This window comes from Bos javanicus, chromosome 11 (assembly GCF_032452875.1).
Source record: "Bos javanicus breed banteng chromosome 11, ARS-OSU_banteng_1.0, whole genome shotgun sequence".
NCBI lineage: Eukaryota > Metazoa > Chordata > Mammalia > Artiodactyla > Bovidae > Bos > Bos javanicus.
Window position 1 is genome coordinate 99754366 of NC_083878.1, and position 58407 is coordinate 99812772.

The following is a 58407-nucleotide window of genomic DNA, read 5'->3' on the forward strand; positions in this document are numbered from 1 at the left end:
GGCTTGGCCGGGCAGGTGGGTGTCCAGCTGTCCTGCAGACCCACCAATGGCGCACACGCTTCGGGGGCCTTATGTGCCCAGGGACACCGAGCCCTCAACTCAGGAGGAATTATTTTAAAGGCTGAGAAAACTGCTGCGCGTTGTCCCCAAACAGGTTCCCTTCTCTGGGATGGGAGGCATGAAAACAGATTTCAAAGGCGAGCTTCGAATAAACAAAACACAATAAAAATAAGGCTTCGAACCCAAATGCTGAATCGCAGCCCCAGGCACATTCAACCAGCTGATGCCAGCTCTCTCGGGCGACAGGCCGCCAAGGGTGCGTGCCAGGAGCCTCCATGCAGCTGGGGCCTGGGGGGCAGGCACCCACACCTGCCCCACCCCCCCCAGCAGGCCACCTGGCCCAGCCCCGCCCTCCAGGCCTCCCTGGGACTCCCGCCAGCTCCCTCCTGGCGGCTTTGTCAGACTGGCAGGGTCCTTTGCCCAATTCTCACCTGCTGAAGTCGAGGCCTTCCCATCTGGCATAGGGGAGGTTGTGAGTATATGGCAAGGGGCAGCGCCCCGCCACCTGGGGAAACGTGATCCTGCTCATGGGAGGCACTGCCGCTTTGCAGGTCTCAGCCTTTGTTCAGCTGTGTGACCCCAAGATGGTGGCCGCACCTCTCTGAGCCCCATGTAGAAATTCGGATCATCGCAGCAACTCCTTCACAGAATAGAGCTTTGGCTCCCTCCATGGCAGTCCTTGAAATTAGGACAGGAGAGGGGCTGGCTGTCAGTGACGCCTGGGCGAATATGAGCACATGGAGGGACCGTGGGCATCACGGTGCCATGGCCAGGAGCAGTGCCTGGGCCACCAGAACACCCCACGCTTGCTGTGACACTCTGGGTCCCAGTTTCTCCAACTCTCCAATTCAATGACCTTGAAAGAGCTGTCTCTGAGTTCCTAGTTAGACTGTCAAGTGGGAACACTAACAGCAGAAAGTGTGTGCAATACAGAACGTATATATTAATAAAATCGACACCACACCAAAAAAAAAATCAGTGTGACAATACAAAAATACACGAATGTACGCACTTCCTTGTACGGTGCAAATAACTCTGGAGGGTGTCCAGGAAACAGTGTTACCCAGTGGGAGGGACCAGGGCTGGGTGGGGGATGGCTAGGCGGGGCTTTCTTCTCTTCCGCTCCAGCTTATGCCTACCGATGCTGGGCATGCATTATCACTGAGTCGATACAGATACGCAAGGGTGTTTTTAAAGTCCCTTGGGAGCTTTGCTGGTCCTGACCCCCTGCCTTATGCTGACTGACCCAGTCCCCAGGGAGCTGCCTTGAGTGATCTGGGGGCCCAGGATGGGATTTGGGGTCAGGACAAAGCCCACAACCAGGCCAATCTATGACTGCCTCTTCCAAGAAAGCTTGTGGACCCTCCGGCCAGCCCTCCTTAATGTCTGTGTCCAGGACTAGTTCACAGTTTGCAAGGGCTCAGGGCAACATGAAAACCTAGGGCTCCTTGCTCAAAATTGATTACGCATCTCCAGATGTTGGCGTTAAACCCAGCCGAGGGCCCTTTCAGGAAAGGGTCCTGAGTGAGTGCAGGAGTCACTCGCCCGAGAGCCCAGCCCCCGTCTGTGTCTGCTGCCTAAGGTGTGAACTTCCTGAGGCCGAAGTGCCTCTGTCTTGTTTCCAGAGCCTGCACACAGTAGATGCTCAATAAATGTGTTCTGTGAGTGAATTCAGGACAAAGAACAGAACTGAGGTGTGGGCAGAGTTTACCATCAATAGGGCAGCCTGTTTACACTGGCTGCAGCCCTGCCCTCCTGGGCCTTCCCCTTTGGGCCAGAAGAAAGCTGGGGCCAGTTTTTCTGCAAGGGAAACCTCTACTTCGAGGCGGTGGCTGCCCCGGGCTTCCCTGCACACCCTCCTGTATATCCCTCATCACAGCACTTCTCACGGACCTCTTATCTGGACGCAGCTGCGTGACTGGGAAAGTGGCCTAACCTCTCTGTACCCTGGTGTTTTCATCTTTAATATGGAGCTATGGGTGCTTCCCTGTGGCTCAGACGGTAAAGAATCCACCTGCAATGCAGGAGACCCACGTTCGATCCCCTGGGTCAGGAAGATCCTCTGGAGAAGAGAATGGCAACCCACTCCAGTATTCTTGCCTGGAGAATCCCATGGACAGAGGAGCCTGGTGGGCTGCAGTCCATGGGGTTGCAAAGAGTGGGACACGACTGAGCAACGAACACACACAGATACGGAGCTAAGGGCATGCCTACTTCAGAGAGTGGCACCCTCCTTCACGGATCAGGAAGCTCGAAGCATGGCAGTCTTTGGATCAATGTCTGTACAAGGACCTGCTCAGTAGCTTTGTCACTATGCCTCTGGGGTCCCCAGTGGCCTCTGAGCTCCATGAGGGCAGGGCCCAGGTCTGTTTCACTCACGTGGATTCCTGGTCACCCTGGTTAACACTGTGGAATGGCTGTGGGAGGCACTGTCCCCTGGAGAACATGCTCCAGGGGCTCCGAGCTGCCTGGGCCAGCAGGTTCCTGGAAGAGGGTTCTTCAAGGTTTGCTGGGCCCTGCAGCTGGGGGAACTGGAAGCCAGCCCAGAGCCAGATGGGGGCTCCCTGGGAACTCTCGGGCATCACCGCAGTCCCCAGGACTGCCAGGTGCAGGCAATAAACCCAGGAAACCCTGGTGGGCGAGTCATTAAGGGTCCCCAAGGCCTCATGATGGGAGACGGCAGATGAGCTGCCCCTGGCTCTTTGGGTCCCAGTTCCACTATTGAAGAGGGTTCCAGAACCCCATCTGATGCGTCCAGTCTCTGCTTCTGGCTCGGACCCCACCCAGCATCCAAAGCTGGCTCTGATGAGCCCAAATGGCACAGTGACCATTATCAGCATCACCCCTTTTCCTGAGGCTGTTTACAGGGGAAGGTTGAGGCTTGGGGGGCGGCTTGGAGGTGGCGGCATGCATTGTCTCCGTGGAAGGGTTCGATGGCCTTCGGCAGGAGCCCCTGGAAGCTGCAGACCATCTGTCAGTTGGGGCATATTTGGGAGGGAATGACAACAGGACCCCACAAGACAGGAATACCAGGGGATGGGAGGACATGGTGGGCTAGGATAAATGGCAGAGACAAAAGCAGTTGGAATGAGCAGTGGGCAGCAACTGGAGCATTGCTGGGGTGGGGGGGCGGGGAGGGTGTGTCTATCTCGGCTGGGGAAATCTGGCTTTCCCCCTGCCTCATCAACAGCCCTCCTGGGCCCCTGGCCCCGCCCTGGCCCCCGCTAGCCTGTGCTAAGAAGAGCCCCACCAGCCTTGATGCAGGGCCCACAGCAGTTGCCTCCCTGCCCCTCCCCGGGTCCTCCGTCTGGGTCTGACCACTCCTTTACCTCCCTGTCGTCACAAGGCCCAGGTGTCCTCCCGGTGCCCTAAACAGTGGGTTAGGTTCCTCCTGTGCCCCCAAAGCCCCGGGCCTCCCCGCATCTGTCACTCTGTCCTGCAATCGTCCACTTGAGTCCATGTCCCCAGCAGACTGTAGCCTCCGGACGGCAGGGCTGCACATGTGGTGCCCACTGTGTGCTCAGGGCCCAACATGAGTGTGGCACACAGTAGGCGCTCGACGAACTGCCTGCAGATGAAAGGGAAAGAGCCCCTGGGACAGCTCATATCCCTGGGGCCCCGGCTGTCTCGGGTTCTGCATCTCCGTGGCTCCACACTGACACCCAGCCTCCCAGCGGCGCCTCTCTGACCCTGCCTGGAGTCAGCAATCCCGTCCCCCCTCCCCGTGGGCCCAGCCCCGCCTTCCAGGGAATTCTTGAGACTCCGGCTCTCAGGACCCTTTGCTCCAGCCCTATCACTAGCCAGTCTCCACAGCCTCCCCAAACGCCACCTTCCAATACATCTCTCCCGCCCTGGGCTTCCCCGGGTTCTCCATGCCTCCCCGGGGCCCCAGAGCTGGAGGACAGACCCTGGGGCAGGAAGGGGCTCCAGACCACCCTGCTTGCCCCTGGGAGAAGAAGGCCCAGGATCCCATGTTGGCCTCTCTTCCTGCTGAATTTGAATCCTGACTACAACACTTAAAAACAAAGTGACCTTGAGAAAGCGATGAGCCTCTCTGGGTTTTGGTTTCCCAACAAGGAATGGTTGTGAGAGACAGTCTAGGGTGGGGGTGGGGGGTGGGGGTGGGGGGAGGGGGTGGGGGAGGGTGGGGTGGGGGAGGGGGGTCTGGTCTGGGGCACACGCGGACCTGGCTCCAGTTCCAGCGGTAGGCACGGCCTGGACAAGACCCGGTAACTTCCCTGGCCCTCAGTTTCCTTATTTGCTACGGAGTTAAGGAGATGCCCTCCAGGGGGTGGAGAGGCCCAGTGAGGGGGGACCCCGGGAGAAGGGAGGGGCGCTTTTCCTGCTTCTCCCATCACTTCCTTCTGCGCTGGGTTGGGAACGTTTCCTCCCTCCCCACCACCCTCCAAACTAGCCGCAGCTCCAGCTGCCAGCCCTGGTTTGGCACAGGTCTGCCCACAGCCCAGGCAGGCGGTCCAGGGCAGGGGGTGGAAGGGGGTGGGTGCTACTATGGCTCAGACTGAGGAGGGCAGACAGGAACTGGAAGAGACCAGTGCATGGGGTGGAGGGTGGTCCACCTGCCTCGCCCCACCCTCCGGAGATTCAGGGGGTCTGCAGTAGTGGGGAGCAAGAGCTGGAGGGGCGGCCAGCTCCAGCCACAGCTGCTTCCCAGGGCCTTCCAGCCATGCGGCTCCCTGGAGCCCAGGAGGGACTGGCCACGTGCCAGCCCTGAGTGGAAATGTACCAGCGAGAAGGACCCCGCTGGGGACCCTGGGGAGGGGTCGCTCCCCTCCCTGAAGCAAGTCCCTCCCTCCGTCCCCCTTCTTAGTCGCCCCACGTCCAAGCTCTGTGTGCAGAGGGGCAGGGGCATGCTGGAAAGGTCTGCAGAGGACTGCGGTGGGGGCTGCATCTGCGGCCTCCCCGGCAACAAGTGCACCCAGAAGGTGGGGGGTGCGGTCGCGGGCAGATCCCCGACCGTGGGAGGGTATGTGGGTGTTCTCTGTTATGTGGGGTTTCTAACTGTGTGGTGTGGGTCTTGGGATGTGGTGCCTGTGTGTGTGATGTGTCTGTGTGTGCGCGATGCGTGTGCTTATGTGCATATGTGTGTGCACGCGCACGCGCGCGCGCAGGCGCCTGTCCGCGGCTGTCCCCGTGTGTCCCTGCGTTTCTGCTGGGAGTGGCGAGAGGGGAGGCTCGGGGCCACTCAAGGTCCTCTTGACACAGAATCCGTGTCTGTCGAGGAGGGAGACAGGAGAGAGGACGAGAACGCGGAGAGGGAAGGAAGAAATGGAGGGCTGGGGTGGGGGCCCCGGGGGAGGGGGACGATGCGAGCGGAAGGGATGCGAGGCAGGGCGTGGTGGGGTGGGGGCGAGGAGCGGAGGGGTCCCCTACAAGCCGGGCTGCGGGACCCCGCGTGGCCGCCCGCTGGGTCCCCGCCGCCCGCTCTCGGGGGTCCCGACACCCCGACTCCCGCCCCCGTGCTCTGCACGCTGGACTCCATCTCCAGTGCTCCCGGCTGATCCCGCTGTTGCAAGCTTAAGCAGATTTTTTGCTTTAACGACAAAAAACGAGAAAGAGCCGTTGGGGGAGGGGGTTGGGAGCGTCCCCCGGGGTCCCGGTCCGCGGTCCGGCGCGGAGAGCTAGCGCAGGGGGCAGAACGCCAGGCGCCAGCGCCGCGCGAGGGGAAAAGTTTCCGACCCTGGAGCGAGAGCTTGAGAAGTTTCGGCCGCGCCGGCGGCGCCAAAGCCAGGCCAACACTGCCCCCGCGTGGGCGCGGCGCGGCGCTGCAGCCGGTGGCCTCCTTGGGGTGGGGCGGTGGTCCGCGGCGACTCTGCGGGGGGTACACACTGAGGCTCGGAGCCGGTGAGCTTGGCCTGCGCAAAGGCCAAGAGGAGGAGGTGTACTAGAAGCAAGCCTCCTTTTGGACTCGCAGGCTCTCCAGGAAACAGAACTACTGCTGGTGGAGTGGGAGGGCGTGCAAGTCAGAGAGTGGGGATGGGAGAGATTAAGTCGTTCCAAGGATTGCAATCCCCCTCCGGTCCCATCCCCTACAGGGATTGTAGATCCGTGACTTGAGAGTCCCTTGGTCTGCAAGAAGATCCAGCCAGTCCATTCTAAAGGAAATCAGTCCTGGATGTTCCTTGGAAGGACTGATGCTGAAGCTGAAACTCCAATACTTTGGCCACCTGATGCGAAGAACTGACTCATTGGCAAAGACCCTGATGCTGGGAAAGATTGAAGGCAGGAGGAGAAGGGGACAACAGAGGATGAGATGGTTGGATGGCATCACCGACTCAATGGACATGAGTCTAAGTAAACTCCGGGAGTTGGTGGTGGACAGGGAGGCCTGGCGTGCTGCAGTCCATGGGGTTGCAAAGAGTCAGACATGACTGAGCGACTGAACTGAACTGAACTGACCCCTTTGTGGAGGCAAAGCCGTCGTTCAAAACAGCGCCCTCAACTTCTATTACCATATGTAAAATAGACAGCCAAGGGGGAGTTTGCTGTCTGGCTCTGGAAACTCAAACAGGGGCTCTGTGTCAACCTAGAAGGGTAGGATGGGGAGGGAGGTGGGAGGGAGGTTCAAGAGGGAGGGGATATATGTATACCTATGGCTGATTCATGTTGAGGTTTGACAGAAAAACAGCAAAATTCTGTAAAGCAATTATCCTTCAATTTAAAAAAAAATTAAAAAAGAAAGAAAACAGCACCCTCCTCCATCCACAACCTGTCCTGGTCCCACGAACCCTGCGGCCCGTCCAGCCCAAATCCCATCCCTTCCCCCTCAGCAGTGCACCCGCTGAGTGTGGGTTCCGTGGCTCTTTCCTCCGTGGCCAGGAGGTGGCGAAAGAGACCTTGACGCTGGCCTTGGTGAGGGATTGGAGCCACAGCGGCTTCAGGAAGGGGAGGGGGCTGAACTCTGCCCAGTGGCAGGCACGCAGGTGTGTGGCACGGCCAAGCCCGGCACATAGGCAGAAGGAGGTGGAGCTGCTGGGTCAGCGCAGCATCAGGAGGGCTCCAGGCGGTTCCTGCCCCCTTGTCTTTCACCACCTCCTGACGTGACTCCAAACACTCCCCCACTCCCGGGACCACCCCCCGCCCCAACTAGGAGAGAAACATCTGGCCCCTGCCCACCCAGATGCTTGCCCTCCAAGGACCAGATGGTGAAAACCTGGCCTGGGGAACGCTCCCTTCCTCCACAGTCTGGACGCCCTTACCCTACCAGGGAGTCCCACAAGCAGCCCCTCCGTTCAGCCTCTCAGTCCTCTCCAACTCGGCGACCCCACGGACTGCAGACCACTGGGCTTCCCTGTTCATCACCGCCTCTCCGAGCTTGCTCAAACTCACGTCCATCAAGTGGTTGATGAACCATTTCATCCAACCATCTCATCCTCTGTGGTTCCCTTCTCCAGCCTTCAATCTTTCCCAGCATCAGGGTCTTTTCCAATGAGTCAGTTCTTTGCCTCAGGTGGCCAAAGTATTGGAGCTTCAGCATCAGTCCTTCCAATGAATATTCAAGACTGATTTCCTTTAAGATTGACTGGTTTTATCTCCTTGCAGTCCAAGGGACTCTCAAGAGTCTTCTCCAACACCACAGTTTATTCTTTGGCACTCAGCTTTCTTTATGATCCAACTGACTACTGGAAAAACCACAGCTTTGACTATACAGACCTTTGTCAGTAAAGTAATGTCTCTGCTTTTTAATATGCGTCTAGGTTTGTCATAGCTTTTCTTCCAAGGAGCAAGCGTCTTTTAACTTCATGGCTGCAGTCACCATCTGCAGTGATTTTGAAACCCAAGAAAATAAAATCTCTCCTGTTTCCATTATTTTCCCATCTATTTGTCATGAAATGATAGGACTGGATGCTGTGATCTTAGTTTTTTTGAATGTTGAGTTTTAAGGCAATTTTTTCACTCTCCTCCTTCACTTTCATCAAGAGGCTCTTTAGTTCCTCTTCACTTTCTGTCAGCAACGCTTAGCAAGCCCCTTATCCCGAAGCTGGAGAAGGAAATGGCAACCCACTCCAGTATTCTGGCCTGGAAAATTCCATGGACTGAGGAGCCTGGTGGACTACAGTCCATGGGGTCGCAAAGAGTCAGACACAACTGAGCAAGTTCACTTCACTTTCTGCCATAAGGGCAGTGTCATCTGCATATATATCTGTTATTGATATTTCTCCCGGCAATCTTTGATTCCAGCTTGTGCTTCATCCAGCCTGGCATTTAAGAAAATTAGAGATACCAAGGGAACATTTCATGCAAAGATGGGCTGGATAAAGGACAGAAATGGTATGGACCTAACAGAAGCAGAAGATATTAAGAAGAGGTGGCAAGAATATACAGAAGAACTGTACAAAAAAGATCTTCATGACCCAGATAATCACGATGGTGTGATCACTGACCTAGTGTGATCCAGCCAGACATCCTGGAATGTGAAGTCAAGTGGGCCTTAGAAAGCATCACTATGAACAAAGCTAGTGGAGGTGATGGAATTCCAGTTGAGCTATTTCAAATCCTGAAAGATGATGCTGTGAAAGTGCTGCACTCAATATGCCAGCACATTTGGAAAACTCAGCAGTGGCCACAGGACTGGAAAAGGTCAGTTTTCATTCCAATCCCAAAGAAAGGCAATGCCAAAGAATGCTCAAACTACTGCACAATTGCACTCATCTCACATGCTAGTAAAGTAATGCTCAAAATTCTCCAAGCCAGGCTTCAACAATATGTGAACCGTGAACTTCCAGATGTTCAAGCTGGTTTTAGAAAAGGCAGAGGAACCAGAGACCAAATTGCCAACATCCGCTGGATCATCAGAAAAGCAAGAGAGTTCCAGAAAAACATCTATTTCTGCTTTATTGACTATGCCAAAGCCTTTGACTGTGTGGATCACAATAAACTGTGGACAATTCTTCAAGAGATGGGAACACCAGCCCACCTGACCTGCCTCTTGAGAAATTTGTATGCAGGTCAGGAAGCAACAGTTAGAACTGGACATGGAACAACAGACTGGTTCCAAATAGGAAAAGGAGTACGTCAAGGCTGTATATTGTCACCCTGCTTATTTAACTTATATGCAGAGTACATCATGAGAAACGCTGGGCTGGAAGAAGCACAAGCTGGAATCAAGATTGCCGGGAGAAATATCAATAACCTCAGATATGCAGATGACACCACCCTTATGGCAGAAAGTGAAGAGGAACTAAAAAGCCTCTTGATGAAGGTGAAAGAGGAGAGTGAAAAAGTTGGCTTAAAACTCAACATTCAGAAAACTAAGATCATGGCATCTGGTCCCATCACTTCATGGGAAATAGATGGGGAAACAGTGGAAACAGTGTCAGACTTTATTTTGGGGGGCTCCAAAATCACGGCAGATGGTGACTGCAGCCATGAAATTAAAAGACGCTTACTCCTTGGAAGAAAAGTTATGACCAATCTAGATAGCATATTGAAAAGCAGAGACATTACTTTGCCAACAAAGGTCCGTCTAGTCAAGGCTATGGTTTTTCCTGTGGTCATGTATGGATGTGAGAGTTGGACTGTGAAGAAGGCTGAGCGCCAAAGAATTGATGCTTTTGAACTGTGGTGTTGGAGAAGACTCTTGAGAGTCCCTTGGACTGCAAGGAGATCCAAGCAGTCCATTCTGAAGGAGATCAGCCCTGGGATTTCTTTGGAAGGAATGATGCTAAAGCTGAAACTCCAGTACTTTGGCCACCTCATGAGAAGAGTTGACTCATTGGAAAAGACTCTGATGCTGGGAGGGATTGGGGGCAGGAGGAGAAGGGGATGACAGAGGATGAGATGGCTGGATGGCATCACTGACTCGATGGACGTGAGTCTGAGTGAACTCCGGGAGTTGGTGATGGACAGGGAGGCCTGGCGTGCTGTGATTCATGGGGTCGCAAAGAGTCGGACACGACTGAGCGACTGAACTGAACTGAACTCTGCATATAAGTTACATAAGCAGGGTGACAATATACAGCTTTCACATACTCCCTTCCCAGTTTTGAACAGTTTTAACTATTGCTTCTTGACCTGCATACAGATTTCCCAGGTGGCAGGTAAGGAGGTCTGGTATTCCCATCTCTTTAAGAATTTTCCACAGTTTGTTGTGATTCACACAGTCAAAGGCTTTAGTGTAGTCGATGAAACACGTTTTTCTGGAATTCTCTTGCTTTTTCTATGATTCAGTGGATGTTGGCAATTTGATCACTGGTTCCTCTGCCTTTTCTAAATCCAACTTGAACATCTAAAAGTTCTTGGTTAATGTACTTTTGAAGCCTATCTTGGAGAATTTTGAGCATTACTTTGCTAGCATGTGGGATGAGTGCAATTGTGCGGTAGTATGAGCATTCTTTGGCATTGCCTTTCTTTGGGATTGAAATGAAACCTGACCTTTTCCAGTCCTGTGGCCACTGCTGAGTTTTCCAAGTTTGCTGGCATATTGAGTGCAGCAATTTAACAGCATCATCCTTTAGGATTTGAAATAGCTCAACTGGAATTCCATCACTTCCACTAGCCTTGTTCATAGTGATGCTTCCTAAGGCCACTTGACTTAGCATTCCAGGATATCTGGCTCTAAGTGAGTGATCACACCATTGTGGTCATCTGGGTGGTGAAGATCTTTTTTGTATAGTTCTTCTGTGTATTCTTGCTACCTCTTCTTAATATCTTCTGCTTCAGTTAGGTCCATATCATTTCTGTCCTTTATCGAGCCCATCTTTGCATGAAATGTTGCCTTGGTACTCTAATTTTCTTGAAGAGATCTCTAGTCTTTCCCATTCTATTGTTTTCCTCTATTTCTTTGCATTGATCACTTAGGAAGGCTTTCTTACCTCTCCTTGCTGTTCTTTGGAACGCTGCATTCAGATGGGACTATCCTTCCATTTCTCCTTTGTCTTTCGCTTCTCTTCTTTCCTCAGCTATTTGTAAGGTCGCCTCAGACAACCATTTTGCCTTTTTGCATTTCCTTTTCTTGGGCATGGTTTTGATCACAGTCTCCTGTGCAATGTCACAAACCGCCATCCATGGTTCTTCAGAGCATCTGTCTATCCGATCTCATCCCTTGAATCTACTTGTCACTTTCACTGCATAATTGTAAGGGATTTGATTTAGGTTATATCTGAATGGTCTAGTGGTTTTCCTTACTTTCTTCAATTTAGGTCTGAATTTTGCAATAAGGAGTTCACGATCTGAGCCACAGTCAGCTTCTGGTCTTGTTTTTGCTGACTATATAGAGCTTCTCTATCTTCGACTGCAAAGAATATAATCAGTCTGATTTCGGTGTTGACCATCTGGTGATGTTCATGTGTAGAGTCGTCTCTTGTGTTGTTGGAAGAGGGTCCTCTTCCAACAACAAGCAGCCTTTGGTTCCAGTCAAAGATGGATGCTGGGGGGGTGGTGGTTTAGAGCAGGCGGCTGTTCAGGTGTGGGCTGATCTAGGTTGACAGAGGCTTGGTCCTAGGTTTGAGGTGTATGGCAGGGTCTCCCACCTCCCAGAATGGTTCACTTGGAACAAGCCTGACCCCTAAAGATGCCTCACTTCCTCATCTTCTGTGACCCTACCCCTTCCACACCCCCTGGTCCAGGACCCCCAAAGACTAGCAACCAGGCACCTGGAGAGGTTTGCAGGGTGAGACCCGGCAGCAGATACCAGCCACCTGGGATGTGCTTTTATTTGTGGGTTAGGGAAGGCCTCTCTTCACCCCTCACCCATGTCCATGGCTGGGCTTGGACACCAGTGACCATTCACCTCTGGGTGCGATGCGATGCTGAAGGCAGGAGGAGCTGGTACCCCTTAGGGCGGCCTCTTTTCAGGATCGTGTGCAGCACCAAGCTGGGCAGGAAGGACTCCTAGAGCAAGAAGGAGGGCCACTTTCAGGGGCCTCTGGGCAGGAGATGGGGTTTCCTGGGCCCAGGGAGTTCTACACTGCAGCCCGAGGGGGCAGACACCGCGGTGGGCCCCACTGTACAGATGCAGAAACTGACATAAGAAAGCCTCCACCTACAGCAGGGTAGGAGCTGGAGTCTGACCCCAGGCGGTCCAGCCTGAAAGCCCAGCCCTTAGGCAAGCACATACAGAGGTTTTACCCAGAGACCACGCCACCCCACTGGGCACCCTCCCACCAGGCAGGGCGCTCCACGCGGCTGGCCACCGGCAGGTGCTCACCAGCTTCTGGCTCCAGGAACAGGACGATTTGCCCACCTGCTCCAGGAAGGCTTTGAGGTCCCCCCGCTGCCTCTGGGCGGTGGCCCTGGGGATGAAGGGCAGGCTGCTGCTCATGGAAGTGTCCTCAGGGAGGTGGCCATTCGGCTCCAGGGTGGACCTGAGGGGGACAGGCGCCCATGAGCTGCGTGGACCCCGAGTCCCAGGTCCATGCATGGCTGGCAGGACCCTCCAGGGCCCAGACCACCGCTGGACAGGGTGGTTTACAGGGGGAGGAGGCGCGTGAATCCCGCCCCCTTCCACAAAGCCTCACAGGCCAGGGAAGTCCCAGCTGAAGGGGCTGGCCGCGGTCTCCTCCTTGGCCCTCGCATACAGGGCTTTGGGCAAGCTCTCCAGCCATCTTCCGACACTCCCGAACACCCGATCCGATGCTGTTGACCGGGGCTTGGCTGTCCTGTTCTCGAAGATGCCCTGCCGGGCTGAAGGAGAGAGGGCATGGGTGAGATCTCTTCCCCAGGCGGGGCCACCTGTACCCCACCCTCCCCCCTCTTCCCTGTGACAGGCAGAGCCCTGTCTCCATGGCAACCCAAGGCTCCCCAGCGCCTTCTGGCTGCCTCCAGAGAAGGCTCTGGTTTTAAAACTATCCTGCATGACTGTTTCTGCCTTTCTTATCCAAGCTCTGCACTGCCCCCCACCCTCTCCCCACACACCCACTCCAGCTCCAGCCCCAAACAGGTTCCCCTTTTCCCACTATGGGAAGCCCAGTGGCCCCACCAGGGAATCCAAGCAATGATTCTGAGAATCCTACAGGGCTGGAGTCTTTCCTGCCCAACAGCTGCCCCTCTGGCTGGTCAGGAAGCCTGAAATCCCCGCTCTGGTGCCCTGAGGGGATGGCCACAGCCCCTGTGCCCAGCAACTTCCCAGGAAGTGTCTCCCGTGCCAGCCAGCTGCCATTCCCAAGAAACTTTCTCCAGCCCCCGTCCCCTCCTTTTCCTGGGATTCCCAGCAGTGGCTGGGGTAGACTCTGACTTCTCAGCTGCTTGTCATCTGCTCTTGGAGCCTTGGCTTCCCCCATCAAACAAAACTGGGCAAAATTTCAGCTTCCACCTCCAACTTCCTGTGATCCTGACGGGGCTGGGTCAGGCTCCTCCTGAATTGGCCAAGGTCCTGGATTTTGAGGACTTTACCCCCAGCGAGGGCAGGAGGAGAAGGGGGCGACAGAGGATGAGGTGGTTGGATGGCATCATCGACTCAATGGACATAAATTTGAACAAGCTCTGGGAGTTGGTGAAGACCAGGGAAGCCTGGTGTGCTGTAGTCCATGGGGTCACAAAGAGTCGGACATTACTAAGCAACTGAAAAATAAAAATCCCCAGCAAGGCTTTAGAGCAGCTGTTCTCTGAAAGTGCACACAGTTGATGCTTAATAAATAGATGAGGCTGTTGGATTGCTGGATCCTGAGAAGAGAAAGGGCCGGGCAGATGGGGAAAGGGGGCCTTGGGAAGGGTTCATACTAGAGCGAGGATGTGTATTCTTCCTGCTTGCCTCTTGTGACACCCACTTCAGAAAACAGTGGAAACTGCCACCACCGATATGACCACATCCGTCACCCAAAGAGCCGAGAGCACAGTTCTCCCCGGGGAAACTGGGACTGATGGTTGGTTCCGAGCTTCCTTGCTGGACCAGGCAGTGCCAGCCTCCCGCAGAGGTGTGATCTTCTAGAACTTTCTGGACACCTCCCCAGCCAGGCCCCTGAGGTCTGCCTTCATGGATCTGGGAAACGCTTTGGGTATTTCAATTCCCACCTTCTCCAGCCCCTGGAGGCCAGGTGCGGGGTCTGCGGGCTGTGGGTGCGGGTCCCGGGTGGGCAGGGGATACAGTGTGTGGGAACCCTTGGCAGTGAGCAATCCTTGCGTGGTGGCCAGGCCTGGGCAGACCCTGCTCTCTGGGCCCAGCTGCTCCCTGGCACCATCTGCCTTGAGCCACCTCTGCTGAACCTCAGACCCTCTACACCGTCCTTGAAGGTCACCCTAAGAGCTTCTGGAAAGGCCAGTTTAGGGGCCTCCTCTGCAGGCTCAGTGGCCTCTTGGCCTTTGCAGTACCAGGGCCCAGCCTCTGCTGGCCAGGGTTCAGGCTGGAACTTTCTGGAGTCCTGGAGCTCCCCCTCCTGTCTGCTCACCAGCACAGCTGCGTTCCCAGTAACGGAGTGCTGTGTCCCTCAGCGTCTCGTCAGCGAATCGCACTCGGAAAGGGCAACATCGCCTGCGGTGCCCTGAGCCTTCCCCCGAGGAGTTGTGGGTGAGCACAGCCTTGAGCTTGGGGGCCTGTGTAGCCTGGGGCCTGGTGAGAGAGATGAGAGGCTCAGCCACCAGCCTCCCCGGCATGCCACCCCGGCAACACACACGTCCACCAGAGCTCTCTGTGGGATCCTGACCATCAGAGCAGGTCCCTCCTGAGCACTTCCTGCCCCCCAAAGCAATGGATCAAGCACGTAACAGGCATCAGCCCACCAAACCCACACAACCCTGTGAAACACGATTATTAGTCCCATTTTACTGATGAGGAAACCGAGGCACAGAGGTTTTTTGATTTTTTTTCCCCCCAATTTGCCCAAGATCGCACAGCTGGTTAGGGGTGGGACTGGGCTATGAATCCTGGTTCAACAGCAGGCAATCTTGTATATCAAGCAATTTAGCAGAGAGAAGAAGGATATGAACTCAGGAGTTGGGCGGTCCCTGGGTTTCAATTCTAACTCTTGGAGCCTCAGTTTCTTTGTCTGTAAAATGGGATCATCATGCCCACAGTACAGGGCCGGGAAGACGTGAAAGAGACTGCAAAGCACCCCCCACACCCCCAGGGTCTGCAGGGCCAAGGGTAAACATCTCTGAGAACTGTTCCTCATAGTCATCAATTTCAACTATGAACCATCCCAGTCCTGTGACATTGGGCAGACCACCAGCAGATTTCCCCTTTAAATTATGTACTATGTGTTGTGGGCAGGATAACAACATCCTTATAAGAGTTTGCATGAGTATGTGCTAAGTCTCTTCAGTCATGTCAGACTCTTTTGCGACCCTATGAACTATAGTCCGCCAGGCTCCTCTGTCCATGGGATTCTCCAGGCAAGAATACTGGAGTGGGTTGTTGTGCCCTTCTCCAGGGGATCTTCCTGACCCAGGGATCAAACACATCTTTTTTGTCTAACTGCATTGATAGGCAGCTTCTTTACACTAACATCCCCCCTAGAAGTGCGCTAAGAGTTTGTTGAGTATCAGATAAAATGTGAGGCATCTAGTTTGGAGCCTGGCCAGGGGCCTGGGCTCAGTAAAGGGGATCTGTGATTATTACATTTATTGTTATTCATTTCAGCCACCAGAGCAAGGCTGCAGGATGGTGTGCTTGATCCATCAATGGCTCTGTTATTCAGAAATGCCATGTTCGATCTTAAGCACATGCCTATGGCTATACCCGTCTCCATTTATCTGACCACATCTTTATGTCCATGTGGACACAGAGAGGACACTTTTCATGAGTCCCTTAAAGAGTCCGGGAGCCAGGAGATGACCAAGACAGAGTCGGCTACATGCACTGGGACCTAGTTACGCAACGGTGGTGCGTATCCATAGGCGGTGTCTTCCTAGAGCACTGAGTCAAGAAGGGTTCTGAGGCTCAGTGGGGGAAAGTGCTGTGCTCAACTAGCAATGTCTGCCATGGGCCCAGGATGAGAAGGAATGGCGTGTCTGGTGTATGTACTGTCCCAGTCTTTAAACTCAAGGACGATGCTCTTCACCTTTCATCCATGGTTAAGCAGGGGGAACTACTTCTGCATTATTTTCTCCCTCCCTTAGAGCTACTGCATCCAGGTCCAGCTAAGTGCTAGTGCCCAGGCTCTTCCTACTTCCATCCTTATTTTATTCCCTCCAATATTTGACATATGTGCTGTGCTCAGACACTCAGTCATGGCCGGCTCTCTGTGACCCCACGGCCTGTAGCCCACCAGGCTCCTCTGTCCATGGAATTTTCCAGGCAAGAATACTGGAGTGGGTTGCCATTTCCTTTTCCATTGACTTCTTCCCTGGTGGCTTCTTCCCTGGGTCTTCCCTGGTGGCTCAGAGGTTAAAGCATCTGCCTGCAATGCAGGAGACCTGGCTTCAATCCCTGGGTTGGGAAAATCCCCTGGAGAAGGAAATGGCAACCCACTCCAGTATTCTTGCCTGGAGAATCCCATGGACGGAGGAACCTCGTGGGCTACAGTCCACAGGGTTGCAAAGAGACACGACTGAGCGACTTCACTTTCTCCATTGACATATAGTAAAAGTGAATCAAAGTTAGAGGAAGAGATGGATGAATGAATGGCAGGTGGGTGAAAGAATGGGTTGGTGGGTGGGTGGGTGGATGGACTGATGGATGAAATAGTGAAAAGGTCTTTTTTATTTGGCACACCACTTGGCTTGGAGGACCTTAGTTCCCCAACCAGGGGTAGAATCCAGGCCACAGAAGTGAAAGCATTGAGTCCTAACCACTGGACTGCCAGGGAACTCCCACAAAGGTCTTAATATAAGGTTTGGATCTTAGGAGGATAAGTAGATGTATGGATACATGGGTGGATGAATGATTATGCAGGTGAGTATATAGACTGGCTTCATGATTAGATTAGTGATGGATAGTATCCTGGATTTACAAGTGGATGGAAGGATTGGTAGATGATCAATCATTGACTTCATGGATAGGTGGATAGAATTGTGGGAGTTTGTGAGTAGCTGGCTGGCTGGCTGGCTGGAGAGATGGATTAATGAATCAACAGGAGACCTGATTCATGAGTGGATGGATGGATGGAGAGATTCGTGAATAGATTGTGAAAGACCTGGTTCACAGATGTATGCAATGGTGGATGGGTGAATAGGAGAATGAATATATGAATGGATTCATCAGTGAATTATGAATGTGTGTAAAAGACCTGATTAATGAATGGGTGGATGGATTCATAGATGTTGATGGATGACCCTTAAACAGGTTGGGAGAAGACTTGATTCATGGATGGACATATAGATGGATAAACAGGTGGACAGATGGATAAATTCTGGAAAGACAGAGGAAGGAAAGAAATGTTCTTTCTCCCCACCCCCCTGCCCCCATCCTCCCACAACTCACTGATTGGCCTTGACCGTGGTGAACTGCGGGTAATCTCTACTCAAGGGCCCCAGGGCAGGTATCTGATGAAGCAAAATCTTCTTAAGGCTATTCTTGAGGTAGGATGATTGGCCCCTTGAAAACAAACAGGCCACACCTCATATGAGTGATCAGGGTCCTCCATGGTCAGAGCGTTGATGACAACCCTGTCCCCACGAAGAGGTCACTGACGCTTACCCAAGCTCTGGGAGGAAGTGGGAGCTGGAACACCGAGGAGGACTTCCGTTGAACTCTGACGCAGAATGCCTTTGATGTTGAGATGCTGAGGGTGCTGGGGTGGGGGTGGGGGGCAGGATGAAGTAGAAAGAGTTATGAGCCTTCGCTTGGGGACAGTCTTTATTAGAGTCTTCCTGGTTGCATGGCCTTGGGCCTCAGTTTATTCATCTGTACAATGGCAGGGCCGCCCTCAAGCAGTGGTTGTCAGGATTCTGCCAGCCCTACTTCACTAATACAAGCATCCTTCTATGCCAGGTGGTGTGACCCCCCCACCCGACCACCCCCACTCCGACCACCCTCACCACCGGAAATGACGCAGCCCCGCCTTGCCCCGCCCCCTGGGGGGGGGGAGCCATAGGGGCCTCACTCGGTGGGAGAAGCCGTTCCGCAGAGTCAGCCCTGAACTGTCGCAGGAACTGCCGGAACCGGCCCGGGAGAACTTCTCCTAGGAGGGAGCCCAAGGAATCGGAGGTCTCCTTGGCCGAGCCCCTGCGAGGGTCCTTGCGCTGTCCGAGCTCGGGGCATGCGGGCGCCGATTCGGGGGGCTCGCCGGCCAAGAGCAGGGGCGGCAGCAGCAGCAACCTCAGCCCTGTCCGGCTCTTCGCCGGCCGCTGGGCCACGGTGGGCAGGACCGGCAGGCGGGACCGGGAGCGCCTGAAGCCCAGCCCGGGATCGGAGTGCAAGGACTCACACTGGGGGGCCTGCCACCGCTCGGCGCCGCTCTCAGAGGCCCTCGAGACCCCGAAGACCCCCGCGTCCGAGGCTGCTCGGAGCTCGGGCCGCAGCAGCCTGGGCAGCAGCGGGTCTCTGCGCCGGCGATCGCCACCGCCGGGGAGTCCCTCGGGCGCCACCTGCTGGGCCCAGAAGCTGGGGCGACGCCGGGGCATGTCTGGCCCTGCGCTCAGCTCAGGGCATCCTCACGCCAGTGAGGGGCGGAGGGCGGGTGCCGTGGGAAGTGGACAGGAGGGCGTAGACCAGCCACCCCCGCCAGGCCATAGCGCCCAGAGCGCGGCAGTGTGGTTCGGGGGGTTCCACCACTGGCCCGCCAGACAGTAAAAGTGGCTTCAGGCTAGAGTGCCCCGATCCTGTTTCCTCACCAGAAAAAACGGTGACGGTGAGAGCACTCACATTCTCAAGTTGCTGTGACGTTTAAATGAGCCAGCGGATGTAAATGGCTTAGAATAATGCCAGGCACATTGTACGTGCTTAACAAAGCCTAACTGCTATTATTATTTTAAAATTATTATTTAGGATTTACTCTCAGCTCCATTACTTATTGGGGCTTCCCTGGTGGCTCAGACAGTCAAGAATCCCCCTGCAATGGGGGAGACCTCGGTTCCATTCCTCGGTTGGGAAGATCCCCTGGAGAAGGGAATGGCTACCCACTCCAGTATTCCTGCCTGGAGAAGTCCGTGGACAGAGGAGCCTGGCGGGCTCTACAGTCCATGGCATCCGTAAGGAGTCGGACAGTACTGAGCGACTTTCACTGCCCTTACTTATTAGCTGTACCCTTGCGGGAGCCAGTTAATTGCTCTCAACGCCCTTATCTATAGAATGGGGATAACCCAGGGCCTGCTCTTTTGTGAGAATGAAACCGCACCATGTGGAAAGCACTTAACACCTGGAGTGTTCAACTTGCTCTGCTGTTACTAGCTCTCAGGTAGAAATCGGGAAAGCTGGAACCAGCTTACAGGGGTGGCTTGCCCTGCAGTTGCCCATTCCTGCTGGAGCCCGAGTCCCTTGGGTGGGAGCTTCTTGAAAATACAGATGCCCCAGATTCCGATTCACTGGGGGCAGGTCAAGACACTTATTTTTAACAAACTTCCCCTTTGGAGACAGAGCCCCAGACCCACCCCGCACCCACCAACAACCCCCGCCACAAACACACATACCACCCGCCCCAGCTTCTGACACTGGGATCTGAGCCTGCTTCCTCCCTACCACACCCCACTCCCCAGATTGCTGTCAGCTCTGAACCAGCTTCCCAGGTGGCACCGTGGTAAAGAATCTGCCTGCCAAGCAGGAGACCCAGGTTCAATCCCTGGATTGGGAAGATCCCCTGGAGGAGGAAACGGCAACCCACTCCAGTATTCTTGCCAGGAGAATCCCATGGACAGAGGAGCCTGGCAGGCTGCAGTCCATGGGGTCGCAAAGAGTCAAACATGACTGAGTGTGCACCCACGCACACGTGCACTGACCAGCTGCTAGTGTCACACTCACCCTAGTGGGGCTGTGGGGGGTGGGGCCAGAGACAGCCCCCTGAGTTTAGAGCCCCCTAACAGGTGGGCTGGTCTTTGGGAGAGCCCATCTTCCCGGCCTGGTCCCTCTGCTGGCCCCTCCCTGCCGCCTCCATGCCTTTCCAGAGTAATTGTGACCCGCCTGGCACTCAGGGCCAAGTAGGCTGGGTGCGGGGCAGAGGGCTGGGCTGTCATGCTCAGGATGTCAAGGCTGCAGTCATAAAGGGGTGTGGGACTCCCTGCCAAGGCAACCAGGCCCAAGGCAGGGATGAAGGGCTGGGGGGTTCAGTTACCCTCTCTGGGCCTGGGAGGCTCAGGTGGGTCAGGTTCGGGCTGGGGTGACTCTGGAGTTAGAACTCGGAAGTCTGGGCAGTAAGAATGCGGTGGGCCTGGAAGCTGTGAGAACCAGCTTTGAGCCTGTGCTGTGCTTCTGCATGCTGTGTGATGCTGGTTAAGTCTCTCCTTTCTCAGGGCTCCATGATAAAATGGACAGCTGGGCTCCATCTGTGACTCTCAGTTGGGAGAGGGCAGGGAGGAAGCTTGTATTGTAAAACTAGAGTGAGGAACAAGGGTAGTTTGGGCAGTGATTTCGCTGGCCTGATAGGATTTTACAATTTGAAAATGGAGAAAAAGATGACTTTGAATTCACATTACAAGATGTCTGCCTGGAGGAGGCATCCCAGACAATATAATGGATTTCTTTTCTTTTTTTTTGAAATTAGTTATTTATTTGGCTGTGTTAGGTCTTGGTTGTAGCATGCGGGCTCTCCATTGCCTCAAGCGAGATCTCTTGTTGAGATGTACGATATTTTGTTGTGACTTGTTGTGACCTACGAACCCTCCAGCTGGGGCATGCAGACTCATTTTTCTCCTCAGCATGTGGGATCTTAGTTCCCCCACCAGGGATTGAACCCATGTCCCCTGCACTGCAAGGCAGATTCCTAACCCCTGGGCCACCAGGGAAATCCCAATGTAATGTATTTCTGCAAAGGCTCCTCAACCAGGGATGGAAGAACATCCTTCCTTAGGAAGTTAGAATATTGAGTGAGGAGGGTGAGAAATTTTTTCTGTTTATTTTAAGGGTATGTGAATTTTTAGAAAATGAACGAGGAACACCAGACTACCTAGATGATTTCTAAGAAAGCCTCCAGCCCATATATGCTGAACACATTTATTGAGTATCTATTACGGGCGAGGCCTGGGAATTCAGTGATGCAAGAGGCTTTGGAATTCAGTGGCCCAGCCAGACCTGGAAAAGTCTTGGAGTCCAGATGCAGGGAAGGGACTTTGTCTTCCATGGACAGGAAAGAAAGAAAAAAAAAAAGGTAGAGGTGGATTTTTAGGCACCCCCCGCAAAGATCTAGACTCAGAGCCACACTCACAAAGATTATAGAAACTTCCTGATTGAGGCTGCCCAAGATCTATCCTCCTGCCGTAGAGGTGTGGAAAATGAAGCTTGGGAGAGGGGTCCAAGGCCAGGGAACCAAGTCTAAACTGGTGTGCCCTAGGGAGTCGGACATGACTGAGCGACTGAACTGAACTGAACTGAAGGGAGGATGCTACATAATATGGACAGATCTGGGGACTCAATAGCAGGTCGGGGGACCTCGCTGGTGGTCCAGTGGCTAAAACTCTGTACTCCCAATGCAGGGGGCCCAGGTTCAATCCCTTGTCAGAGAACTAGATCCCAAATGCAACAACTAAGAGCCCACATGCTGCAACTAAGATCCAGCTCAGCCAAATAAATATTTTTTTTAAAAAGGTGGGGCTTTTCAGGGCACCCCACTGCCCCACCATAGCTTTCACTTCATTACAGCAAACACACTGTAAGCTCCTCCTGTGTGCAGTGTCCAGGAGGCACTGTAAATCTAAGCCAGGGTGTCAGTCTAGGAAAAAAGAATTTATGATAAATATTGTGAATATTATGCTATACATGAATACCTTGACGAATATTATGAATCAGTTTCTATTTACTGACAGCCGGCTCCAAACACTGGGCTGAAGGCTCAACTCACAATATCTCACAGGTGTAACCCTCCGAGCATTGAGAAATGAGTAATTATTCTGTGCATCTGGCGGAAGAAGAGACTGAGGCTTGGAGAGGTTCCCAAGGTCTTCTACCTGCAAACTCACTTGTTCATCTCGACTGCTTCAGGGACCAATTCAGAATTTGTGTATGGGAGGAACCTAGGAGAGGGCAACCTTTTTGAAATGGAAACTTCATGGCCTTGTTCTGCTTATTTGGAGTGGCAACCCCTTGGCACTGTCAAGAGTATTTTTTCCTTTACTTGTTTTTTTTTTTGGATCTGTATATTTTAAGGATGTTAATTGTTACGGGTAGAGTCAAGGCAAGAATAAGGCTCTCTCCCCCGCCTCTTTTTTTTGTAACCCAGTGGAAGACCCACAAAACGCTCTTTTCAAGCCTCCTCCAAATGAGCTGGTGCACAAGCCGGAGGCGGGATAAGCTCTGCGTTTTGGCTCTTTAAAGGCAGTGAAGTTCTCGAGTTAGGGCAGAAGCCCAAGGGGTCAAGGGGGCGGGGGGGCGGAGACAAGTCGCGCGCGGGGCGGAGCCCGACGCAGCCCCGCCCCCAGAAGCGCGGAAGTGACGTAAGTGGGCAAAAGCGGCGCGCGCCGCGAGGTGTCGCTTCCAGCCAAGGTTGGACGGAGCTGGTCGTGGGCAGGTGGGGGGTCTTCGGCCCTGCCGCCCCTGTTTTCCGCTTCCCCGTCCTCTTCTCCCGCGTCCCGGGAGCCCCCACCCGGGGTGAGTAGCGCGAGGCGGAGCGGGGTGGGGGGCGGAGACAGCGGCCGCCGGGAGAGGGGAGGCCCCGGACCCCAACCGCCTGGGTCCCCTGAAGCCTCCCCGGTTCTTCACGTGACCCGAGCGCGAGCGGGCTCGGCCCCACGTGCGCGCTCGCGGAAGGTCCGCCGGCCGGCCCTGGGCCCCCGGGGTCCCGGGGTGGAGGAAGGCTGAGACCCCGCAAGCCTGATCAGGGCACTGCCCCCACGCCGAACCCCGCCGCCTCAAGTTCCTTTCCCTGTCTGAGCCTCAGTTTCCTCTCTGCCAGACGGGTAAGGCGCGCACCCTCAAAGGAGGGTGGGTGTGAGGATTCAGGAAGAGCGCTCGGATCACAGTCGGGCACAGGGTATCGTGCTCGTTACCCAGGCGCCGCTCTCATATTTCACCTTGGACCCGACCCCAGTGACGGCTCAACAGAGGTGCTATTTCAAAAGACAGCCCGCCGGCCCCCCGAGCCCTTGGAGCCAAGGTCAGCCTGTTGGCAGAGAGGCTGCCATAAATCTGAAGGCCCAGGCTCTGCTGCCCAGTCAGCTGCGACCTCTCTCTGGATCTGGTGCGTCTGTAAGACAAGGGTTAGAAACAACTGGTGTCAGAGGCCCTGCCGGTGGGGCCGGGCTGTACTGCACATGGTCTGGATGTAGAGTCTGCTCAGTGAGATGGCCTGAGCCCCTGGGAGAAAGGGGACCTTGAGCGGGGTCAGAAGTCTGGATTCTGTCCTTGTTCTGTTCCTGGTTTCCTGTGTGTGTGCATTGCTCCATTTTAGTGAATGGTTTTTCTGTGTGTACCAGAGACTATGGGAGGGTTGGAAGTAAATACATGTGGCATGCTTTGGTGGCGACCAGAAGCCCTGGAGTCACCAAAACCTTGGGGGTTTCTGTGCCTGCGTGCCTGGAGGCTCGCTCCCCTCTGCTGCCATTGGCAGAGTCATTTGAGTGACTGGATTGACCACCCTGAAGTAGCAGTGATAATCCCTTAGGTGTGACCAACACGCCACGGTTTATAGGGCCTTTCAGCACATTTTCTCATTAGATCTTCACATTTAGCAGAGAGAATTGATGAGCATCTCATTGGACAGAGGGGTTTTTTTTTTTTTTAAGATTAATATGTGCCCAGCAGTGTCTGGATCACTTTTCACTTTTATATCCACATTTAATCATCACAGCCCTCCTGTAAAGTCAATATTGTTCCCGTTTTATAGATAAAGACACCTACTTAACTGAGGTTGTGTCTTATCTGAGCTTACACAGCCAGTGAGAGGAGAGCCAGTGTTCGGACCTGGTTCATTCACCATCAGAGTTTAATCCCCTCCCCTCTTCCTTGCTTCTTCCTTGTTCCCTCCGTTACGACATGATTCCTTTAAATGTCAAGGTCCCCTGAATAATCTCATTTACAAGAATTCCACTTACAGGCAGGGACAGTTCAGACACCATTCTCTGTCATGGATCCTGGAAGAAGAGTAGTTGCTGGGGCGGCTGCCCAGGGTCGCCCTAAACACCTTGGGGTGGGGCCCAGACACATTCCACTCTGAGAAGCAGAAGTTCCATAATGAGCAAAGGGTCTCTTTTCTCCTCCGAGCTCATTTAGAGCACTCACGAAACCAGACTGTGTCCAGGCCCCTTCGCATCCCTGCAGCCACGTGGCTCCTTCCTATGATCTGGACTGAGTGTAGGAGGACTTCTTGGAGTTTGATCAATAACACTGCTGTCCCCACTGACTCCTAGGGACCTCCTGTCCACCCCAGTCTGGATGCCAGGAGGTACAGTGTAGACAGGGCCCAAGAAGTCATGTTTACTAATGAATCTAAGCTGTTAGAATAAATGTCAAAGTCACCCTTGCCATTTCCCAGGCTGGATGTGCCTCCCTGGCTTATTCCCAGACTCTGCCTGTAAGTGGAATTCTTGTCAATGAGATTATTCAGGGGACCTTGACATTTAAAGGAATCATGTTGTACGGCTTTTGGTAAAGCAAAAAATTATACTGTCAGTAAAGGGCTTCAGTGTTATCAGATTGGAACGGTTACATCTTTGTAGGATTTTCTGAAAAGTACAGAATGGCTGTAGCCGCACAAAGGTCCTTCTTTGATTCTTGAGCAACCAGTTAGTAAATTGCCCCCTTGTATCAGGTCTGAGGCTAATGGTGTGTGAGGCAGTGTCCCTGCGCCCAGGAGCCTTGTCTGCTGGGAGGAAGGGCAAACAACAGGCAGAGGGAGAGAGTGCACCCCGGGGGCGTCTGGCCCACAATTATTCTGTTCATTTGATCGGCAGGGAATTTTGTTGAATACCTATGAGCTGTGTGGAATGCAAGAGAAATACAATGATACATTCCGGGGTGTCACCAGTGCTTTCTCAGGCAGTTCCCAGTCCTGTGGGGAGAGAGAGACAAGCACAGAACCGGAAGTGTATCTGAGGGGGACAGGGTCGAACCACCTGCAGTTTGTCTGCGGGGGAGCAAGCTGTGTGGTGTGGAAGAGCTGGCTTTGGCGCGGTCCTTCCTGGGTGGCGGTCAGGGCCCGGTGGGACGCTGTGACAGAGTTGCCGTGGCCCCTGTTGCCAGGGCCGGGGAGCCCACTTGGCCTTGCCGACCCCACCCACATAAGCCACCCCCAAACCCAGTCAAGTTACATGGTGATGTTCAAGCTGGCGGCCCCTCCGTCAGTTGCCAGGGAGCCACTGCCGCAGCTAGTGTGCTTGGGGACTGGGGGGTCTCTGCATCCTTTCGCTTCGCGTGTCCCTCAGGGTTGGGGGGACAAGAGCCCATTCTCACAAGCAGCATGCGAAGTCCTCGTTCTGATTGGGCGGGGGGGTAGTAGCTTCAGGGGTTGGGACACGGGTGTGGGACACTGCCATGATTGGGGTGGGTGGACAGTATTTGGAACCCAGGCCCCCCCAGCCTGTTACCCCAGAGGGCTCTTGGGTGGGTACAGTAACTGGAGCCAAAGTCACCGCGGTCCCAGGCCCTGCGCCTGCCCAGGAAGCGGGGGATCTGTCTGAGAGCTGACTCAGGAGCCCGTGGAAGGACTGGAGCAGGGGCCTCCAGGAGCAGAAGGGGCCTCCGAGGGTGGGACTTTGGCCAACCCGGTTGTGCTAGTAGATCTCTCGGCCCTCCTCTGTTCCTCGGAAGGCCAGCGTGTGAGAAAGCCTGGATCCGTGGAGGAGGCGGCCCCCTGCCCAGCAGCTCTCACCTGCCAGGCCGGGCCCTCCCTGGTGACCGCACTCGCTGGTGGGGTCTCTGGAAGGGGCTGGCCATGGCAGAAGTGGAACTGCATCGAGGAGCCGTGTCTCTGAGTTGTTTGCGCAGGGCACGCCTGCTGCTTCTGGAAGGTTCCTTCTGGGACAAGTTCAGAATACAGGTGTTGGGTTGGAGGCTGGCGACAGACACGGGAGTGAAAGATCTTCAGCACGCCTCATGTTTTGTCTCCCTTCTCTCCTCCTAGTCTCCAGGCTGCGTCCTGAAGGCCCGTGCTGTCCGCAGGGCACTTTCCCATTACTTCCCTTGAGGCATTCCTTGGTCTTAGGGGGTTCTCAGCTCTTTTGCAGGACTGTACCGGCTGGGTGGGGTGGGCTTAACTTCAGCCCCGTGGAGTTCTGTAAAGGGGGCAGAGTGAAGCCCCCGGAGCTCAGAGGCGCACAGCTTTCCTGTAGGACGGGGGCGGGGGGTGCTGCCACCCCTGCACCGAGTGACCTGTGTGCCCTCGCAGGCCAGATGGTCAGTCAACAGCTCATTTCAGAAAGAAACACACGCTCTGAAGGCAGCAGCCGTGGGGTGTGGGTAAGGACGTGGGAGGAAGGCACCTCGGCGGGTCAGGGCAGGCCTCTGGGGGGAGATGGCACTCAAGCTGCGACGCTGAGGTGACAATGAGCCGCCCACGCGGGGGGGCTAGGGCCTGGCAGGTGCACGGGCCTCCTGGCCTAGGGTAGGGACCCTGACCTGGCCCCGCCTTCCCACGCTGCCCCCGCTCCGTCCCCAGGATGGGTCCCCGCACACCCTCACCCTTCAGAAACTCACCCGATCGCTTCCCCGTTGGTGACACATGGCAACCAGCCGGGCCAGCCCTCTGTGTGGCATGCACGCCACGCCGTCTCTGCTCTGCCCCTGTCACCATCCAGAGTGTTCCTTGTTCTCAGGGCCCGGCTCAGGGCTTGCCTTCTCTCAGCTGCTGCCCCGCCTGCCACTCGGAAGGGACTTCTTCATCCCTCGAGTTCCCATAGCACTTTCTGTCTCAGCGAGAGGCCTCGTTTCTGCCTTGTGTTTGCACTGGTTCCATTCGGGGAGCAGGCTGTATCTGGACCAGCCCTGTGCACGGAGAGCATCTGTAGACCAGTGTTGTCCATGGGGAGAGGTGACCCTCCCTGCCCCGTGTGGCGCAGCCCAGCTGGCGGGTATGGGGCGCTGTGGGCCTCTGTTCTGCTCTGGGGGCCTGGCCATCTGCTGGTCCTCTCACCCGGGAGTCCACTCAGCTGCCAGCACCGCCTTCTGGAATCTCACGTCTCAGGCCACTTCCTGCTTAACCCGGAGTAGTTGCAGCTCGCTGCCCTTTGGGGTGAAGGCTGAGTTGGCAGCCATGACCTAGAGGACCCCGAGCTTCCCCTTGGAGGAGCCCCTCGCCCTCGCGTCTTCCCAGTCGCTGTGCGAATGTGTCCTCCTCCCTGGTGTCGGCTGCTGTGTCACGTCTCCTGGCGCCCGTCGTCTGCCCGCCCCTGTGCCCCTCTGTGGCCCTCACGCACGGTGGTGTGTGTCCACCTGCCTCTCTCCCTGTTCGCAGCACTGCACCCCATGGCGAGCCTGTCCACGTGCTCATGACCGAAGCTGGGAGGCGGGGTCCTCGGGGTCCCAGAGAGGAGGCTTCAGTTCCGTGCTTTGCTCTTCTTTAACTGTAGATCAGGATCCTGTCTACCGTGGGGTCAGAAGCCGCCAGGTCAGGTGTCCTGTCGGGAAAGGAAAGATGGAGAAGCCAGGACGCCGGGTCTCCTGCTCTGACATGAAGATAGCTTTGTGAAATGACTTGAATACGGCTCTTGTCAGGAGGCACTGCCCTCCGAGGGGTAGGAGCGGGCGGGGGTTGGAGGGGGCAGCCACTCCTTGGCATCAGACAGGATCATGTGACCAGTAGCAGCCATGCCAGGAGACTGGGGCCCGAAACCTGGCTGCTTCACCCACTTTCCTTTCCTTCTCAGGAACCACCAGTGCTGAGTTTGGTGCCTGGGCAGAGACGCGGCTGCTGACAGCATGACGAGCGAGGTGATCGAGGACGAGAAGCAGTTCTACTCCAAGGCCAAGACGTACTGGAAGGAGGTCCCTGCCACCGTGGACGGCATGCTCGGGGGGTATGGCCACATCTCCAGCATCGACATCAACAGCTCCCGGAAGTTCCTGCAGAGGTTTCTGAGGGTAGGCAGGTCCGGTGTGCTCTCCAGGAGGAGAGCCCACGTCCACCACCCAGGCCTTGACGAGCGGGTGGGGCGGGCCAGCTCGTAGGCTTTGCCGCAAGGTCCCCAGCCAGGAGCCGGCTGTCATGCTGGGGCCTCCTGGTGCTGGAACAGAGCAGCTTTCTCGCAGACTGTTCCATTTTTCCAGAGGCGGAAACCTTTGCTCTCTTGCCATGTTTGCAAATATCTGGGCTGTGGGTGTTGGCTGGTCTGCTGAACACAGACTCCCACTTTCTTGTCCTGCCACCGCCTCTGTGCCAGGCTGGCAGCGCTAGGGCCAGAGCCTCCCCAGGCCCGCCTCCCTGCCTCTCCCTCGGCACACACCGTGGCTGCTGTTGCCCCCTGCTCCACCCGCGTGCCAGCCTCCCAGGTGTGCTCACCGAGTGCCCTCTTCCTTCTTTCACTGCTTCTCTCCACGGCCCTTGTGAGCGAGAGGAGATGAGTGCATCTAGTCAAGTTAACACCTTTAAGTGGAGGTTGGCTTTCATCTCAGGAACATGTGACCCAGAAAACGGCTGTGCTGTGCTCACACCCACCGCCGGCGCCACCCACGCCAGCCACCAGCCTGTGCTGATCTGAGTAGTTCTGGGGGCTCACAAGGAAAGGCCCTTTGCAGAGGGGTCCCTCTGGCTTCTAACCCTTCTCTTCAGTCTGTCTTCTCTGCTGCTTCAGGAAGGCCCGAACAAGACGGGGACCTCATACGCCCTGGACTGCGGAGCCGGCATTGGGAGGATCACCAAGCGGCTGCTCTTGCCTCTCTTTGGAGTGGTGGACATGGTGGATGTAACAGAGGACTTCCTGGTCAAGGCTAAGACCTACCTGGGCGAGGAGGGCAAGAGAGTGAGGAACTTCTTCTGCTGCGGCCTGCAGGACTTCAGCCCCGAGCCACAGTCCTACGATGTGATCTGGATCCAGTGGGTGATAGGTGAGCCTGCCGCGCCTCTCTGCACCTTCCTACCCATCTCTGCTCCTGCGGGTGGGGGGCCAGAGGCTCCTCAACTCCTCCCTCCCGGGGCTCCACCTCAAAGGCTCATTTGTTTCCACATTTTGTTTCAACTCAGTATCTGCTGCGACCCATTTGGGGGCAGTTCTTTGCTGAAAAAAATATTTAATTTTCAAGTTTTAATTGCATTCAAAGAATGTGGAAATGAGTTTTTCTAAGGAAGGGGTTTTTAGGAGAAGTGGAAGCCTCAGCCGCCCGCTGTGCTGTCTGTGGGGAGCGAGCCCTGCCCTGCTGTCCTGGCCTGCACCCACTTAGCCTGATGGCACAATCGGGGTGCTCTTCTCGGGTTGCCCACCTGGCAGCAGGCCTCCCCACTGCAAGCTCGGTGGCCCAGGCCTGCCAGGAACCCACGGGGTCCAGCCCTGAGTTCTGTTTGGGGTTGTGATGTAGGTGAGGAACTCGGCTGGGTGCACGCCGCTGGCAAAGGTTAGGAGGGGAGGGTGGAGGGCAGGTGTGGGGCAGGTGGCTTCTGAGCCCATTTCCGCTCAAAGTGGGGTTTGGTGAACCCCCTCAGGGCTGTTGAGAGCCAGCGTGCCCTGTGTGTTCAGCACGGTCAGCACTCAGGAAGGTAGTAGTGGTGCCGAAGGCCAGGCAGGGGCCCAGCGGGGCCTGCCTCTCCCCGGTGACAGCCTCTGCTTTCCCCAGGCCACCTGACCGATCAGCATCTGGCTGAGTTCCTGCGGCGCTGCAAGCGGGGCCTGCGCCCCAATGGCATTATCGTCATCAAGGACAACATGGCCCAGGAGGGCGTCATCCTGGACGACGTGGACAGCAGCGTGTGCCGCGCCCTGGACGTGGTGCACAGGATCGTCCGCAGCGCAGGCCTCAGCCTCCTGGCCCAGGAGCGGCAGGAGAACCTCCCAGACGAGATCTACCACGTCTACAGCCTTGCCCTGAGATGAGCGGGCCGGCGGAGCGAGGGCCCGGTGTGGGGCCGGGGACTGGCGGCCGGGCGAGGCCCAGAAGCGCCACGTTGATGGTTCGGGAGTGTTGAGCGGGGTCACTAAATATACCTGTCTGCCGTCTACTGCCAAACAGGCTGTTTTTCAAAAAGGCATAAGAGACCCGGTCTGGAGGGGTGCTGCTGGATGGGGCGCTGAGGCTGCAGCGAGGTGGGGACTGGGCGACCCCGGGGCCCCTGTGCTCCTATCAGAAGCGAGAGTCCCTCACCTCCAGGACACTGGCTGGCCCTCCAGTCACAGGCCTGGCTGCCTCAGGAGGAACAGAATGACCCTTAATGAAGTTGCTGAGGACTGTGCCTCGGGGTAGGAGGGGAGCTGGGGCTGTGGGGCCTGCAGTTCCAGACCTCCTGGCTGCCAGAGCCCATGCGGCACCTGCTGAATCGTGGGGATGGGGGCATGTCCATGTTCCTGGTGCTGTTGGGAGATGGGGGGGTGTCCACGTTCCTGGTGCTGGTGGGGGATGGGGCATGTCCACGTTCCTGGTGCTCAGGGATGGGGCATGTCCACGTTCCTGGTGCTCAGGGATGGGGCATGTCCACGTTCCTGGTGCTGGTGGGGATGGGGCATGTCCACGTTCCTGGTGCTGGTGGGGATGGGGCATGTCCACGTTCCTGGTGCTCAGGGATGGGGCATGTCCACGTTCCTGGTGCTCGTGGGGGCTGGGGCATGTCCACGTTCCTGGTGCTCGTGGGGGATGGGGGCGTGTCCACGTTCCTGGTGGGGGATGGGGGCGTGTCCACGTTCCTGGTGGGGGATGGGGGCGTGTCCACGTTCCTGGTGCTGGTGGGGGCCGGGGCATGTCCACGTTCCTGGTGCTGGTGGGGGATGGGGGCGTGTCCACGTTCCTGGTGCTGGTGGGGCATGGGGTATGTTTACGTTCCTGGTGCTGGTGGGGGATGGGGCCGTGTCCACGTTCCTGGTGCTGGTGGCGGATGGGGGCGTGTCCACGGTCCTGGTGCTCGTGGGGGTGTGTCCACGTTCCTGGTGCTCGTGGGGGATGGGGGCGTGTCCACGTTCCTGGTGCTGGTGGCGAATGGGGGCGTGTCCACGGTCCTGGTGCTCGTGGGGGATGGGGCCGTGTCCACGTTCCTGGTGCTGGTGGCGGATGGGGGCGTGTCCACGGTCCTGGTGCTCGTGGGGGATGGGGGCGTGTCCACGTTCCTGGTGCTAGTGGGGGATGGGGGCGTGTCCACGTTCCTGGTGCTGGTGGGGGATGGGGCCGTGTCCACGTTCCTGGTGCTGGTGGGGATGGGGCATGTCCACGTTCCTGGTGCTGGTGGGGATGGGGCATGTCCACGTTCCTGGTGCTGGTGGGGGATGGGGCCGTGTCCACGTTCCTGGTGCTGGTGGGGATGGGGCATGTCCACGTTCCTGGTGCTCGTGGGGGCTGGGGCATGTCCACGTTCCTGGTGCTGGTGGGGATGGGGGCATGTCCACGTTCCTGGTGCTCAGGGATGGGGCATGTCCACGTCCCTGGTGCTGGTGGGAATGGGGCATGTCCACGTTCCTGGTGCTGGTGGGGATGGGGCATGTCCACGTCCCTGGTGCTGGTGGGGATGGGGCATGTCCACGTCCCTGGTGCTGGTGGGGATGGGGCATGTCCACGTTCCTGGTGCTGGTGGGGATGGGGCATGTCCACGTTCCTGGTGCTGGTGGGGATGGGGCATGTCCACGTTCCTGGTGCTCAGGGATTGGGCATGTCCACGTTCCTGGTGCTGGTGGGGGATGGGGGCATGTCCACGTTCCTGGTGCTCGTGGGGGCTGGGGCATGTCCACGTTCCTGGTGCTCGTGGGAGCTGGGGCGTGTCCACGTTCCTGGTGCTCGTGGGGGCTGGGGCGTGTCCACGTTCCTGGTGCTCGTGGGGGATGGGGGCGTGTCCACGTTCCTGGTGCTGGTGGGGGGTGGGGGCGTGTCCACGTTGCTGGTGCTCGTGGGGGGTGGGGGCGTGTCCACGTTCCTGGTGCTGGTGGGGATGGGGCCCTGGCGTCCTAACTTGATGGTCACTGCAGCCTGTGGCAAGGGGAGAGGCCAGGGTGTCACTCCTGGCTGTGCCTGTGGCTCCTCCTTGGGGGGCATTTTCAGTCAAAAATAAAAGGGTGAAGCCTATACTGGAGAGGCCCTCGCCTGTCTGGAGTGGTGCTTGTCTTTACTGGGACAACCGTGTGGAGCGGTTTGCAAACTGCTCTAAGCGCGGCATCTTGTGCCTGCCGCCCCTCCCTCCCGGCTGCTGTGGGATCCTTTACCCTGAATTCAGGGAAGGTGGTGGGCGTGTATGTGTGAATGTTACACAAGGACCTTTAAGGCCAAGAGAAATCAGTTTAATTTATAAATATATCCTTTAGTCCCCTCAGCTTATCTCCAAGGCTGTTACACAATTCACAGTAACCACCCTGTGGGACCCGCAGGCGGCCTGGTGAGGGCTCAACACAGGGCGGAGGTTGGCTTTCAGCCTTGGTAGCTTTTCCCATCAGATGAGCCCTCACGACATAAGACATTTCAGAAAGACAGCCCATGGTCATGCATGATTGCTTTTTAGAAGGCTTGGTCCCCAAACCCCAGGTTTGGCACAAACAGCTGCCACCAGAGCACAGCCCTGCCCCTTGGTAGGCGGGGTGCTGGGTGGCTTGCCCCAGAGCTATAGAAGCTGGCCAGAGTTAGCTCAGCTCTCTCCCTACCTGCCCCGAAGCACTTATGTTTTTGACAGAATCTTGAGTGAAGAGTCAAGGGTCTCGGCTGGGCTGCACCCCACAGGCCCCTCCGGGCGTCTCCACGCGGGCCGAGCCGGCTTCCTCAGGAGGGCGCAGGCGTGGAGCCCCCTTGCTTCTCTCAGTGCTCGGCACTCCCTCCCATCAGGAGGGTCTGTGCTTGTCCTAAACCCTGTCCCTGGTTCCACTGTGGGCCGAGGCTTGGAGTCGCTCCCAGGGGAAGCGGGGGCAGTCTCCCTGCAGAGAGAGGCCTTCCCCCGCTGGAGCGCTTGCGGCCACCTGGCTCCACCCTGCACCTTCTGACAGGCGGATCCAAGGCCCTCCCCTCGGGCTGCCCTGGTACTTGAATCACCCACAGGCCGACGGGGCTGCCCAGACCCCGCCCCGCAGCCCGGACGGTCAGAGGTCGTCCTCGACGGCGCCACTGTGCTCGCTGAGGAGGTACCACTTGAGCCTGTCGGGCAGAGGCAGGGCCTTGACCTTGGCGTCCACGGGCCACGGCTGAAGGCAGAGGCGGATGCACACGCGGCACAGGTGCTTGAGGGGCGGCGGGTAGCTCTCCAGCTGCCTCAGGGAGGAGTGCAGGGCCTGGATCTTGTCCGCCAGGCTGCCCACGGGGTGGATGTCGAAGCTCTCGGGCAGCCGCAGCTTCTGGGAGCTGGTCACCATGAGGTCCAGCACGGTCTCGGCCTTGCGCAGCAGGTCCGCGTGGCTCTCGTCCTCCGCGCAGCCCGGGTGGGAGCAGAGCCTCTCGAAGACGATGTGGAAGCCGGACCAGCAGGACGCGCCGTGCAGGGAGCAGTTGTAGGCGGCTCCCGACTCCAGCAGGAAGCGCAGCAGGGGGAAGTGGAGCTTGAAGCTCTTGAGGCAGATGTGCGTGAGGGACTCGTGGGCCGGGCACTCGCTGGGGTCGGCGCCGTGGGCCAGCAGCAGCTGCGTGACTTGGAAGCAAAAGCGATTGATCAGCTGGGCCTCCTCTTTGTCGCCTCCCACCGTCTCGCCCAGCAGGAAGATGATGCAGGTGAACACTGTGTCCCCGTCTTTGGTCGTGGCCTTGACGTCCGCCCCTAGGAGAGCCAGGAGGGGGAAGAAGGTGGGAGGAGGCCTTCGGCCAGCGGAGCCGCGCCTCACGGGCCAGGGGGAGCCGCGTGGAAGGGCGGGGCTCACCTCCTTCCAGCAGGAGCCGGATGTTCTCGGTGTTGTGGACCTGCACCCCGTCACTGCTGGCCAGAGCGTGGAGCAGGGCCGTCTTACCTAGAGGGGGAGAGCTGGTGAGGCGGGGAGTGGGGGCTGGGGAAGCAGAGGTCAGGCTGGACGGCCTGGGGGTGGGAGAGGAAATACCCTCAGGTCCAGATACTGAAGGCTAAAAACAACTGACCTGGGGGATTTCCCTGTGGCCTAGTGACTGGGACTCTGTGCACCCAATGCTGGGGGTCTGGGTTTGGTTCTGGGTCAGGGAACTAGATCCCATGTGCAACAACTCAGACCCGGTGCAGCCAGATGAAAAAAAAAAAAAACACCAAAACTGGTGGCTCAGTGGTAAAGAATCCACCTCAGTGCAGGAGACACAGGTTTGATCCCTGGTCTGGAAGATCCCATATCCGCAGAGCAACTAAGACCGTGCTGGAGAGCCCGGGAGCCACAGCTCCTGAGTCCACATGCTCTAGGGCCAGTGTTCCACAAGAGAAGCCTCCGAAATGGAAAGCCTGCACACCGCAACCGGAAAGTCGCCCCCACTCGCCAACTAGACAGACGTCCACATACCAACAAAGACCCGGCACAGCCAAAAACAAAACACCAAACTGACCTCTCAGCCACGGCTGAGGGTGACAAGTTTCTGGCCGTTTTCTCTCCACCGACACAAACACTGGACCAGAAGGGCCAGGAGAAGGAGGATTTTTCTGGACCCTGAAATGCTACCTGAGACCCAGCCTAGGTGGAAGGAAGCCCCATCACTCAGGAGCTGAGCACACAGGTCCAGCTCCTGCAGACGTCCTCGTGGGGCCAAGATGCACTGCCTCCCGAGCCTCTGTGAGTCAGCAGAAGACACCAGCGCGCACCAGCCATGCTCTGCCATCAGACGGGCTGCCTCCAGCCTGCCTGCCGAGCCGTCACCCCCGCACGCCCGGGGTTACCTCACAAGGCAGTCTATCCTGCCCCAGCCCATCCTGCTTTTCTCCAGGAGCACCCACCATGCTTGTCGGCCGCATTGACGTCTGCTCCGAGGTCCAGGAGGCGTTGCAGGCAGGGCAGGCGCTCCGGCTCCTCGCTGGCCAGGTCCAGGGGGCTGCTCTCGTGGATCTGAGCCGAGAAAGCACAGCCAGGTTGGCCCTGGGGCCTGTGAGCGGCTCAGGGCCCCGGCCACATCCCTCCTTCAGAGCAGGGCTGGCTCTTACCCGGTCCCTCCGGTTGATGTCGGCCCCATGGCGCACCAGCAGCTCCACCATGTCAGGCTGGTTTCGCAGGACGGCGATATGCAGTGCCGTGTAGTAGGTGACAGGGTCTGAAGGCGCAGACACAGGTCACATCAGTCCTGCCCATCAGCACATTCTCACAGGATCCCAGGACGAGCCTGGCAGCCCAGCCCCAACACTCCAACCCAAGGGCTCCTGGCACCATGAGAGGTCAAGACACAGCTGTCCTCGTTGGATGCTAGGGTGCTCGGAGTCAGGCCTAAGTTCGGGTACTGGGGAGGCATTCCAATGAACGGACAAGTACTTAATCTGGGTTTTAGTCCCTTTTGTAAAATATGACCTAAAACAAAGCTGTGGGGAGGAACACCCACAAATGCTCAAAGCTGGGTCTCCCAAGTGACTGACTGCAGAATGCCTCCCCCAGCTCCTTGACCTCCCAGGAGCCCAGCAGCCTCTGAGCCTGTCCTCCAAAAGGGAGGAGATACGCCTGGCACGTCCTGTATCAGCACAAAAACCCCCATTTGGGAACAAGTCAGTCCCGAGTGTCTCCTGGCTGACCTTGTCTCCCGCCCCAGCCCCCCACCCAGGGCAAAACAAAGAGGGAAGGAAGATGGCTCCCTCAGCACCTCCCGGGCACACCAGCCGGACGCCAACACCGTCAGTCTGTGATTTATGCCCAGTGTCTTATCTGTTTCCCCCCTCTCCCCGTGGCTCAGAACCAGCGGCAGAAAATTACTTTCCCTTAGCTCTGGGCACAGCGCCAGCAGCCCCATTTTCGCATTAATGGAAGCAAGGACTTAGCTGGGAGCTGGAGGAAAGTTTGCTAAGTCAATCGCCTGACAGGAGCAGTGACAAACCTGTTCCGAGCAGAGGCGGTTAAGGGCCTCTGGGAAACCTGCAGGCTGGGAGGCCACCCAGTGCGGGCTTCCTCGGGCATCACCCCTGAGACAGATGAGGGCAGAGCCTGGAGGCTTGACCACCCCCCCCCCCAGGCCACACCTAAGCCATCTGTCCACCCCAGCCCTCCAGGCTCCGGAGGACCTTCAAAGTTGAGGTTGGCTCCATTCCGCAGGAGCACGGCGGCTGCGCGTGTCAGCCCCAGCTCGGCCATCTTCAGCAGGGCGTTGCTCACGCCTTCCTGGTAAAATGGAGAGTGGGCTTTTCTCTCCAGCAGCTCGGTGAGAACAAGGATGCGGCTCTCCTCGCTGGTGGCATAACTGGGCCTGGGGCAGGAGAGAGGACCAGCTGAGGGTGGGACAAGCTGGCTTGGCACCCTGCGGGTAGGTGGCCTTTGGTCTCCTGCAGTCACCCCCCACTTCGCCCCCACCCCCACCCCAGGCAGGGCCCTGGCTCCATGGGGGCAGAAAGTCTCTTCCGAAAAGGGTGGGAGAAAGGACCAAGCAAGATCTTTTCAATGGAGCAGACTCCTCAGGTTTGCTGAGAAAGGATTGGGGCTGTCATCAACCTCCTTCCAAGTTACCCATACAACCTGGCCCCTGGCTTGGGTACAAAGCCTCATACACCTGCGCTGTCAGCACTGAAGGGAACCCTTGCGGCCAAGGGCAAGAACCAGACACCGACTGACCCGGGGCTGCAGAAGGTGCTGCACCCCAGCTCAGGCCATCCCGCAGCCAGGGCGGTCAGCAGACCTCCCGAAGCCCGATCACACTCAGAGACGTTCGGTCCACCGAAGGCAGAGGGACCCAGAAAGCCCTTTGCTCCACAGCCCCAACCCGCCTACCCCCCTCGCCAATTCCAACTGATGCCCGAAACACACCCCCGATCCCCCTCTCCTCGGCTCTTTTCTCCGCTCCACGTAAGGCAGTATATACCACTTTAATCACTGTCAGCCTCTCCTCTCTGGGAGCACGATCACCACGAAGGCTGAGAGTTTTAGCTCGCCAATGTAGCCTCTAAACGATGCTTTCTGAACAGCCTTCCCACAGGTTCATGTATGACAGACCCGCACCTGTCTATACCAAACGGGAAACTCGGGGCTACAGAAAGCTCATCCCGCGCCGCGTTTACCGATTACACCCCGCCCCTCTGCAACTCCAGGTAGAAGGCACAGGACAGGCAGGGCGCAGGGTGGGGCGCTGAGGCAGAGGCCCTGCCGCCACCCCGCCCCACGGCCCTCCCTGAGCGGGCCGCGGCCGCCTCCACCCATCCCCGCCCGCCCTCGGTCTCATCTGACAGATGAGGACACCGCCCGCCATATTTATGGCGACAAGGAAAGGGGTGCCGCGCCGGTCTGAGGCGGGGGAGGGCGCGAGTTACCCGTCCAGGGGCTCCTGCCGCTCGGGGTCCTGGATGCCCAAGGAGCCCAGGATAGCATCCACGAGCGGCTGGTACTCGAAGATAATCCTCCGGAAGCCATGCAGGAACGGCATGACGGCGGCCGCACCTTCCACCGAGGCGGAGACGCCGACTGGGGTGCGTCGCGGGGCCCGCAGTCCTGACCAGGTTCGGCCACTCGCTAGGTCCAGTCCCCCGCCCCGCGCCCGGCTCGGTGCACCGCCCAACCCGGGGCTACGCGCCGGAAGTCATCCGCGCGCTTCCGGCCCGCTCAGGCCCCGGGGAAGGGACCGGGCGGCGGCGACAGCGCCCTCTGCGGGTTCGGAGGATCGCGGTGCGATTGGGTGAGCAAGCTCGGGGTGTCTTGTGGGGGCAGCCCGCAGGACTGGAGGGCGCAGACCCGCAGCCAAGTCCGATCCCAGCCCTAGGCCCGCAAACTCCTTTCCCGGCCCGACCCGGCTCCGCCTTGCTATCCCGCTCGCGGCCGCTGGGCGCCGTCCGAGCTCCGCCCATTGAGCGAGTACACACCGGGCGGATCCTTGCCCAGCTCCCAGGAAGGCTGGACCCCCGGTGCCCCCGACTTGGGTGGGAGTTGGGTCGGACCACGGTTGGGCCTGGCTTTCACCTTGTCCCCACGCTGACTGGACTACACCCACCCCGACGGGCGATGAGGACGATTCCTTAGCCCTTGCAGCCTACTGGGGCTTCTTCCACTTTCTGCCTTGATGGACTCAATGAACTTCACTTTCTTCATCTGTAAAATGGGGATAATCAAACCCACGCAAGATCTTGGGTCAAGAGCTCTGTTACTGTCAGTCGAATCTAACAGGAAGGAGCCCAAGGCTGGGGCCACTTTTCTAGGGAGTAGCATCTGGCCTTGGGCCTCGCGTTCAAACGTCCACAACCTTGAGGCCCACGGTGGAGCCCTGATGTCTTCGTGATTCTGGAAAGCCCGTCGTGCAGGGGTGCACCAGTCCCAGCCGCTCAGGTGGCAGCCTTGGTCTCCCATCGCCCCCCACCCTCCACCACGTGGGCTTGGGAGTCTCTCCCACCTGACACGTGTCAGGGACAAGTCTTGTTGAAGGAAGTGGAAAACGTTTAGAGATGAATTTAAAGACAATCCCATGTGCCTACGATTAAACATTAAAAAATGGGTAGAGTAGGGCTCCCCAATCCCGCCCCGACCCCGTCCACCAAGAAAAACCCAATCCAAAGCCTTCCAGGTCCAGCTATGGGGACCCAGCAGGGTCCAGTATGCAGCAAGGGCTGGACAATTGCTTGCTTATAATTCTTCAGTTTATAAGGTTGTTGTGCAGATCAAGGGATGAATCTTTAAAATCCCCATCAGGTCTCAGAAGACCTAATTTTGCTTCCCCCTCCATTGCCTAAAGGAGCAAGAAAAGTGGTAGGGGCATCAGCAGGGAATCTGCCTGTAATTCAGGAAACCTGGGTTCAATCCCTGGGTCGGGAAGATCCCCTGGAAGAGGAAATGACAACCCACTCCAGTATTCTTGCCTGGAGAATTCCACGGACAGAGGAGCCTGGCTGACTACAGTCCATGGGGTCACAAAAAGTTGGACACGACTAAGCGACTAACACACACACACACACACACACACACACACACACACACACGCGGCAAGCTTGCCAGAAGGGGCTCCAGACTACAAAGTCCCTCATTTCCAGCACACGTCTGCCTTGGTTCTCACTCCAGGAAGAAGTATCTTCTCCTTAAGTGAAACTGGGAAATTTATTTTACTCACACAGAAGCGGAGATTTCCAGCTTGTCTTGTAAGAGCAGAAGACTGGACACTTGGGCCCAAATTCCTACCTGGCAACAAGATCCCTCTGGATGGGGCCCTTGCTCTGGTGTACCTCAGTCTCCGCAGGAGTTCCCTTGGGGGTCTGGGAATGCCTGCCCCTTTTTGAAGGATTCACACCCCACCCGTCAATTGATCCCGGGGCCCTGAATGGCACAGGCACCCCCAGGTGACCCCTGGGTTTCACAGTGATCCCGAGTCACTTGCTCCATGGCACAGGTGAGGGGCCTAAGGGGCCTGGAGAAGGCTAGAGCACGTGGTCAGTAACGACAGGCGGCCCATCTTCTAGACCATTCTATAGGGTCCAGGGCAGAACTGGGAGGGGTGGACACAGCCTGGCCCAAGGCCAGCCTCAACCCTGGCTTCATTCATTCCTTGAGACTGTGAGAACAAAGCACCAGGAACTGGGTGGCTTAAAACAACAGAAATCTGTTCTCTCTCAGTCCTGGGAGCCAGAACTCTGACCTCAAAGTGTCAGCAGGACCATGCTCCCTCTGAAGACAATAGAGAAGGTTTTTAGCATCTCTGGGCATGGCTTGTGTTGGTCTCTGCCTGGACATGGAACAACAGACTGGTTCCAAATAGGTAAAGGAGTACATCAAGGCTGTACATTGTCACCCTGCTTATTTAACTTACATGCAGAGTACATCATGAGAAATGCTGGGCTGGAGGAAGCACAAGTTGGAATCAAGATTGCTGAGAGAAATATCAATAACCTCAGATAGGCAGATGACACCACCCTTATGGCAGAAAGTGAAGAACTAAAGAGCCTCTTGATGAAAGTGAAAGAGGAGAGTGAAAAAGTTGGCTTAAAGCTCAACATTCAGAAAACTAAGATCATGGCATCAGGTCCCATAAATTCATTGCAAATAGATGGGGAAACAGTGGAAACAGTGACAGACTTTATTTTGGGGGGCTCCAGAATCACTGCAGATGGTGACTGCAGCCATGAAATTAAAAGATGCTTACTCCTTGGAAGAAAAGTTATGACCAGCCTAGACAGCATATTCAAAAGCAGAGATACTACTTTGCCAACAAAGGTCCATCTAGTCAAGGCTATGGTTTTTCCAGTGGTCATGTATGGATGTGAGAGTTGGACTATAAAGAAAGCTGAGTGCCAAAGAATTGATGCTTTTGAACTGTGGTGTTGAAGAAGACTCTTGAGAGTCCGTTGGACTGCAAGGAGATCCAACCAGTCCATCCTAAAGGAAATCAGTCCTGACTATTCATTGGAAGGACTGATGTTGAAGCTGAAACCAATACTCTGGCCACCTGATGCAAAGACCTGACTCATTGGAAAAGACCCTGATGCTGGGAAAGATTGAAGGCAGGAGGAGAAGGGGACAACAGAGGATGAGATGGTTGGATGGCATCACTGACTCAATGGACATGAATTTGAGTAAACTCCGGGAGTTGGTGATGGACAGGGAGGCCTGACGTGCTGCTGTCCATGGGTTCTCGAAGAGTCGGACACGACCGAGTGACTGGACTGAATTGATCTCTGCCTGCCTCTGTCTTCATGTGGCTTTCTTTCCTACATCTGTGTCTGTGTCCAGATCTCCCTGTCCTTTCTAAATGGCACCAGTCACTGGATTGAGGGCCCACCCTAATCCAGTATGAATTCACTTTAACTTGATTACATTTGCAAAAACCTTATTTCCAAATAAGACCACGGTCATAGGTTCCTCAGGATTAGGATTTAAAATATCTCCTTGGAGGATACACAGCCACTCCAGTGGATGACCCCAGGCATGGCCCTTCTGGACGCCAGGCCTCAGTTTCCCCCCCTGTAACTCAAAGGCCTTTGGCTCTGACAGAGTTGGAGCCAATGAAGAGATCCTTGATGTCGCCAATGGGCTCTAAAAGAACAATTGTCTAGTGATTAGAACAGTAACAATCCCAAGTTAACTTTTATTTACTGAGCCCATTCTATAGTAACGTTTGACATACTTATCTTAATATACCCTCCTGAAGGGGGTGACAGGGGATGAGATGATTGGATGGCATCACTGACTCAATGGATATGAATTTCAACAAATGCTGGGAGATAGTGAAGGACAGGGAAGCCTGGCGTGCTGCAGCCCATGAGGTTTCAAAGAGTCAGATGTGACTTAGAGACTGAACAGCAATAAGTAGGTGTTGGTATTACACCCTTTTCAACAAGGAAACTGAGGCTCAGAGAGGTTTGAGTGCTTGTCCAATGTTGCACAGCTGGGCTGGGTCATTAACCCAAGTTTGGGGGTCTCTTCCATATACCTGGCCTCCAGGGGTCGGGTGCCTGCATCTCCTCTGCTTCTGGGCCTGAGAGGGTCTGGACATGCAGAAGGGAGGGGCTGACCTCTGCTCTGTCCCAGCCCCTGGGCACCACACCATGGAACAGGCCCTGTCGCCTGCCCGTCTCCCAGACTCCTATCTTTAGAAAGCTCCGTGACCCATGACCTCCTTCCCGTCAGCAAGGGCAATCCTGTTTCCTCCATCTGCCTCCCATTAAGGCTCTGTCACTCAGAGCCTCTCGTTTCAGCTCTGAACCTTCTCTTTTTTTGCCTGCCTCTCACTATCCTGCCGGTCCAGCCACTTCCCGCCACCCAACTCCAGGCTTCTTAGCAGGCGGTGGGCCTGGGGCCAAGCACCCAGTGCTCAGACCCTAGCAGGGTCTGTCCCTGCCCCCTCCTCCCCAGGGAGTTTGGGAGTCACTCTGAGTACCTAACGCACAGAGGGGGATAACCTTCATATATAAAGAACTGTTGAAAATCAACAAGAAGAAAACGAAAACCCTAAGAGAAGAATGGTCAAAGGACATGCACAGCCATGTCACGAAGGATGAAAAAGGGTGACCAAAATAAGGAGAGAAGTGTAGTCTTTCCAGCTTTTCAACACTAACAGTGAAAACAGCTGACATATGGGACTTACCACATGCTCGATTCTGCTCTACAGAAGCTCAGCAAAGTAAGTTACAGAACGGTAGGTGCTGTCTGATCCCACTTGGGAAAAAGTGTGTGTGTGTACATGTGCGCATGGGAAGGACTAATTCTTCTATTTATTTTTAAGTTTTTGGTCGTGCTGCATGGCATCTGGGATCCTTGTTCCCCAGCCAGGGATCAAACCCACAGCCCCTGCATTAGAAACACAGAATCTTAACCATTGGATCACCAGGGAAGTCCCGGGAGTAATTCTCAGTGGTCCCATACTGAGATGTTAACAGTGATTATTTCTAGGGGCCGGGATCAGGGAAACTTTGATCTTCTTTGGGCTTCTGTGATTTTCCACCTTCTTACCAAGGACTGTGTCTTACCTGAGACTCAAAATGCTAAACCAGCCAGAGGCAGGATCTGGCCCTGAGCACTCTTACTCCTGGGGTTGAAGGGAAGACCATAGAGCACCAGAGCAAGGTCTGTCCACAAAAACTTCTCTCCTCCTGGGACTCCCCTGGTGGTCCAGAAACCGGGACTCTGTGCAGGGGGCCTGGGTCCGGTCCTTAGTCGGGGAACTAGATCCCACTTGAACCAAGGGTTCACATATCGGAGCTGAAGATCGGAAATTCCACATCCTGCGACTGGGACCCAGCACAGCCAAATAAAATAATTAATTAAAAAAACTTTCTCCCAACTTCACCTAGGGACATCCTTCCCAGCACAGAGGTCACCTCCCCTGAGGCCCTCCCGAATGCCCCCGGCTCCCCTGGCCGCCACCCTCCCCTGGCTGCCCTCCCTAGTCCTCTGGTACCACAGGGCCCAGGTTGACTGCATGGATGATGCACTGGTACAGCGGCAGCCTCTGGTGGAGGGCGTCCTGGGCCCGTGCATCAGATTAGAAGCTCTGCACAGCTTCCCTTGTGGCTCAGCTGGTAAAGAATCGGGAGACCTGAGTTCAATCCCTGGCTTGGGAAGACCCCCTGGAGAAGGGAAAGGCTACCCACTTCAGTATTCTTGGGAAGTATTCTTGGGCTTCCCTAGTGGCTCAGCTGGTAAAGAATCTGCAGTGTGGGTTCTGGGTTCAGTCCCTGGATTGGGAAGATCCCCTGGAGAAGGGAACGACTATCCACTCCAGTATTCTGGCCTGGAGAATTCCATGGACTGTGTAGTCCTTGGGGTCTCAGAGAGTCAGACATGACTGAGCAACTTTCACTTCACTTCACATGGATGTCTCATCGACTGGTCAGAACACCCCAGGAAAGAAGCGGTAGCAATACTCCTGTGTCATAGTCGGGAGACCAAGGCCTGCAGAGAGGACTGACCAGCTCCAGGCCAGCTAGCCAGCAAGCAGCTCCCCAGGACTCGAGCCCGAGCCTGGCCCTCGGCATCTCCCTGGAAACCCACCCCCTGCCCAGCCATGGTCCCCCGCTCTCCCTCCCGCTCCCCTCCCCCCACCACTCCTGCTCACCCTTTTACACGCTCACACATGTTCATGCACACTTTCACACACAGGCATCCTTACACACCCACACGTGCGTGTGACACTGCATTCACACTCGCAAGACATTCTCACATGCAAACACTTGCTGAGACACAGTCATGCACACGCATTCACATATGTGCACACACACACACTCAGGGCTGAGGCTGCAGGAGGGCCAATGTCACGGCCCCAGCCCAGCACCCCACCTTCCCGGTGCTCCCTGTTGGCAGCCAGGTCTGTCCCTTATAAGGCCCTGGAGGGGGAAATTGGTAAAACTACTCCCCTCCCCTTTTATTTCTCTCTCTTTTTTGATTTGGCAGAGTTTCCTTAAAGTAAGATACTTGGTATTAGTTAGTCACTCAGTTCAGTTCAGTTCAGTCGCTCAGTCGTGTCCGACTCTTGGCGACCCCATGAATCACAGCACGCCAGGCCTCCCTGTCCATCACCAACTCCCGGAGTTCACTCAGACTCACGTCCATCGAGTCAGTGATGCCATCCAGCCATCTCATCCTCTGTCGTCCTCTTCTCCTCCTGTGCAACTCTTTACAACCCCATGGACTGTATGTAGCCCGCCAGGCTCCTCTGTCCATGGGATTCTCCACCAGGAATATTTGAGCAGGTTGCCCTTTCCTTCTCCAGGGGATTTTCTGGACCCAGGGATTGAACCCGGGTCTCCTGCATTGCAGGCAGATTCTATACCGTCTGAGCCACCACTTGGAGAACACAGCAGTCCACACAAGGACTAGTCTCCCTCCTCTCCTTGGTGGGGCTGCCAGCCACAGGCCTGGCAGTCCCAGCAGAGAGGCGGACTGGGCAGACCCCCTCTGGTGCAGCCATGGGGCCGCCGCCGCCACCCTGGGCTTTCTCCTGTGTGCGCCCCCCACAAACTCCTGTCTCCTTTCCCCTCCCCGACACCTGACCCCACCCTGACCCCCCGCAACCCTCACAAGCGGCCCAGCCTGCTTGGCTGCAGTCCCCACGCTTAAGGGCCTGGCCCTCTGTGGGACTCAGGGGGCAGCTGAGGGACCAGAGGACCGGGAGCAGGAGTGGCCGGAAGGATCTGGGCTGGTCCGGGAAAAGACTGCCCTGTCCCCTCCCTCGTTCTGTGTCTCTACTAGGAAGCACTCAGGAGCATTTTCAAGACTCCCCAACCCCTAGGGACATCTCTGCCCCCATCTTCTCCCCGCTTTTTCCCCACCACCCGCCCCCTCCAGGAAATCCGGCCCTGCTGGCTGCAGCCCCTGCTCCAAGGGCAGCCTCCTCCCTGACATGTCCCCACCACATTCCGCATCCAGACATTGCCAGGTGGTCCTGATGTGGGGCCTGTGAGAGCCAGTTGTGGGCTGGGCTAGCCCCTGACGAAGCTCTGAGATGGGCAGCCCAGAGCTGCAGAGGGGATGTTGAGGGACCCCTCCCCCCTTTCTCTGCCATCATGTGTGCCCACATCCGAGGCCTCACCTGACCCCCCAGCCTCTTCCAGAAGAGATGAGTCCTTAGGGATCAGAAGGAGAACAGGGAGAGAAGGTACCTGCAGCCTGTCTTAGCTCGGGCTGCCGCACAAAGTACCATAGGTTAGGTGGCTCCAACCATAGACATTCATTTCTCATAGTTCTGGAGGCTGAGAAGCTCAAGATCAAGACACCAGCAAGGTAGGTTTCATTCCAAGGCCGCTTCTTCCTGCTTGTAGGCCGCCGCCATCCCCTGTGGGGGATGACCTCAAGGGCACTAATCCTATTGCGGGAGTTCCACCCTCATGGCCTCATCTAAGCTAACGCCTTCCAACAGTCACACTTGCTAACGCCATCACATTGGAGGTTAGGGCATCCACGTATGAATTTGTGGGGTGGGGAATACAAACGTTCAGTCCACGCAGAGCCCCTCAGGACCCCCACCTCGAGATGGGAGGAGGTCTGGGGCCTGGGGTCTGGCCTGGCTTGTTCTCAACTTAACTGCTTCATGGGCACAAAAAATGGTGGTTTCGAGGCTCACCTAGATTCCTTCCTGCTCCAGAAGTCAGGGGTGCTACTGAGGACACTGAACTCCACATGCGGGAAGCATCCCAGGCCTCCTCCGGGCACATCGTCTCCACCTAAATGCTAGTCTGTCTGTGTCTGCCTCTCTGTCCCTGGAAGGCTGCTGCTGCTGCTGCTAAGTCACTTCAGTCGTGTCCGACTTTGTGTGACCCCATAGACGGCGGCCCACCAGGCTCCCCCGTCCCTAGGATTCTCCAGGCAAGAACACTGGAGTGGGTTGCCATTTCCTTCTCCAATGCATGAAAGTGAAAAGTGAAAATGAAGTTGCTCAGTCATGTCTGACTCTTAGCGACCCCATGGATTGCAGCCTACCAGGCTCCTCCATCCATGGGATTTTCCAGGCAAGAGTACTGGAGCGGGGTGGCATTGCCTTCTCCATCCCTGGAAGGCAGGTATGTGTAATCTCAGCCCAGGCCTTGCCCTCGATGAGCCTTGGTCTATCCCCTTGCCAAAATGGGTTGGGGAGGGTGCCCAGGAGGTCTGAGCCTGCCCTGTGCCTCGCTGATCTGTGAGCCCAGAGTCTTGATTCATCCAGACTCCCCATCTGACCCCCACTGTCACCCGCTTGGCCTCAGTTCCTGGCAGGCCGGCCCAGAGGCGGAGCTCAGGGCAAGGACCACTCAGACCCCTCCACCCCTTGCAGCTCAGCTGAGTGGGAGGCTGTGCCAAGCGAAGGCTCGGGAGGGCTCAGAGCCCTTGGGGATGGAGGGAGACAGAGTGGGGCGCAGAGCAGGGTCCTTTGTGCTCCGGGGAAGCCCCCCACCCCACCCCGCTCCACCACCACGGACCCTGCTTGGCAAAGCTGACGGCAGGAAGAGTCCCGTCGGCCATCCGTCAGGGAGACAGAGAGGGCCCGTTCTAGGAGGGGAGCCGGGAAATTTGATCATTAAGAAACCCTCCTGGCTGTCTGGGGGAATTTAATTAAATTGCTGGAGAGGGCTGGGAGAGAGAGCCACATCTGGAACCAATATGTGGGCTTTGATTTTTTTTTTTTTCCCTCCTCTCTTCTCTCTCTTTCTCTCTCATTCCCTGCCTCCCTCTCCCCATCTTTGGAAAAGGGAACACAGAAAAGCCCTGGAGTATTGGTTCCTCCGGGACACAGTTCCTGGCAGACAAAGATGGAGGGAAACCAAAGACAGTGAAACCATGGAGGAGGCACAGAGACAGAAGAGCTGGCTGAACACCGAGGCAGAGGCGGGACGAGAGAGCCAGGGCAGAAGAGGCCTGGGGGCAGCGGGGGAGTTGTTCCCTGGGATTTGGCCTCAGGGGAGTCAGCAGTGACCAGAGGTCAAGGTCTACTTCGCAGACCAAGAGAGTAGGTTCCAGAAAATCCCAGAAATCCACACGCTCAGCCAAGGGTCCCTCCTCAAGCCAGCATTTATCAAGGCCCCGCCCGGCTTGAAATGCATGGTGGGTGAATCCTCCAGAGGTGTAGGTACAGATGAGAGAGAAGTGACTTGCCTAGGGTCGCAGAGCACACGGCTGGCAGTACAGGGGTTTGATCCCAGGCTTTTCTGGATTCTGCCCAGATGTGTTGCATGGGTCACAGTGATTGGGATTCCTTTTCTGGGCAGCTAGTGCTGGGCACAGGCTTAGGCTTTCCTGGGCAGGAGCTGACTGAGAGAGGGGGTGAGGTCAGAGGCCTTGGGGTCTATCTCTTACCCCTGTGGAGCAGGACTCTCCAGATCCCAGGCTGCAGCCCCGAGCTAGGCCAGTGTGGGTGTTCACGGGCAGGGGAATGGGTGGTCAGCTTCCCAGCTTTGACCCCAGTGGCTGAGCCATCTGACACTAACCTAGTTCCCTCTCAGCCAGATGCCTGCATGTTAGAAACCCTGCCCGTGGACTCCACCAAGCCTGCCACCCCCCACCCCCAGGCCCCAGAGTCCCCTGCCAGGGCTGGGTCTCTACTCTGGGCAGACAACCTCTGGGCTAATTCTCTTTCTCCCCTAAAACCCAATACCTCCCCACTAGCCTGCACAGCCTGGGGTCCTTTCCCGGATCCCACCTTCCCATCCCTGCCCAGGATGGCTGAAGTTCAGCCCTGAGTTCAGTATGCATCTTCATGCTTCATCTGCAGGTTGTGAGCCCACAGGGCACCCTGGTCCCCGCCATGGTCCCAGGTTCAGCCCAGAAAGGGCACAGGGAGGAGGGTGGCACCTGCTTGTGGAATGGATGCCTCATGACCTTGGTGTGTGCAGGGCAGTTGAAAATGGTCACTCAAGCCCTTGGCTGGGAGGGGAAAGCAAGGCAGAGCAAGAACAAAAAGGATGCTTGGAACAGGTATGGTTGGAGGCTGTGGGGGTCCTTCGCAAGTGCCGGGTCTCCCACCTGGCTGCCCCTAGATTCTGTCCCCTGTCACCTGCAAAGTGGAAAGTGTTAGTCACTCAGTTGTACCTGACTCTTTGCAACCCCATGGACTGTAGTCCGCCAGGCTCCTCTGTCCGTGGGATTCTCCAGGCAGGCTTCAAGAGTCAGTTTAACACAGCTTCCTTGGGGAAGCCCTCCCCGGTGCCCTCCCGCAGCCCTCTCCCCCGCGGAGCTCTAATCTGTTTACTTCTCTACTGAGATTGGCTTATTGACGTCTCTGCAGGACCAGGCTCTCTGGGTCACCACTCTATCCCCCGTGCTCCAGCCGACTCCCAGTACTGGAAGGCAATCAATGAAAATGTGTTGATAGAGGTACTAAGCCCTGCATTTGGATGCACTAGCTTGTGAGCTGAGGCTGGGTGGGAGTGGTGGGGTGGGGGCTGGGGGGAAACAGGCCTGGTCCTGCCCTCGGGCTCTGCTCTAGGCCTGTAGTTTTTGTTGGTAGTTACTAAGTCACGTCCGGTTCTTTGTGACCCCAGGGACTATAGCCGGCCAGGCTCCTCTGTCCATGGGATTTCCCAGGCAAGAATACTGGAGTGGGTTGCCATTTCTTTCTCCAGGGGATCTTCCTGACCCAGGGATGGAACCTGTGGCTCCTGCATTGGCAGGCGGATTCTTTACTGCTGAGCCACCAGGCAAGCCCGCTCTAGGTCTGGGGGTAATGGCGGTGGTGATGTGGCCGCCGTAATAAGTGGAGTGTGCTCTGGGGGGCAGGCACGGGGCACAGGTTAGGCATGACCAGCAGAGGCTTTCTGCAGCCTCGTGGTGACCCGAGGGGTACAGGTAATTCTTTTCATCCTCCCATTGGACAGATAAATAAAGGAAGATTTAGGGAAACTGGGCGGGGTGTGGGGGAGATTGGAGAGTGCCCAAGTTGGGACTGGAACTCAGCTCTGTCTGGGGTGGTTATGTCAGTTCGTCACTGCATAACCGTGGAGTCACGTCTTCTCGGAGGGCAGGGAAAGAAAGTCTCCAGGTACCTGAAGGGGGGGCCCCCCACCCAGTGCTGAGCGGTGGGAGGCAGCTGAGGTGGGGTGGGATGGGAAGGTGGAGGACCAGAGGCCAAATGGCTGCACTGAGAGCTGGGTGATCAGACGGGCTGGGGGTGCGGGCCACGCAGCGCAGGGGTCCAGCCGCCCTAGGGGAAGGAACGGGAAGACCAGTGGCCAGCCCCAGCAGCCAGCCTACTGGGCCGTCCACACGGCCCAGGGATTCGAAACAAACCAGGAGGGAGGCTCAGGGTCCCACTTGGAGGCCCTGACAGGGTGATGATATACAGAGTTTTAAATAAATGTATGTCCTTAGGGGCACGTTGTCTGGAGAGAGAAAAAATGGCCATGCTCTTCCCCACTCCTGCCTCCCATCCCTCCCCCAACCCTGGCCAAAGAAAAAAAAGGACAAAAAGGGGGAAAAAAAAAATCCATCGCTACAGCTAAAAAGGAAATTGCATTAATACAGATTGTTTTATTTAAAAAACCTTGACCTCCACTTCAAAAAAAAGTCATTAGACATTCTCCTTCTCAAAGGCCGCCGAGTGATTACCGGGAGGCCGGTCCATTTCTCAATGACTTACTGTTCCTGGCTGCTTGAGGGAAATGTGTGAGGAATCGGGAGTAATTTAAGGCTCCCTGCAGAAAGGTGTGTAAATCTTTGCATGTCTAAAGAAACTTTACCAGACCACTAAGTCAGAGGAAAAGAAAACTGGAAGAGCCCCCCGCCCCCGCCATCTCCTTTTTTTTTTTTTTTCCTGTTTCTTGCCTTTGGAACTCTGATCTCTTTGATCGTAAAAATGGTCATATTTCACCCCCAAAATATCAGCAATCAGCGAACTAAGGAAGTGGGGGCCCATGGGGAGTTTAACCACCGATTAGGCCCTTGGTTTAATTATTTAACGCCTGCCTGGATCGTACAGGCTGTGAACACACTCTCCTGGCGAGGGTTCAAGATCGAGTTATAAATAATAATAACTATTAGATCCCCAATTAAGCCGGTGAGCTGACCGCCCCAGCCCTGTCTTTCAGCCCCACCTCGTCCTCCGCCACTGCGGCCCCCGCCCCCATGCTGAGTGCGGGTGAAGGGCCTAGAACAGCTCTACTCTGCTCACCGCAGAGTAATCACAGCAAGATGTTGGCGGGCCCGCGAGGGAGCCAGGGCAGGGCCCGAGGGCTCCGGAAGCCTTTGTGGAGGCTGGGGGTGCCCTGGGCCTAGCTAGGCCCATGCCCCTCGCCCTGCATCCTTCCCTGGATTCCTGGGGAAGCCAGGGCTGGAGGGGGTGGGATGGATCTCTGGCTGGAGGGGGTGTCTTTCCCCTCCAAGACTCAGTTTGTCCGCCTATAACAGAAAGGACTTCTCCAGCAAGGCTCAACCTGGGAGTCACATGGGTCCCCAGAGCCTGAAGCCCACAGCTTGGAAGACGTCTTTGTTGGAACAGAGTGCCTGGCGCACCTGAGTTGAGTCTGTGATGCTCTAGCTGCTGAGATTAAACTGGAGCCTCTCTTGAGTGTCCCCCTGTGGCTTTGTGCTCCTCCAAAATGCCAGTATTCAGAGCGTGAGTGCACGCCCAGTGACTTCAGTCATGTCTGACTCTTTGCAACCCTACGGATCCACCAGTCCATGGGGATTCTCCAGGCAACAGTACCGGAGTAGGCTGCCATGCTCTCCTCCAGGAGACCTTCCCCACCCAGGGATCTTACGTCTCCTGCACTGGCAGGTGGGTTCTTTACCACTGGCACCACCCAGGAAGCCTTCTGGATACTGTAGGTGCTCAGTAAATCGCTGTGGAATGAGTTGTTCAGGACCATTTCCCATTGGTCCTATGAAGCCCGTGAGCCGTGCCCCAAGGGCAGCTAAGAGGGGTTGTCGCAGGTCCAGAGTGTAAGTAACCTGGGCACCACGCCGTGCCCACTGGGAGCCCTGCACACAGCAGGTTCTTAATAGGAGCCTGTCATTTGGCCCAGGACCCAGATCCAGGCCTGTCCCAGCCCTGGGCGGGTCCTCGGGTCCCCAGAACTGCCTGGATGCCAGTGTAGCGTGGGCTAGACCTAGTGCACCCCGCCAGCCAGCTGTGTCCTGGGCAGTAGCAATCCTGACCATCAGCCATTCAATCCACCATTCTCTTTCGGAATAACCCTGCGTGGAGCCCTACTGTGCATCGGGTCAGGGCCTGCATCACTTCTCCTTTCTTTTTCCGTTCAGGCTCTGCAGACACCGCGGTGTAAAGGATAGAGCAGAGGAAAGCACGCAGCCCACAGTCACACAGCAGGTCCACAGCAGACACACAGCAGGCCAGCCTCATACCCAGCCAAGTCTTCCCATTTAGGACAGGTTCTCTGTGCTCTCTTGACTTTATCAAAGCTTTTTTCTTTAAAGGCTTTATTGAATTTGTTATAAGATTGCTTCTGTTTTATGTTTTGGTTTTGGTCTTTGGGCCACGAGGCACATGGGCTCTTAGTTCCCCGACCAGGGATCAAACCTGTGCCTCCTGTATTGGAAAATGAAGTTTTAACCACTGGACCATTAGGGAAGTCTCCCAAAGCCTGTTACTACACCCATCGGTGCTGTTTATTGACTATTTTCCACTTGCCAGGCTCATGCTAGGGTTTTTACTCAACTCTTACACAGATCATTTCATCTGATTCTCACAGCAGCCCTGTGAGGTAGCTCCCATTGTCACCTCCATCTTACGGGTGAGGAAACGGAAAGACCAAGAGGTCAGGCGACCCAGTGAATGTCGTGCAGCTGGAAAATGTCGAATGCAGGGGCCACTGCATCAGAAAGATTTAAAACAAACACAGGAAAATGAAAAAGTCATGTGAAAGGAGAAGAAAAGAGAAGTTAATACACTGACTTGCCTCCTGGACAGAGAGTTGCTGTGATTATGTCTTAATATTATCTGGGATTCCTGGTAGCCAGGGCAAAAAGGGAAATGCAATGGCTTGTGCAGATCTCATTCCTTGGTCTTTATTTTTTAAGGAGGGATCATACTGCTTCAAGAGAAACAAATGACTTCTTAGCCCTAAATCCTCATGGGACAACTTGTCGTGATGGTTAGAATCCTGACAAGCTTACCAGGAGACGGAGCTCAAGCTGCCTGAGTCTCCATCCCCCTCCCCTCTCAGTCGTTGTGACGGTGCTACAAGACGATGTGGTTCAGTACATCTCCGGGCTTACAGGAAGGCTCGGTGAATAACAAGCCCCCTCTATCTGGAGGACATCTCTATCTTTGGAGTTGCAGGTAGAGCAGAAACATTTTTCAAAGGGATATAATATTTCATCCCTTGCCAAGAACTGAGAAGCAGTCACTTCAGTGGGATTTCCTGGTGTGGAGCGTCCTTAGGAAGGAAACTGAGGCTGGGAAAAGGTTGGGCGGTGAGCTGAGGGAGGGGACCAGATGTTCTGCCCCGTTTGGACTTGGCTCCACTTCCCAGAGGGTGGACCGGGGTCTGGGGTGAGCAGGGAGCCCCGCTGTGATAGCAACCTGACACAATATTTACAGAGCCCTGTGATCTGTCACGGTCACGCCTGGTCACATCTGAGTCACATCAGCCTGCGGTGTTTACGATTCCTCAGACGTGCAGCAGTGAGCACAGCTTGGTCCGCGAGCCTCTGTGTGCTGTCCCTGCTAAACTGTCTCCTTCAGAAGAGGCTCTTGGGTTTGTGGCTGCAGGGGCCGGTCAGGTGAACAGAAGAGCTGCAGGATGCCATGTCATCCTTGGTCTCTGTTTTTCCATCTGTGAAATGGGCTTAGTCCTTCAGTGATTGACAGTCAAGCGTCCTGCAGAGGTTGTTACGGTGAAAGAAAGGCCTAATTATAGAAACAGAACCAATTCCATAAGAAAAATGAGTAGTGAATATAATCAGACATTTTGCAAATAAATACAAGTAGCCGTTAAACTAATAACCTCTATGAGAAAAGAATCTGAAAAAGCAAAGACGTTTCTTTGCCGACAAAGGTCCGTCTAGCCAAAGCTCTGGTTTTTCCAGTAGTCATGTATGGATGTGAGAGTTGGACTATTAAGAAAGCTGAGTGCCGAAGAATGAATGCTTTTGAACTGTGAAGTTGGAGAAGACTCTTGAGAATCCCTTGGATTGCCAGGCGATCAAACCAGTTAATCCTCAGGGAAAATCAGTCCTGAATATTCATTGGAAAGACTGATGCTGAAGCTGAAACTCCAATGCTTTGGCCGCCTGATGGAAAGAACTGACTCATTTGAAAAGACCCAGCTGCTGGGAAAGATTGAGGGCAGGAGGAGAAGGGGACGACAAAGGATGAGATGGTTGGATGGCATCACCGACTCAATAGACATGAGTGTGAGCAAGCGGGGGGAGTTGGTGATGGACAGGGAGGCCTGGCGTGCTGCAGTCTATGGAGTTGCAAAGAGTCAGACACAACTGAATGAACTGAACTGATATGTATAACTGAATCACTTTCTACATACCTGATACTAACACAACAAGGTAAATGAATTATACTCCAATATAAAATAAAAATTGAATTAAAAAAAAAATAGAGTAGCCTTTAAATATTCCCATTCAGTGATTAATTCAAGCAGAGACATTACTCTGCTGACAAAGGTTCGTATTGTCAAGGCTATAGTCTTCCCAGTGGTCACGTACGATTGTGAGAGCTGAACCTTAAAGAATGCATAACACCAAAGAATTGATGCCTTCAAACTGTGGTGGAACTGTGTGGAACTTCGAAACTCCCTTCAGCAGCAAGGAGATCAAACCTGCCAACCTTAAGGGAGATCAACCCTGACTATTCACTGGAAGGACTGATGCTGAAGCTGAAGCTCCAGTATTTTGGTCACCTGATGCAAACTGTATGGATTACAATAAACTGGAAAATTCTGAAAGAGATGGGAATACCAGACCACCTGACCTGCCTCTTGAAAAACCTATATGCAGGTCAGGAAGCAACAGTTAGAATTGGACATGGAACAACAGACTGGTTCCAAATAGGAAAAGGAGTATGTCAAGGCTGTATATTGTCACCCTGCTTATTTAACTTATATGCAGAGTACATCATGAGAAACGCTGGGCTGGAAGAAGCACAAGCTGGAATCAAGATTGCCAGGAGAAATATCAATAACCTCAGCTATGCAGATGACACCACCCTTATGGCAGAAAGTGAAGAGGAACTAAAAAGCCTCTTGATGAAAGTGAGAGAGGAGAGTGAAAAAGTTGGCTTAAAACTCAACATTCAGAAAACTAAGATCATGGAATCTGGTCCCATCATTTCATGGGAAATAGATGGAGAAACAGTGGAAACAGTGTCAGGCTTTATTTTTTGGGGCTCCAAAATCACTGCAGACGGTGATTGCAGCCATGAAATTAAACGACGCTTACTCCTTGGAAGGAAAGTTATGACCAACCTAGATAGAATATTCAAAAGTAGAGACATTACTTTGCCAACAAAAGTCCGTCTAGTCAAGGCTATCGTTTTCCAGTGGTCATGTATGGATATGAGAGTTGGACTGTGAAGAAAGCTGAGCACCGAAGAATTGATGCTTTTGAACTGTGGTGTTGGAGAAGACTCTTGAGAGTCCCTTGGACTGCAAGGAGATCCAACCAGTCCATTCTGAAGGAGATCAGTCCTGGGTGTTCTTTGGAAGGAATGATGCTAAAGCTGAAACTCCAATACTTTGGCCACCTCACATGAAGAGTTGACTCATTGGAAAAGACTCTGATGCTGGGAGGGACTGGGGGCAGGAGGAGAAGGGGACGACAGAGGATGAGATGGCTGGATGGCATCACCAACTCGATGGACAAGAGTTTGGGTGAACTCTGGAAGTTGGTGATGGATAGGGAGGCCTGGCGTGCTGCGATTCATGGGGTCGCAAAGAGTCAGACATGACTGGGCGACTGAAAAACAACAACAACATGCATACTAAAAGAAGAAAATGTCTTTTAAACTGTAAGTTGTTACTATTATTTTATTTATGTATGGCTGTGCTCGGGCTTTCTCTAGATGCAGCGAGCAGGGGCTCCTCTACAGTTGCGGTGCTCAGACTTCTCATTGCGGTGCTTCTCTTGTTGCAGAGCCTGGGCTGTAGGGTGTGGGCTTCAGTAGTTGTGGCCCACGGGCTTCGTTGCCCCACAGCATGTGGAATCTTCTCGAACCAGGGGTGGAACCCATGCCCCTTGAACTGGCAGACAGGTTCTTAACCACTGGACCACCAGGCAAGTCCAAGTTATTATTATTATTATCGTCCTTCTTCCTGGTCTGTCAGCGGTGTGATGAGAGGAGGAGTTGGGCAGGAACTCACAGGCATTCACGATGGGATCCAGAGAAGATTCAAGGGCCTGTTCTCCATGCCCAGCAGAGGTCACGGGAGCAACAAGGAAACGAGTACAGGCTGTCCAGTGGCTTCCTGAAGTTCCTGATCTGCAGCATCAAGAAGCTGGAAGTAACAACATTGCTGATGTGCACCAGATCTAAGTCTGCTGAGAGTGTCCACAGTGTTTCCTTAACAGCTACAAAGCTGTCTTGGAAGAGCAGCCAGCCATCAGAGTCACCCATCCCAAGAAGAGGCTGTGCGGCAAAGAAAGTGAATAGACAGCTCTTGGACACATTTTATTCACATTAAATAAAACCGTAAAGAGTTGTGCCATCAGTAGAGAAAATAACTAAAGTGGTGCATGCTCTTCAGGGGTAGAAACTGATACAAGCTTTTTGGAGGCTATGAAGCAATATTACCAAAAGTCTGAAATCTTTGGCCAGTATCTGTGACTCAGCACCTTAGCTGTCCATTTGCTGCTGTAACAAATGATCACAAACCTAGTGTTTTAAAAGAATACAAAGGCATTATGTTAAACTTTTCAGAGAATAGGTGTTGTTGTTGTTCAGTCGCTACTCTCTGCATCGGACTCTTTATGACCTCATGGGCTGCAGCACGCCAGACTCCTCTGTCCTCCAGCATCTTCAGGAGTTTGCTCAAATCCACGTCCATTAAGTCAGTGATGCCATCTAACCGTCACATCCTCTGCCACTCCCTTCTCCTTTTGCCTTCAATCTTTCTCAGAGAACAGAAGTGCTGGGCTAAAACCAACGTCCTGCAGGGCTGCATTTCCTTCTGGAGGCTCCAGGGAAGAATCTATTTTCTTGCCTTTCCCAATGTCTAGAGGCTGTCTGTGTTTCTTAGTCAGTGGCTGCCTTCTTCCACCTTCAAAGCCAGCACTTCCCAGCCAAGTTTCTCGCATTGCATCACTCCAGCAATGACTCTCCTGCCTCTCTCTTCCACTTTAAAGGACCCATTCAGATGATCTAAAACATTCTCCCTGTTTTAAGGTCACTTGATAGGAAAACTTAATTCCATCTGCTATTTTAATTTTGCCTTGCCATATCCACAGTTTCCAGGGATTATCATGTCAATATCTTTGGGAGGTTATTATCTGCCTACCACATCCAGATATCCTGTTTCTAGGTATTTACGATCAAGAAAGTAACTATGGATGTATAGTAATAGGGACTGATGTACAGCAATAGGGAATAACATATCACTAGGTTTTCAATAAAAATAATAGTGGACAAGACTAATGACATAATGTACAAGCTATTAGAAAGCACAACATAATTTGACTTTTATAATGTATTTAACTATTCTCTCCATCGATCTAGAATATAGATAAAAGCTAGAAGGATATACTCTTTATTTTCAGCTCATGCCTTTTTCTTGTCTTATAGCTTCTTCTATATTTCTATAGCTTCTATATTTCTATATTCTTCTATAGCTTATTCAATACTGAATAAATAGGAAGATTATCATCAATCTCTTTCATTAAACCAACTTTATATATATATACATATATATATGTGTATAAAATCTATCGTGTCTCAGAAATCTCTAGGAGTGGGATATATGTGCTTTTAGCATCACCGATGGACGTGAGTTTGAGTGAACTCCGGGAGTTGGTGATGGACAGGGAGGCCTGGCGTGCTGCAATTCATGGGGTCACAAAGAGTCGGACACGACTGAGCAACTGAACTGAACTGAACTGATTGTCTTAATTTTATTCGTGTATTCTAAAATCTGCAATAAGCATGTCACTTCTGTAATAAGAGAAGTTAACTTTTTTTAAAGCATGCAAGCTTTCAAGACTGGGGCAAATATGCATTTTTACTTATGCTCAGACTCGGAAGCCAGTCTCGAACAGAGGTGCCAACCGAGGATCAGCTTCTCGCCGCAGAGCAGGGGCTCTCTCTGCTCCCTCCTCTTCCTCCCCTTCCGCACTGCTTAGATCAGGGCCTGCTTCAATAACCACTTGCTGAACAGAGACGTTCCAAACTGGGATCTTATTCTCCCTTCATTGCCCACTCTGGGTTAGCATCACAGGATTTATCTAAATCACCATGGAAGTCATTTATCTTTTAGCTGTATCCCTTTCGGGTAATGAGTTCCATCCTTCCCAGGTTAACTGGAGTTTCCTGGGGTGCATTCCAGACTGCCTCAGGCCTGGAGCTCTTGCTCAAGTGCTGAGCTATAGAATAGCAGTCAATGCCACTTGCCCTACTCTGCCATCCTTGTACTGCCCCAGCCATCAGCCCTAGGACTGGCCAGGGGAATTAGCAACAACATGAAGAATGCCAAATTCACAAGAATCCCTTCAAATCTGTCCCTTTATCATACAGATGACAGATCACATTCAGGGAGGACCAGCAAGTGACCTCTGCAAGGCCACACAGCTAGTAAATGGCAGTGCACAGATTCAGACTGGTGTCCCCTTAGCCCTAAAGCTTGAGTTTGCCATCACTGCCTTCCATGACTTCTTGGAATAAATGTTTTTATTTTTTTATCTTTTAAAAAAGTATTATTTATTTATCTTTTCGGCTGCGCTGGGTCTTTTCTGCTGCACGTTTTCTCTCCTTGCGGCGAGCAGGGGCCGCTCTTCACTGAGTGAGCCGGCTTCTCCTTGCGGTGGTGGTACGTGAGCTTAGTGGCCGCGTGGCATGTGGCATCTTCCAGGACCAGGGATGGAACCTGTGTCGCTTGTATTGGCAAGTGGAATCTTAACCAGTGGACTTCCAGGGTTGTCCCCTAAAAATGGTAACTGTTAACACTGATTGATTGCTCCCCAGGTATCAGGTGCCCCACACATATCAACCTACTGAATCCCCCTAAGAGTCCATTTTTACAGATGCGGCAACTGAGAGGCATGTATTAATAGACTGCCAACCCACTCCAGTGTTCTTGCCTGGAGAATCCCATGGACAGAGAAGCCTGGTAGGCTGCAGTCCATGGGGTCGCACAGAGTCAGACACGACTGAAGCAACTTGGCAGCAGCAGCAAGGCTCACAGAGGGGAGATGCAAGGTCTGCATTTG

At 55.0% G+C, this 58407-nt stretch overlaps 3 protein-coding genes across 10 annotated transcripts; 1 reads left to right on the forward strand and 2 right to left on the reverse strand.

Moving 5' to 3' along the window:
• Positions 1-11677: 11677 nt before the first annotated feature.
• Positions 11678-19452, reverse strand: C11H9orf50 (chromosome 11 C9orf50 homolog). Of its 2 annotated transcripts, none has more exons than XM_061433822.1 (7): positions 17997-19452; positions 17591-17684; positions 17375-17488; positions 14403-14563; positions 12537-12702; positions 12263-12383; positions 11678-11910 (listed from the first exon to the last, which is right to left on the reverse strand). In XM_061433822.1, exons 1-7 carry the CDS (start codon positions 18514-18516, stop codon positions 11806-11808), a joined length of 1281 nt encoding a protein of 426 aa, XP_061289806.1. In that variant the 5' UTR covers positions 18517-19452; the 3' UTR covers positions 11678-11805. The 2 variants fall into 2 exon arrangements, with proteins under 2 accessions (XP_061289806.1, XP_061289805.1); XM_061433821.1 differs by having other exon boundaries at positions 12227-12383; positions 17997-19450.
• On the forward strand, positions 18012-30127 carry NTMT1 (N-terminal Xaa-Pro-Lys N-methyltransferase 1). 6 transcript variants are annotated; one of them, XM_061433832.1, is made up of 4 exons: positions 18012-18100; positions 27838-28051; positions 28762-29014; positions 29738-30127. In XM_061433832.1, exons 2-4 carry the CDS (start codon positions 27890-27892, stop codon positions 29992-29994), a joined length of 672 nt encoding a protein of 223 aa, XP_061289816.1. In that variant the 5' UTR covers positions 18012-18100; positions 27838-27889; the 3' UTR covers positions 29995-30127. The 6 variants fall into 6 exon arrangements, with proteins under 6 accessions (XP_061289816.1, XP_061289818.1, XP_061289815.1 ...); XM_061433834.1 differs by lacking the exon at positions 18012-18100 and adding an exon at positions 20113-20183; XM_061433831.1 differs by lacking the exon at positions 18012-18100 and adding an exon at positions 22467-22627.
• A 2224-nt stretch (positions 30128-32351) lies between these two features.
• Positions 32352-37711, reverse strand: ASB6 (ankyrin repeat and SOCS box containing 6). Of its 2 annotated transcripts, none has more exons than XM_061433827.1 (6): positions 37452-37711; positions 36216-36397; positions 35157-35263; positions 34953-35061; positions 33928-34014; positions 32352-33701 (listed from the first exon to the last, which is right to left on the reverse strand). In XM_061433827.1, exons 1-6 carry the CDS (start codon positions 37562-37564, stop codon positions 33160-33162), a joined length of 1140 nt encoding a protein of 379 aa, XP_061289811.1. In that variant the 5' UTR covers positions 37565-37711; the 3' UTR covers positions 32352-33159. The 2 variants fall into 2 exon arrangements, with proteins under 2 accessions (XP_061289811.1, XP_061289809.1); XM_061433825.1 differs by having other exon boundaries at positions 32352-33827; positions 37452-37710.
• Between the last annotated feature and the right edge of the window lie 20696 nt (positions 37712-58407).

Bases quoted from the DNA above. Each gene is read 5' to 3' on its own strand.
- C11H9orf50 (XM_061433821.1), bottom strand. From the start codon at position 18,516: ATGCCCCGGCGTCGCCCCAGCTTCTGGGCCCAGCAGGTGGCGCCCGAG. The intron at 17,489-17,590 runs GTAAGCGTCAGT...TTTGTTTTCAAG, and splicing joins CACTTCCTCCCAGAGCTTGG to GGGCCAATCATCCTACCTCA. The intron at 12,703-14,402 runs GTGAGCAGACAG...TCTCTCCTTCAG, and splicing joins CTGGGAACGCAGCTGTGCTG to CCCGGCAGGGCATCTTCGAG.
- NTMT1 (XM_061433832.1), top strand. From the start codon at position 27,890: ATGACGAGCGAGGTGATCGAGGACGAGAAGCAGTTCTACTCCAAGGCC. The intron at 28,052-28,761 runs GTAGGCAGGTCC...CTGCTGCTTCAG, and splicing joins TCCTGCAGAGGTTTCTGAGG to GAAGGCCCGAACAAGACGGG. The intron at 29,015-29,737 runs GTGAGCCTGCCG...TGCTTTCCCCAG, and splicing joins CTGGATCCAGTGGGTGATAG to GCCACCTGACCGATCAGCAT.
- ASB6 (XM_061433825.1), bottom strand. From the start codon at position 37,564: ATGCCGTTCCTGCATGGCTTCCGGAGGATTATCTTCGAGTACCAGCCG. The intron at 35,264-36,215 runs GTCCTCCGGAGC...CTGCGCCTTCAG, and splicing joins AGCCAACCTCAACTTTGAAG to ACCCTGTCACCTACTACACG. The intron at 33,828-33,927 runs GTGAGCCCCGCC...TGGCTCTCCTAG, and splicing joins CCGGCTCCTGCTGGAAGGAG to GGGCGGACGTCAAGGCCACG.